This window comes from Astyanax mexicanus, chromosome 20 (genome assembly GCF_023375975.1).
Source record: "Astyanax mexicanus isolate ESR-SI-001 chromosome 20, AstMex3_surface, whole genome shotgun sequence".
In the NCBI taxonomy this organism is placed as follows: Eukaryota; Metazoa; Chordata; class Actinopteri; order Characiformes; family Acestrorhamphidae; genus Astyanax; species Astyanax mexicanus.
The window spans coordinates 6,390,637-6,441,647 of NC_064427.1; the positions used below are offsets into that span (position 1 = coordinate 6,390,637).

At 35.6% G+C, this 51,011-nt stretch overlaps 4 protein-coding genes across 6 annotated transcripts; all 4 read left to right on the forward strand.

The window, feature by feature from the left end:
- Window positions 1–376: 376 nt before the first annotated feature.
- Window positions 377–12,851, forward strand: LOC103038957 (matrix metalloproteinase-18). The gene is made up of 10 exons (XM_007244815.4): window positions 377–503; window positions 4,103–4,344; window positions 6,730–6,878; window positions 8,196–8,321; window positions 8,460–8,621; window positions 8,764–8,881; window positions 9,429–9,562; window positions 9,740–9,899; window positions 9,996–10,099; window positions 11,681–12,851. Exons 1-10 carry the CDS (start codon window positions 390–392, stop codon window positions 11,833–11,835), a joined length of 1,464 nt encoding a protein of 487 aa, XP_007244877.3. The 5' UTR covers window positions 377–389; the 3' UTR covers window positions 11,836–12,851.
- Window positions 12,852–15,626: 2,775 nt separating this feature from the next.
- LOC103038651 (collagenase 3-like) lies at window positions 15,627–18,080 on the forward strand. The gene is made up of 10 exons (XM_007244814.4): window positions 15,627–15,751; window positions 15,847–16,088; window positions 16,241–16,389; window positions 16,499–16,627; window positions 16,729–16,890; window positions 16,974–17,109; window positions 17,210–17,343; window positions 17,510–17,669; window positions 17,761–17,864; window positions 17,986–18,080. The coding sequence occupies exons 1-10, from the start codon at window positions 15,647–15,649 to the stop codon at window positions 18,078–18,080; spliced, it is 1,416 nt and encodes a 471-aa protein (XP_007244876.3). The 5' UTR covers window positions 15,627–15,646.
- Window positions 18,081–21,594: 3,514 nt separating this feature from the next.
- LOC103041846 (collagenase 3) lies at window positions 21,595–35,764 on the forward strand. Of its 3 annotated transcripts, none has more exons than XM_007244737.4 (10): window positions 21,595–21,736; window positions 21,830–22,071; window positions 22,225–22,373; window positions 22,809–22,937; window positions 23,016–23,177; window positions 23,296–23,431; window positions 23,540–23,673; window positions 23,845–24,004; window positions 24,102–24,205; window positions 24,296–24,602. In XM_007244737.4, exons 1-10 carry the CDS (start codon window positions 21,632–21,634, stop codon window positions 24,388–24,390), a joined length of 1,416 nt encoding a protein of 471 aa, XP_007244799.2. In that variant the 5' UTR covers window positions 21,595–21,631; the 3' UTR covers window positions 24,391–24,602. The 3 variants fall into 3 exon arrangements, with proteins under 3 accessions (XP_007244799.2, XP_049324832.1, XP_015460149.3); XM_049468875.1 differs by lacking the exon at window positions 24,296–24,602 and adding an exon at window positions 35,428–35,764 and having other exon boundaries at window positions 21,596–21,736; XM_015604663.3 differs by lacking the exons at window positions 21,595–21,736; window positions 21,830–22,071; window positions 22,225–22,373; ... (5 more) ...; window positions 24,102–24,205; window positions 24,296–24,602 and adding exons at window positions 31,526–31,673; window positions 31,767–32,008; window positions 32,346–32,494; ... (5 more) ...; window positions 34,718–34,821; window positions 35,428–35,764.
- A 7,211-nt stretch (window positions 35,765–42,975) lies between these two features.
- On the forward strand, window positions 42,976–49,242 carry LOC103038343 (collagenase 3-like). The gene is made up of 9 exons (XM_022680682.2): window positions 42,976–43,208; window positions 43,343–43,491; window positions 44,732–44,860; window positions 44,963–45,124; window positions 45,250–45,385; window positions 46,538–46,671; window positions 47,832–47,991; window positions 48,642–48,745; window positions 48,844–49,242. The coding sequence occupies exons 1-9, from the start codon at window positions 42,976–42,978 to the stop codon at window positions 48,942–48,944; spliced, it is 1,308 nt and encodes a 435-aa protein (XP_022536403.2). The 3' UTR covers window positions 48,945–49,242.
- The last annotated feature ends 1,769 nt before the right edge of the window (window positions 49,243–51,011 follow it).

The window sequence follows — 51,011 nt, forward strand, 5'->3', positions numbered from 1 at the left end:
TAAAATGTGGGATTTATCAAAAACTGCAATACTTACCATATCTCACTATCTGTCTCTGTCTGGATATAAGCGTCTGCTAAATGTCTAAAAAATGTATTGTAATATAAATGTCTGTTTGATATTATTATGTCCTGAAAGCATTACTAAATAATTGCATGTTAAACAAAAAAAAAGGTCAGTTCATCATCACTTTTGAATGCTTTCCGGTCATTTTGAAAGCCAATCCATCTACATCTACACAGTGGAGCAGCTATGCGTGAAGAAGCTCTGGGTGACATCTGCTCCGGCCTGAGCATATGTATAATTAATGGCATGCTCCAGGTGGGCCCTGAACCACAGGTAGGATGTCCTGATAGGAATAACGAGGCTTGTTGAGTGCAGTGAAGCTCATGGCAGGAGCAGGGAGGATCTGGTTGAGTGTGTTTGTCCAGGCCGGCGTGATTTTGGCCTTTCCAGTGTTTCCCGCAGCACGGCCCAGCGATGCCGACCTGCAGTTTGCGGAGGTACGTGATTAACTAATTAATTCAATAGCATGCTACTAAAATAGTCTGGACTAGACTAAACCCTCAGGATCTTAATAAAGAGTTCATATCCGTTTTAACCAATACGCTTTCATGACTATTTTAATGATCTATTTAATGACCACACAATCTTAAAAACATCAATAAAGACATTGCAAGAAACAAAAAAACAAAAATCTATGTCAAAACTGGTTATAGTAGACCTATATCTCCCCTAAAATGAATTGAAAACACTTTGGTCACAATTTTCTAGCTGAATAATATTTCTGCATATTTTGCATGGATCTGCCTTATACAGTATGTGTCTGAATGAAGCCAGACAGCATTAAATCAGCATTTTTCTCACACTAAGTGAATTTACATTTCCAGTCTGAATAGGACACACATAAAAAGCTAGCTAATATTATATATATAAAAAAAAAACAGTCAACAAACAGGAAAAACAAAACAAATTTCCATGACTTTTCTAAAACTTTCTGGGTATTTTTCTTTTACAAAGTGTATCTAGGCCTGGAAATTGCTGTTTTCAAACTCCATGACTTTTCCAGGTTTTTCATGACCGTATAATCCTTAGTGAACTATAGTGAGTTCATAGTGAGTCTATGCTGTTAATTGAAGTTATATAGCTAATGATGTGATTTCAAACAGGTGATGCCAACAGGTGATTATAATCATGATTTGGTACAAAAGCAGTATTTGCAAAAGGCCAAACTCTTTATCATAGGATGAGGTTGTGCCAATAGTGCACTCCTGTGATGCAGCATTAAAGTGAGATCTTAGAGCAACTTATGCTGCATTAAATACATAATCTTTTATATCTGTGATATATACCAGTGATATCTGTGTATATTTAAACAAGACAATGCAGAACCACATACTGCACTCATTACTTTGTGAAATGCCTTCAGTCACGACTTGTCCCCAACATGTGTCAAATTATTATTTTTTTAAATAAACAATGACAATCCCTTATTGCGTTGCACACCATGAGACATGTTTGTTGGAAAAAATAAATTAATACATAATACCTGAAACACTTTTTTTTTTACTAATATTAATAAAAAATAATTAATATAAGTGGGTGTGGCTAAAGTGTGATCGAGGCTCTGAGTAGTCCAGTGGACTAAAGCGCTGCCATTATGATCAGGAGGTCGCTGGTTTAAAGCCTGGGCTTGCAGCTCGCCATCAGCTGCCAGAGCCCAGAGAGAGCACAAATGGGTGGGTAGCTGGTGCTCTCTCCTCACATCACTTAAAAAGGCGATGTTGGTCAGCACAGGCACCTGCTAGCTGATGTATCGGATATTGGTGTTGGGCATTGATAGTGGGTGGGATTATCGCAATAGGTAAATTGGGGAGTGCTGGAACACTATTTTACTAGACTATTTTAACTCTTTAACAGTTTAGAATTTTTTTTAAGAGAACCTGCAGAAAAACAGTGTTGTTTAATATAGTTTTCTAAACTATCTAATGGTACTTTTGGAAACTTTTGGAGGAAATTCTGGAAACAATACTTCAGGCAGGCCCAAATCCCCAGAGCAAAAGCAAAGGTGTATGATTTTATGGGTACCACACATGGAAACACCTTGTAGCTTAGCTTCCCTGGGGAATGGGTTGTTCTAAAACTGTGAAGAAAAGAAATTATTTGATTAGTTAGGTAGGAAGGTAAATAGATAGTAGGTATAGTACTGAATTGAAATGACATGTATTCTGGATATGCTGAAGGCATTATGCTACAAATGGGCAACAAATAGGTAATGTATAGGCATATTCTATAATAATATAATGTTATAGAAAATTATATCTATAAAATAAAGCAGCTATGAGTATTTTCCATAGGCTTTATGCAGTTACTAAATCAGGATTGATTGTTCTTAAGCTATGAGTGTTTACAGAAATGCGATGCTGATGGTATGTATACAACTAAAATAAAAAAGGTGCTAGGTGCAGTGTGTGAATGCATGCAGTTCCCAGAGAATCAGTGTATTGGGACAGTAATTATGGGTGTTTGATAGTGTTTAGTTTCCCATGAACTAAGTGTGTGCCTTATTCATTATGTACATGTATCCTGTGTAGGGTTTATTGAATGTGTGAACATTTTCTCATCACAGAAAATGGTGAAGTGTTATATTACGACAAACTCTTTCACAATATATTTCAGCAGATCAGAAGCATTACTTCATTTCACACCAGCATGTGAAGCTATATTTAATCAGTCATTCTCAGTTGCAAAAGCGTTTGTGGTTTGTGTCGTCACTCTCGAAGTTCCCACACTGTTTGTATACAGAAGCTCATGACTTTACTAAAACCACTAAACGGCCTGTCGGCACTTTGGTGCTATGTAGAATGGATTAGTGAGGATAAAGCGTGATGATGTTTATTATGAAATAAGCTTTGATATCAAAGCTACAAAGCTGTGTCTTCTCCTGCAGATTTATGTCCGGGTTTACTACTTAAAGTGCTTTCCCTCCTGCAGGGAAGTTGTAGCTCAGGGCTATGTTTTGGATTTTTTTTTTTTTTTTTTTTTTTACAGAAAACAGGATAATAAGCAGTTTTTCAGGTGATGACAACAAAAACGTACTCTTACACTGAAGCAGATGGCAGATGGCTGTCTCAAAGCACATTCTTGAAATATTTAAAGATAAACAGATATATGGCCAGTGAAAGAAAGTCCAAGAAACAAGAAGAACTATTACTACTACTACAAGAGCATCAACTACTACTATTGCTTCTACCTCATAACTATTACTACTACTACTACTACAGCACTAACTACTACTACTGCTACTACAACAGCAATAACTTCTACTACTACTATTATTAGTGGTACTGGTACTATTATGCCTAAAATAATAATAACTACAACTACTAAAAATAACTACTACTGCTACTACTACTGCAAGTACTACAAGTACTGGTACTATTATAACTAAAATACAATAACAACTACTACTACTACTACTACTGCAATAACTAATACTACTACTACTACTACTACTGCAAGAACTGGTACAAGTACTACTACTTCTACATCAGCAAGTACTATTACAGCTACTAAACTCCTACTACTATTACTGCAATACAAACTACCTCAACTACTTCTACTATAACAGCTACAACTACTGTTACTTCTATAACTAAACTACTACACCCACTACAATCACCACTACAAGTAATATTATAACAATATCTACTATTATTCCAACTACAACAACTAATACAACCACAACTGCTGCTGCTACTACACATTTTGCTGTAGGTGCTAAAACCACCTTTACTACAACAACTCTGATGGTATTGCTTGGGATGTTGGTAGGTGGTTGCTGGGGGTTGCTAGATAGTTATTGTGATAGTTCATTTGGATACTAGATCATTTCTAGGCAGTTTAGAAGTCTCTAGTTTGTTACAAGTGTGTTATCCTAAATATAATTAGATTTGATGTGGTAATTTTTGAATATTTCTATTGTTTTACTTATTTATTATGAAAGGTGAACACTATCAACAATACAAATGTGTCACTGTGGATTTGTAGAGTGATAATTCTCCATGTTCTCATGTTCTCCCCATGTTTTCTTCACTGTCAGGGATATCTGGAGAAATTCTATGGTTTCAAGCCACAAGCTGGTCGACAGAAGCGAGTGGCAGAGTTTGACTCAGAAGGGTTTCCAGCCAAGCTAAAGGAGATGCAACAATTCTTTGGACTGGCTGAGAGTGGTGAGCTTGATCAGCAGACCCTCACTACCATGAGGAAAGGCCGCTGTGGTCTGTCAGACGCTGAGCAGTTTGGTGAGACCATGCGCTGGAGGAACCGAACTCTGACCTACAGGTGAGGACGACAATGCAGCTGTAAAAACATTATCTAAAATTTTATTACAGTTGTTTAGAAACACTTACCATATACACCTACCATATAGATGTGTTTTGGTGGTAACCAGTGAATGGATAACTTATTAGCCCCCCTATTCCCTGTTTGTTAATAGAACAAGACCATCATAGGACCACTACTGACCAGATTTTGTTTGAGTGGTGGATCTGCAGTAACACAGCTATGGTAGTGTTTGTGGTACATGTACATAAGTGTATCAGGCACAGTTTTATTTCTAGGGTTATTACACACATCATGATCTGCTAGATTGATGCCGAGCAGAAATCTTCTCTAAGCATGTTGAGCAACATTATTGTTGCATTAGCAGCAGAAAGGAGTGGTTGGCTGGCTTGAAAAAAAAACCCAGAGAATATAAAATTAGCAAATTTAAGTCTGTTTTGAGGCATTAATATAACTGATCTGGTTAAAATGGAATATGTCATACATAATATACAGGGGTTGGACAACGAAACTGAAACACCTGGTTTTAGACCACAATAATATTGTGGTGACGGACAGTTCTGGTGGAAACAGGAGAGTTGAGGTGCACATTGAATTCTGCCGTGATTTGATCAGCCGTGGTTTAATGTTTTTTGGATACAATCTGGGTTAGCACCCGAACATCCCTTTCAGACAGCTTCCTCTTACAGCGTCCACAGTTAATCCTGTTGGATGTGGTTGGTCCTTCTTGGTGGTAAGCTGACATTACCCTGGATACAGTGGCTCTTGATACATCACAAAGACTTGCTGTCTTGGTCACAGATGCTCCAGCAAGACGTTCACCAACAATCTGTCCTCTTTTGAACTCTGGTATGTCACCCATAATGTTGTGTGCATCACAATATTTTGAGCAAAACTGTGCTCTTACCCTGCTAATTGAACCTTCACACTCTGCTCTTGTGCAATTAATGAAGCCACCAGGCTGCTCCAATTTATACATGAAATCTCCCACACTAAAATGACAGGTGTTTCAGTTGTTTCATTGTCCAACCCCTTTCTAAAGGTGCCCTGTGATAATCTATCCCATGCAGCTTGAATATTAGGGGTCTAACAATGTGGCTGGCCATTACTTTAGCATTAGCATTAGCATATCTTCATGGTAAGCTCTTGCAAATGCAGCAGTACTGTATGGGGACGAGCTCTGTCCCTTTGGATAAGTGCTCCAGAACTGTACATTCAGAAAGGTAGAATCACTGGTAGCAGAACCTCATTAATGTACATTTGGGATGTCAGAGTAATGACTTGATGCCAGAGAGTTCATGCTGCAGTGGGTCAAAGCTAAACATATACTCGCTGGTGGACTGCATTTAAGATGAAAGGAAATGAGTATAAATGACTGTGACTTTTTGCTGAACTCTTCTTTTTAAACGTTTAATATGAATCATATGCACCTTATTTCCCAGAGGCCTTGTTGATGCAATGTGGCATTATAGCACTGTGAATAATACTGTATAATTAGTGTGAATCAGAGTTCATAAACAGGTTACATTTTGCGCAGTCAGATATTTTTTTGTTTTCCTTCGTATAATTTTCTGTCTACGTCTTAGTTTTAGGTAAAGGCTTGTAACGGTTTAGCCTATGAGCTACTTTAGAGAGTTTAGAGTTCTTTAACTTTTCTTATTTTATTAGTGAGCAATAAACCTGTAACCTTTATTACTTATTTGTTAGTAAGTTTAACCATTTAAATACCAGATTTACTATATATATTCTTGCCAGTTTTTGTCATTTTAGAATGAGATATTTGAGGGTTCTGTCACTTTTATGCAAAGACACTGTTGGTGGCCACACCCTGTTAATTCTTAGCGTAAACCACACATTAATATTAGCGTGTGCTAAATGGCAAAACACAAACAGGCTAGTTCATGCTTAACTTTGATAAAAACAATATTTTAAAGTCCTTGCATCTCCTTTAACTTGTCACGGAAAATAGGTACAGATCCCTCCCTCAGATGACGCACGGTGCTCCCAGGGCAGTTCTATGCAAATTTCCTTATTGTGACATCACAATAAGGGAGCCATACAAATGGCTAATAGAAGTATATGATTCCTGACACCAAACTCCAAACTTTCAAGGGATTGATGGATTTTCTTGCACTTGTTTAGTGTTTATAGGGGCAGTCGAGACCCAATTGAAATACAAAAGCATGTAAAAAGTCAGTTTTGCATAATACATACCCTTTAAAGTGGTACCCTTTTATTTAAATGACTTTAGTGTAGGTGTTTCTAAAAACCACTCATTCACCGCTGTTTACTAACCTCTGAAGTTTTAATGATCTCAACATTTTAAAACTAGATGAGCTTTTTTTAAAGCAGAAACAACACACCCACATGCATCTGTTTTAACAGATTCTCCAACTACCCCCCCAAGATGAAGCCCTCTCAGATCCGTAGAGTGTTCAAGGCAGCCTGGAGGCTCTGGGCCCAGGTAACACCTCTGAAATTCAGGAGGAGGGCGAGACGAGACGCAGACATTGAGATTTCCTTCAGCAACAAAGGTGTGGATTAGCACAATGCCTCCTTGACTGACCTTTGAAAGGCTGGCATGGTGAATTAGTCATGCAAAAGTATACATAAAACTCGAGGGTTTGGTCTGTGGAAAAATGTGTGGGAGCAGTTAGTCAGTGCTAGTTCAATACAGTCGTTTAATGTTTGTGGACACCCACTCGTCCAATGTTTAGTTCAAAATCAGGATTGTTAAAGGAATTTGACCTTGTTTCCTGCAGTAAAAGTCATTACTTCTCTGTGACACTTAACATTTGATATATTGAACATTAGCCAAACAGTTCTAGTCATGTGGGCCTTTGTCTAATACAGTTTGCAAGACTAACTGCCACTAACCCCAGTCTTTTCATTTTTATATATTATTTTTTCCCCATTTTCTCCCCGATTTAAACCGGCCAATTACCAACTCTATCATTAGTAATGCCCCGATGCCAGGAGGGTAAAGACTCCTCCGATACATGTGAAGTCAGCCACCACCTCTTTTTGAACTGCTGCTGATTCAACATTGTCGAGTAGCATCACAGTGCACTCGGAGGAAAGCGCAGCGACTCAGTTCTGATACATCAGCTCACAGACACCTTGTGCTGATCAACATCACCCTTTGGAGTGATGAGGGAAGAGAGCGTTATTTACCCATCCAGAGAGAGCAAGGCCAATCGTGCTCTTTTAGAGCTCTGGTAGCCGATGGCAAGCTACTTGAACAGGATTCGAACTGGCGATCTCCTGATCATAGTGGCAATGCTTAGCCCACTGGACCACTCAGAGCCCACGAACCCACTAAACCACTAACTCCTTACATCATCAATCATTGTGTTTACACATTCACACAGACAGTGCACAGCTTCATATTGCTTTCATTTGATTTGTTTTAGAAGCAAAACAATATTTTCTTTAATGTAGATTTATCTTTCCACATTTCCTTAATGAAATTAGGGTGGGAGTGGCTGATGCTTTCTCATGTTAACTAGAAGCTGTTTATTAAATTTGTGAACACTATCTGACTAAATAGTACAAAAAATGGCATCTTGGGCTGACTCTGGCTACAATATGTATTAGCTGACTTTTTCACAGTCTCCACACTCTAGACAGACCCAGACATTGGAAGGGGAGCTCAAGAAACTTCAACTTTATAAGGTGTATGGTAATGACGGGGCGTGGTCCTTCTCCCAAACTTTAGTTATTTCATAACTCCATTTGATGTAAACCAAAAGCATGAAGAAAAAAAAAACAGTTCATGATCAGGCATTATAAAAATAAAGGGCTGAAGTTTTCAACATGGTACTGCATCCAACTTTTACTAAATGTTATAGATCATGAAGATGGTGCACCGTTTGATGGTAAAGGGGGCGTTTTGGCCCATGCCTTCCTCCCTGGACCTGGAATTGGTGGAGATGTGCACTTTGATGCTGAGGAAGACTGGACAAGCAATACCACAGGTGACAACAGACAACTGAAATCTGCATGTTATAGGGGCAGTTTCCCAGAGAGCAATTACTTAGTGTCTATGTACCAATGGCTCAAACTAAATGTAAGTCATGAATGCTAAGTCCATACATCTTGTGTTTTTGCCAAAGGTTATGACATTTTTGCTGTGGCTGTTCATGAGTTTGGACATGCTCTTGGTGTTTCTCATTCTTCTGACCCTGGAGCAGTCATGTACCCGGCCTATAATTTTGCTCCACATGATGAAATCCAGCTGTCCTTCCAGGATGTCAAAGACGTTCAGGAACTCTATGGTATGTAATAAAAAAGGTAACATATGCAGATGCAGTTATAATAGGTTACTTGAGGACTATTACTTAATTGTTCCATTTTTTACCACTTTGTTTGTGCACTGACTGATGTTTTCTTTTTTCTTGTTTCTTGTTCCAACCAAAGGTGAGAGTTCAGTCTTACTGGAAAAGCCACCGCCAAGAACGCCAGATAAGTGTGACCCTGATCTCTCGTTTGATGCAGTAACAGAATTACAACAAGAGGTTGTCTTTTTTAAGGACAGGTATCTTGGATTATATACTATCACTGCTTGTGTAAGTTGTGAGGTATTATCTTATAAGTGAGGTTAAAAATTGTGAATTATTGAAAGGATTGATGGTGGGTGCCAGATGCATGAAACTGTACTGGCATTCCTCCATCCATAGTGTTACTTGTGGACCAGGAATATGTTATAGAAGGCATTACCACCCAAAGTAGACAGCGCAGTGGCTGGTAATGATTGTGATTGGCGAGGTCTGGCTATTATTAGCTTCCATTGGACATGGCAAGCTTCTTTCCCATGACACTTGGTGTTTCAGAGTATCTCCATTTTTGTCGATTTTTAGTTTAATACATAATTTCAACAAACTAACTGTCCTTCACACTGCGTCAAAATTTCACTGTGTCAAATAAAAATAGTCAAAAATTGCATGAAACAAACTGTTTTTACATTAACTTCCATAGAAAGTTAAGAAGGTTTTATCTTACTCCTGTAAAATTGCTTTTTTGGAGATACTTGTTTTTCATTTTAGTATTAAATAATAAATTGACAGTAAACATGCCCTTTGTAGGTTCATGTGGCGAACGCACACCGATTTTAACGAAATAGGCATCACACTCATTAGAAGCTTATGGACTGGTATACCTACACACCTGGATGCTGCTTATGAGGACCTAACCAGCTACACCATGGTCTTTTTCAAGGGTAAGTTTGCTGTTCATACAATGACATCAGTATATAAATACATAAACTGATCATGGGGTGTTCACTTATTTATACACACCTATATAAGCTATGAGTTGTACAATGCAAGCGTTACAAGTGTTAAGTGATCTTTCTACCAGCATATTTTACTAAGACACTTTATGGCCCTTATTACAGGCTCTCAGTACTGGGAAGTGAAACATTTGGAAGTAAAAGATGGCTACCCAAAAAACATCTCGGATTTTGGTTTCCCATCCAGGATTAAGTCAGTTGATGCTGCTCTTCATTTCCGGGAATACCATGTCACTGTGTTCTTCACTGGTGGAGAATGCTGGAGGTGTGTTATCCCTGACAGATCTTTGGAATTTAATTTAAAAAATCTAGAAAATGAAATAAAACATTTGTAAACCACCTGTGTCTCTCTTGTGTTTAGATACGATGAGGAGAAGCAGCAAATGATGGATGGCTATCCGAAGCTGATAAGTGATGAATGGCCAGGAGTCCCATCACCCATAGATGCTTCTGTAGCTTATAAAGGTAAATTAATAATTTGGAAACAATTATTAAGACTATTGGCACTACTATATTGTGGGAGGAAACCCATGTAGACACCAGGAGAACATTGAAACTCTACCCAGATAGGGACTTAAACCAAAACCCCAGAGTTAAGAATTTTAGCATGCTAAAACATGCTAACCACTAAGCCACCATGCCACCTGTATATAATGTACATGAGTATGTATAAATTTCCTTTCAATTGAAGATTAGCATTGTAATAATATGTAATAATATGTTTATTCAGAGCAAATCTTGAAAAATCTATTAAAACAACTACGCTGTGACACACAAAAGCCACATTTGCGCACATTTTCCTAAAAGAGCATTTATGAGGTCAGACACTGATGTTGGGTTTGAACAAAGGAAATAACACATTTGGAAATTCTCTTTTAAGATATAACCATATTTAGATATTTATATCTCATCCTTTTCTACTCAAAAAGGAGGCTTTTCTGTGATGTATGAAAGGATGTGGCTGTGTTAAATTGCTATTTTGGAAGGCTGGGTGGGCGAGAAGTGACACTCTGATCATTTTGGACGATTTTGAAGAATGTTCATGAATACAGTATAAAAGAAGAGTTGCAATTTATCCAAATGTTATGGAAAATAGATTGACAAGATCAAGGCCATTGTTTTTCCTATATTAACTTAAACTTCTGACTTGTTAGGGGAAGATTCTAGCCCAAATGCTCATTACACATCTAGGGCACATGTGCCAACACCCCAGCTGCTGCGTATAATACGCCAATTGGCCCACTGTTGGGTTTTGTTTTGCCGGTGTCCTCAACAGTGTGGTTTCTCTTGTCATTCTTTATCAACCAATTCAAATACTTCTGAGTTCAGGTTCAGAGAAAAGCAAGTTTATTTCGGTTCGATCATCCTCGGCCGGCTGTCAGAGTCGAACCCCTTGGCCAACTCTGGACCAGCCTCTTATACAGCACAGATGACACACACACATAGGCAACAAATGGTTTTACCCATAGGCAACAAATGGTTTCACACACACATACAGGTAACAACAGTTCGGTCGTTAGGTCGTAACTAGTCTTCGTCCTCAGGATGTGCCACTCGTTAGGTCGCTATTTACTGAGGCCTAAAATTCAGTCCTATCTCTCATTTACTACTAGATATTTTATATGGATAAACAAAATACAAAAAACTAATACAAAAAAACTTCCAACACCACACCACTTACACCTTGCTAACACCCTGATTGCCAAGCATTATTTGACAATCCTCCTGAACTACTTGTGCTAACACCCAGACTGTTGTGTATAATATGGTAATCGGCCCGCACTGCTTTTGCCAACTCTCCGGTGATTATCTGGGGGGAGGGGGAGTGGCTCAGGAGTTGGAGCACCAGGTTACTGATAGCAAGGTTGTTGGCTCAATGCTCAGGTTCGGCAAGCTTCCACTGTTGGACCACTAACCCTCGCTGTTCTCAGAGTCACAGTGATAGCAGCCTAGCATTTAATGTTATAAACATATGTGCACACAATGTCACTGTGTGTTTGCTCACTAGTGTGTCTGTGTTTGTGTTTTTTGTCTGTTGTTGTTCAGGATTTGTCTACTTCTTCTTGGGGAACCTGCAGCTGGAATTCGATCTGAACCTTGGACGCATCACAAACAAAATGCTGGCGAACACATGGCTTAAATGTAGAGGACAAACGAATCAGCATGGCCATAGAAGGAGCTTCTTAAGTCATATGACTTAAGTCGTATGACTACTACAAAAGCATGCTGCACTTTTTCTGTAATGGCTACGTCACAGAGCGGATTAGGGAACTAAATTGCAGAAGTGACCTACAACAACTGATCTACAACAAAAGCCTTTCTGGATGAGTTATTTGACACTGATCAGTCCAAGCGGTTTACCACATGTGCAGTCAATGAGTGAATGAAACACCAGGCAGGGAGTAATGATAGGATACTGTATGTTAATGTTTATGCCATATATGGTGATATGATGCTCACGTTTAAGCACAACCTGAACACTGAATAAATACTGAATACTTTGATTTTTCCAAGCAACATCCTAATATAGGGCTCACATTGGTGGAACTTGGGCTAGGTGGGCTTCAGGTGGGCATGGGCTTTGAATAAGTTTGTACGTTTTTAATGTGTTTTTGTTGGGACCCAATAAGCTTCTCAAACAGACCATATAGAGTGTGTTCACACTGTGTGTGCACTTCATAATCCGATTACCGTACAACTTTAGAGTTTGTTAGTCAATCAATCAATCAATCAATCAATCAATCAATCAATCAATCAATCAATCAATCAATCAATCAATCAATCAATCAATCAATCAACCTTTATTTCCACTCAGTAATACATTGAGTAATACATTTTGTCTTTTTAATGATCTAATTTTATGTTTTACCTTTTTAGCCATTTTATTTTATTTATTTTATTCAAATGATGGGCCAACCTAAAACCCATTGACAAAACCTTTTGATTCTCAGTTTGGTTATCCATACATGCCTCACATCTTAGGCATCTTATGTGAATTCTCAGTTTTAGTGTCCGCATCAGTGATGACTGGGATATCAGTAGACGTACAGTCAAACCGAAACACTGCCCAAATGCTCACAATGTTTACTGCTGGTCTCCATCCACCTCCACCTTTTTGCCTTGGGCAGGGATTAACGCTGTATGTGTATGGATAAGGCTCACCATCTGCAGAAAACAGGCAAGTTCAAACCAGCAGAGGTGGGCTTCTTTGCAAGAATGGACAAAAAAAAAAGAATTGTATTTTACTACAGCAGCCTAAAATACTGTATGATGTATGTCTCATCACACTGACACAGGTGAGGTGATAGGATCAAGTAAACACTACCTACCAACGGGATTTTCCCTCCCAAACTATGAGCATTGTAATGGAACACATACTATGTTTGAGCAGTTAATGTGTTTAGTCCAGGTTTGTACCTGTTGTAATGATAAATTTCACAAATACATTCTGTCTTACTCATCATTTTCAGTACAGAGGTCAGAATTTAACAAATGCACATACACTCTTGAATAACTGGACTAATATAAACCGATTGACAGCAAATTCTGTTTTTTTTCAGCAGTTTAAACAAAATCCATATTTGCTATTGGTACAATTTCTATTACTTACAGCTCAGATGCTGCTATTTATTATCCCTCAGACAAAATTACATCCTTAAAAGAAAGCTACAATATATGTAGCTAAAATGTACAGCCATGGATCTTTGCATGCTAAAATGTTTCTTTTTATGATTTTCTTTTTTTCAAATAAATGTTTTAGTAGATGTTTTTTTAGCTTTCTGAAGTATAAAGGCTTTTAAAAAAGGAAACTATAAACTTAATAAATATATTTAAATGTTGAAAATTGTATAATAAATAAAATTTGTTGTAAAACAAAACAGAGTCATTTTGCAACATACAATTATTTTACTGTTTATGCCTTTTAAAGTAGCTTATTGTAATACATTTATTGTGATAAAAATACAGCAGCCTATTTTAATGATAGTAATAACAGTACCGTTTAAAAATACCAATATTTAATAGACGCTGTGATTAAATGTAAATTAAATTATACTATATATGAGCACTGCAAAAGTCCAGTTTTGTATAATTTAAGGCCTGTTGCAACATCTCACACCCAAGCTCATTAGTGGGAAAAGATATGATTTTATTAAAGCCTTGATAGTTGATAAACAAGCAGGATATTGGCAATACTAAATGGACGTAGGGGCAAGAATTGGAAAACTAGGTATTAAATCTAAAAAGGCTGGAAAAAAGCAAGTATACCATGAGAAACCGAATCAAGGAACAAGGAAGACAGGAAGACAGTTTTCCTTTTAGTACAGGAAATAAAAAACTGGATTATTTTCCTTTCTTTTAGAACAGGAAAAAAGGACTGTAGAAAAAAATAAAAGGGGACTGAGATAACTCTCAGCCCTCTACCGTTACTGGTTTGTCTCTTGGCTCAGGAGGAAATAAAAATCAACAAAAGCAGTTTTTGTCCGAGCCGTTAAATGATCCTGGACTGCAGAGACCGTCTTTGACTTCCTTTCATAATATTGTGTTATTATTACTACATTATTAATGACGACATTTTCACACTTTTTATTCTACTGCCTCTAATATCTACTGGATGCTTTCTACTAGTTTTCGAGCATTTTGTAAGGATTTGATTGATTTGAGTTCTATGACAAGAGTATTAGTGAGTTTAGGATGTTGAATGGCCACCACCACAATCTCATACCCAACTTACTCCCAATCCCAGAATCACTGGATGGAGCTCCATCATTCCAAAGAACACAGTTCCACTGCTCCACAGCTCAACAATGTAGGGGTTTATAGCCCTCTGATCCACACCTGGCATTAGGCATTTATCAAATACAGTCAGTTTTATACGTTCCAGAGAGTCCTATTCTATTGGAAAGACTTTTCCACAAGGTTTTGTGTGTATTTGTACACCTTTCTTAGCACTATTAAGAACTTGCAGCTTAAAAGTATCTGAATACATTAATTAAAAGTGGTGTCTATAAACATTTGGGCATACAGTGTATCACAAATGAAGTACCAGCAAACACATGGCTAATGTGGAGGAGGAACATACATGACCAACATGAAAACAGAATGAGTTAATGGGGTCATAAGATGTCTACCAAAACCATAAAGCTATTTTCCAGTGTGGATATGACATAAGAATATTGTGCTTTCTTAGAATACTTGATATATTTTTGGACACTAGACCATTTTAAAGAAAATTGATTACCACATCAGTGCCTCATCAGTCAGTGAGCAAAGACATGATACATTCATACCATGTCTGCTGCCCACGGCTTCTTTAATTACAAATTGAAAACTGAATAAATCAAGATTAGTATGTTCACATGTTTCTTTATGTTTTTAGTATAAACATCAATAATAAATACATTAACAGTGAAAGAGCAGTCAAAACAAAATATGTCTAAATTGTCCTGTTGATGGTTGGTGGTTAACAGAAAACCAAATCAGTAAAAGTATTAGAACAGCCTTGTCAGGTTTGGTTTAAGCTGCCAATGTTGTGCTTCATCTTTACTGACTGTTTCTATTTTAATTAGAACAAGCAATTAACGTAAAATTAACATGATCATATATTGTGCTGGCACCAAGTATGAGGGCGGGGGCATTTTTTTTTTTGTTATCTTAACAGTCCAAAAAGGACAGTCGAGAGTTGATTTTTGCAGTGTACACTATAGGGTCATATGATTACTGTAATGGTCATAATGCACAGAAAGCAGACAAAATCATGGAAATAAAGAATAACACCAGATTTCACAGAAAAGTGACAATGCAAAAATAAATAAAGAAATCAAACTCCATTCCTCCATCTGTTGTGTCTATTTTAGGATCTCTGGGGGATTTAAAGCAACAGTCATCTCAAATTTCCTTCCTTATCTTTCATCCCCAAATGACTCAAAGTGGTGGTTTGGTAATTTGCCCATTATAGTATAAAAGAGGGGTAGCAAACCTTGACCAGCATCAGTTTCTGGAAAGAGAAGCAAGATGAAGGCTTTCTATCAGCTCTGCATTCTTATTGCCCTGGTGCTCAGCACTCAATCAGGTCCAATTCCAGCAGTGATGGACAAGGAGGAAGAAGACATGGCCAAGGTAAAATCTGTATTCCACACGAAATTATTTTATATCACTGAATCAGTTTGATTGAGTTGGGTTTGTGACTGTAGATCATTTTTTTAAAAATACAGGATTACCTAAAGAAGTTGTACAACATGAAAGAGGAGACCAGGCGCACTTTTGGTCGCACGGTCAGTGAGATGAGTGAGAAACTGGCTGAAATGCAGAATTTTTTTGAGCTGACTGTGACGGGAACTCTGGACAATGAAACACTGGAGGTGATGAAGAAGCCTCGCTGTGGGGTTCCAGATGTTGCTTCCTATGCTGCAGCTCCAGTAGACTACAAGTGGGCTACCAACAAGCTGACCTACAGGTACTGAAGCAGGTGTTAGAGCTTTAGCTCCAGACAATCTTTTGAATTTAAGACTTTTTTTTATTTAGACTTTTTACTTCTTTGAACTCCTTATTAATAAATAAATGAAATTTGAAAAAGTTAAGCTTTGTGATTTGTTTTTACCCCTACAGGATTGAGAACTACACTCCTGACATGTCTCAGGCTGAGGTGGACAATTCTATTGTGAGAGCTTTCAAAGTCTGGTCTGATGTCACTCCCCTCAAGTTCACCCGCATTTACAGTGGTGTAGCCGATATCATGATCTCCTTCGGTGCCAGAGGTAAGTCACCAATCCACCAGCATTATACTCAACAGTTTAGAGCAAATGTAGCTCATTTTCTAAAAAAATAACGTAATAAAACAAAAGCTATCACATCTTTTCTTCTCAGTTCATGGCGATGGCTACCCATTTGATGGACCAAGCGGTACCTTGGCTCATGCCTTTTTTCCCTCTTCTGGCATTGGTGGAGATGCTCATTTTGATGAAGATGAGACCTTTACCTTCGCATCACAATATGGTGAGAACAGCTGCATTTGATTCACGAACATTCACAACACTACAATGTAACATGTAAACAACGTATATACCAGTATGTGACCCTCAACTGGTGTACTACAGGAATCAACTTGTTCCTGGTTGCTGCTCATGAGTTCGGACACGCCTTGGGCCTTGACCATTCCAGGGTTCGCAATGCTCTCATGTTCCCAACCTATAGCTATAGGGATGTAAAGACCTTCGTTCTGCCCCAAGACGACATCCAGAGAATTCAGGCTCTCTATGGTAAATACATTTTAATTAATTGTTTTAAAAACATACAATAGAAATGAAAGCTTGTGAATTAACAAGGAAAAATTATCAAACAGGCTCCAACTCTGATAAACCTGTTGCCCCTGAGAAGCCTGATCCCACACGTCCAGTAACTCCTGATACCTGCGACTCTAACATGGTCCTGGATGCCGTTATGATGCGGCGAGGAGAGATGTTCTTCTTCAAGAATGGGTATGAAATAAAGTTAAAAACACGTATGGCATTACATTAATCTCTAGAAGCTAAGGAATGATTTAGGAATGACAATCTGACAATAAATTCTATATTACAGAGTCTTTTGGCGATCTCGGCCATTCAGCAACCAGAAGGTACAACATCAGATCAAGAACTTCTGGCCCGAGGCTCCAGAGAACATTGACGCTGCTTATGAGAGCCCATCAAATGGCTTAAGCTACATCTTTAAAGGTATAATACATAATTTGGGATTTTTATCTATTTTAAATCTATTTTATGTATTTAGTGAATCCACCAAACGGTGGTGAACACCAGTGCATAAGGGCATTGTCTTAGAAGAAGTGAAGCTAAACGTTTCATATTATATTAAGTATAATTGTGTATTCCTCATCCTCAGGTCAGAAGGTCTGGGCTTTCTCTGGTTCCAGTGTTGTCAACGGATATCCCAAACCCCTCAGCAGCTTGGGGCTGCCTACAACAGTAACGAAAATCAACGCTGCTCTTTACGACCAGAACTCTCGCAAGACCCTTTTCTTTGTTGACAACATTTACTACAGGTGGGAATCATAATTTTTATCAGTGTTACTTTTTAAAATGGGTAAAACAATAATGTCTTTACTGTGTCTAAATAATTAACATATTTTATAGTTACAATGAGGCACTGAGGAGGATGGACAGGGGTTACCCTAAACGTCTGGAACAAGGCTTTCGAGGAATGCCAGGAAAAGTTACTGCCGCTTTCCAGTACAGAGGTCAGAATTTACCAAATGATCAATAAAGATATTCTTAGATAGCTTTACTCATTAAATCGGACTAAAATGAGCCGACCATTAATAAATGTAATAATGTGTGTTCTGTCTGTTTTTTTTTCAGGTTACACCTACCTCTACAATGGGCCGCGCATTTATGAGTTTGGCAATGCAAGACTTATGCGTGTACTAAATAACCGTTACTTCCTGCGATGCTAAACATTTAGATCGGCATGCCACGCAGGCAGTGGCGAACCAAAGGCTAAAGTACAAAGTAAATTATTGAGTAAACTGCAACGTATATTATTCAGAATTTTGTTTAATTTAAAGAAAAGTGTTTGAAATGTTTCAGTACTCAGACAGTATTTTACATTTTTGTAACATGTTTCATCTTTATTTTTATTCCTGTTTTTTTTAATACGTGCAATTTTTGTACATTGTAATAAAAATCAAGAAAAAACTTAAAAGAGGTGTAAAATCACTCTGTGTCTTCAATCATCAATATTAACAAAAGAAGCATCAATGCTTATGAATAGATTGCGTCATCTGACGGCATTAGATTTTAGATTTTCCTTAAATATTTTAGCGATAAATTGCTTGATTGCGTGAACAGGAGACTGTGGGTTTTTGAAAGACACTTTACCTGATATTTTACAGTGTATTTAATTATACATGGACATATGTAGCTACTTAAATATAAATATTATCATTAGTTTTCAATAGGTATTAAAAAACATGCAGAAAAATGGTAAAAAAAAAATGCAAGTATTTAAAGGGATCAACACCACCTACTAATGAAAAACTTAGATGGGTTTTGTAGACAGGTACCACCCTCTACTCCAAAAAGAATTGCTCTCGAGAAGAGCTTCAGTTACATGTTGGTCACTGTCTGTTCCGTAAATCCACATATAGACCTAACAGACTAACAAATCTACTCTAAAAATTTGGTATATACAGCTATGAAAAAAAGAGACCACTTGTGATGAGTTTGATGAGTTTTTGATTTTACTAAATTGAAAACCTCTGGAATATAATCAAGATGAAGATCATCAAACCAACCATCAAACCAAGCTGATGTGTTTGATTTTTTGCACGAGGAGCAAAAGCAGTGTGTAAGACTGGTGATAGAGAACATGCCAAGGTGCATGAAATCTGTGATTAAAAACCAGGGTTACTCCACCAAATATTGATTTCTGGACTCTTAAAACTTTATGAATGTGAACGTTTTTTTGCGTTATTTGACGTCTGAAAGCTCTGCATCTTTTTTGATATTTCAGCCATTTCTCAGTTTCTGCAAATGAATGCTCAAAATGACTATATTTTTATTTGGAATTTGGGAGAAATGTCCATAGTTTATAGAATAAACCAACATTGTTCATTTTACCAAAACATATACAAATAGCAAAAATCAGAGAAACTAATTCAGAAACTGAAGTGGTCTCCAATTTTTTCAAGAGCTGAATATATATAAAGTTTAGTAAAGCAAATAGTGCATAGTGGATTTAAACCGTGACACATTGAACGATTTAGGGCTCGTGTATACTCCCTTTGTTACGATTTTTTTTAACTGAAAGCAAGAGCTGCGGTGTGCAACACGCCGCTGAATCACAGTCTTATACTAAAGACTGCATTCACACCTGACTTGAGATCTCAGTTTAGTACATTTAATGAAATGCATTTTCTCATTGAAAATCTAGTACCACTGTTTGAATTAATTAATATTATGCAGTACTGGAAGTAAGTGTTTTTTGTCCACTACAAAATGCTGTTTAAAGACAATATATAGCTAACAAATCCTGGACATGTAAGCATTAATAAGGCTGAATAAAAAAAGCTATGGTAAAATAAGAGTTTCTTTTTAGCAATACACAGACAATAAAACGAGTAAGGCATAGATACAATTCCTGATAACTGCGACTCTAACCTGGTGCTGGATGCCGTTATGATACTGCGAGGAGAGATGCTCTCCTTCAAGAATGGGTATGAAATGCAGTTTAAAATGCTTATGACATCAACAATCTTCAGAACCTGAGGGATGATTTAGGAATGACTATCAATGACCAAAATAAATTCTATATCACAGACTCTTCTTGCGAACTCTTCTTGCCATTTAGCTACCAGAAGGAACAACATCTGATCAAGAGCCTCTGGAGCCGAAGCTATATGAGATAATAAGATAGCAGTTTACTCATGGAGTACATGTCGTATTAAGGAATATACGTTTGGGTTTTCATAATATACTTGATTGAGCCCTATTAACTGGCAACTTCGGAAACCAGTTAACACAGCTGTACCTTATCAGGTAATGAGCGAATACAGGAAATTACCGTCACCGATATACAACCTGAACACTGAATCAATACCTTAGCGTTATGATTTAGATTTAGGTTTCAGTATAAACAAAACTGATAAATGTGATTTCTGCGGACGCAGGTCAGAGTAAAATGACTTTTTTTTTGCAGTGCTCCACCACTGCCTCAAGACATGACTCAAAACAACGCAGAAAACAAGATCATTCAGACCAGTAGAGATGCATCTTTTACCAGCATGGAAATTAAATTAGTTGTGTTTATAAAATATATCCAATTACACCTCAGCACAAACCACAACGTAGAAAATAAAATGCACAAACCAACAAACAAATGAGCATAACAGTAGCCCAGCAGGCGGTAGATATATGTCTCATTACCCCCTGACTGATGGTGACGGCAGCGGCTGAGGTGTTATTTTCAACTAAACTATGCCACCGGGATGTTCCCTGCTATACTAAGCACATTTTACTGGAAAAGATAGACTGACTAAGGACTTTTTTTAATCAATCCCTTCATAATTTGTTATTTGTATTAAAAGTGCTTTATTAAAAACTATAACTTAATTTTAAAAATGTAATTCTACTGAAATACTGAATTGATATATATATATATATATATATATATATATATATATATATATATATATATATATATATATATATATATATATATATATTGTATATATATATATATATATATATATATATATATATATATATATATATATATATATATATATATATATATTGTTGGTGGTCATTTTTTATTATTTATTATGTTTTTTCCATATATATATATTTCATTTGTTTTGTATATTGCAATTGGAGTTTTTATAAAAAGTATGTTTCAAAAGTATTCGATATAGTGCAAGATTAATGAAAACTTACTTACAATTTTTATTGTATTGCATGCTTCAGAAAATAAAATCTTTATTTATCATTCAACAAAGGCAAAACATTTCAACAAATCAGTTTTATGGTGTACACTACAAAATAATAGCTTAAGCAAGTTTAAATAGTTTTAAACAAATAATAAAAAAGCATTAGATTAATAGAAGTATTACATACTAATATTACTTGAACATTTGAAATGCACTTGTATAAGTATATATTTAATATAATTAATTTAAACCATACAAAAACCTAATAAACGTTTGATTATTCTGATTCTGATTATTTAATTTTCACACTCAAAATATATTTTTATTTTCTTTTCTTTAAAACAATTTATGATTTAATGTTATTCTCTAAATAACATTAAACCATTTTCTAAATCTGTTGTCAATATGTTGAAAAATATCTTGGGGAATTTATGGAAACAGTCATCTTGGATTTCCTTCCTCTTCTGTCATCACTGCATGACTCAAGCAAGGTGTTGCCTAATCTGTCGTCTTCTTTGATCGTATAAAAGAGGGGCAGCAAAACCTGAGCAGCATCAGTTTCTGGAAAGAGAAGCAAGATGAAGGCTTTCTATCAGCTTTGTATTCTGATTGGCCTGGTGCTCAGGACTCACTCAGGTCCAGTTCCAGCAGTGATGGACAAGGTGGAGGAAGACCTGGCCAAGGTAAGAACTGTCTTCCACATGAGATGATTTGATATTACTGAATCAGTTTGATTGAGGTGGGTTTGTGACTGTAGATCATTTTTATTTTTCCAGGATTACCTGAAGAAGTTGTACAACATGAAAGAGGAGACCAGGCGGACGTTTGGTCGCACGGTCAGTGAGATGAGTGAGAAACTGGCTGAGATGCAGGAGTTTTTTAGGCTGACTGTGACGGGAACTCTTGACTCTGAAACGCTGGAGGTGATGAAGAAGCCTCGCTGTGGGGTTCCAGATGTGGCAGCTTACAATGCGGCTCCTGGAAACTACAAGTGGTCTACCAACAAGCTGACCTACAGGTACTGGAGCAGGTGTTGGGACACCAGTGTTTGTAGTTCAAAAACTACAGGGTGATTTTAGACTCAAGAGTTATATTTAGACTATTTGACATTTCTGCAAAAGCTTTTATGTCAATACAGTAATATTTTTGACTTTACCCTTCATCCGTACAGGATTGAGAACTACACTCCTGACATGTCTCAGGCTGAGGTGGACGACTCCATTGTGAGAGCTTTGAAAGTCTGGGCTGACGTCACTCCCCTCAGGTTCACCCGCATTTACAGCGGTGTAGCCGACATCATGATCTCCTTCTCTGTTAGAGGTCAGTCACATTTGGTTATTGCATCCATAATTTCATTGTTAGTGAACAATAGAAATTATCATTTATACTAAGCTCTACAAGATTAGCAATTAATATTGTGTCTGCAAGACATCAGACAGTTCTTCTGAAAAGTTCTTGTTGACGTCTTTCAGTAATGTTGATAATCAAAGTTGAAATACAGCCACCATACCGCAATATCACATGAGTCCCATTTTGCCCCGAGTATACAACCCAGATTGTCATCATGTTTAACCCTCCTGCTTCCATTACATATCTCGATGGGGCATGGCATACATTGGGCCAACTTAAAACCAGTAGAAAGTTCTACATGGGGATGAAATCTGTGTTACATTGCTTTCTGTAGAAGAACTTGCATATAGTGAATAACCTTTTAGTTACCTCACAGAAAAAATGGCATAATCATCTTTTTTTCAGATCATGGCGATGGCTACCCATTTGACGGACCAAACGGTTTCTTGGCTCATGCCTTCTATCCCTTTCCTGGCATTGGTGGAGATGCTCATTTTGATGATGATGAGACCTTTACCTTCACATCTCAAAATGGTAAGAACAGTCACATATAAAAAAATTCACAACACAGTTTAGACTACATATTTGTAACCTTAAACTGATGTACTGCAGGATACATCTTGTTCCTGGTGGCCGCTCACGAGTTCGGACACGCCTTGGGACTTGACCATTCCAGGGATCCCGGTGCTCTCATGTATCCCACTTATAGCTCCAGGGATGCAAGCACCTTCGTTCTGCCCCAAGACGACGTCAATGGAATTCAGTCTATCTACGGTAAATCAATGACTAATATAATAATAACTAATTGTGTTGGTAAAAAGTAAAACATATATATTTTTTTCATCAATAAATTAATTAAATTGGATTAATTAAGTCAGAATTAATCCAACAGGTCCAAACCCTGATAAACCTGTTGACCCTGAGAAGCCTGACCCCACACATCCAGTAACTCCTGATACCTGCGACGCTAACCTGGTCCTGGATGCCGTTACAATGCTGCGAGGAGAGATGCTCTTCTTCAAGAACGGGTGTGCACTAAACTAAATCTTAAAAAATAGCTAATGACATCACATTAATTTCCTAAATTCGTGGTAATATTTCAGATTGGCCATCTGACACTAAATTCTATATTACAGACTCTTCTGGCGCACTCAGCCATTCAGCTACCAGACTGAACAACACCTGATCAAGAGCTTCTGGCCAGAGGCTCCAGAGAACATTGATGCTGCTTATGAAAGCCCATCAAATGACTTGGTGTACATCTTTAAAGGTATGAAAAACAGTTTTAATAAGGTTATGAAAACAACTTTAGCCTTTGTGTACGAAAATCACAGACAGGTGTTTGATTCTTGTAAATCTGTTATAGAGTAAAATATCTATTATAGAATGAGAAAGAAAGACTAAAAAGCATTTCTAATTAATGTTGTTTTTTGATCATCAGGTCAGAAGGTCTGGGCTCTTTCTGGTTATGATGTCGCAAAGGGATATCCCAAACCCCTCAGCAGCTTGGGGCTTTCTAAAAGAGTAAAAAACATCAGCGCTGCTCTTTACGACCAGCACTCTCGCAAGACCCTTCTCTTTGTCGACGACGTTTACTACAGGTAGGAATCACCAGATTATTAAGTGAATGTAAAATATACATAAATGTCCTTTTCGAAGAATAAGGTACTGTTACTAACAGGTAAACCTATGTTATAGCTACAACGAGGACAAGAAGAAGGTGGATAGAGGTAACCCAAAACGCGTGGATGACCTATTCCCAGGAATGACCGAAAAAGTTACTGCAGCTTTCCAGTACAGAGGTCAGTATTTAACAAATGCAAAGACAATATTGAAAAACCTAAATGATAAAACTGATAATTCTGACATTGTGTGCTCTTCGTGTTTTTCAGGATTCACCTACCTTTACAGTGGACCGCGCATATTCGAGTTTGGCTATGGAAGACTCCTGCGTGTGCTCAACAACAACTACTTCTTGCCGTGTTAAATAGTCAGCTATACATGCCACGCAGGCAGTGGCGCACCAAAGTTAAATTATGAATTAAATTATTGAGTGAACTTCAATATTAATTATTATTGTATTTTTTTTAAAGAAACATATTTAAATATTGCAGTATTAGACAGATACCTAACGTTATTTAACGTTTACATGTTTCTTTTTATATTTTATAATGACTGTGATTTTCTGTTCTTTAAATACTTGTATTTTTATCAACTGTAATAAAATGATAATGAAAAACTTAAAAGAAGCTTACGTTTGTCTGTAAATACCAAAAAATGAATAAATACAAAAACAGACCTTAACAGGTTTGTGCAGGCTGATACCCAAAATGGCCCAGTTTCCCCAAAGCATCTCAGCATTAAGAACATATTAACATGGGAGAGAGAGAGAGTGCTCTGTGGGAAGGTCCCTAGATCATCTAAGGATCATCTTAATGCTAAGAACCTTCGTAGCAGGTGCGGCGTTTTGGCTAACACTACCACCTGCTGGTGGCTGACTAGGGCTTGATTTGCTGGCTGTACAAAAAAACCAAATCTTTACCAATAATGGTCCCTGCGGAGTCCTAAATCTACAATATAATATTTATTCTGGTGAGAGCCTCAGAAAAAAATCACATATTTAAATTAATTGGTCACAGTCGGTTTTGTAGATCACCACCCAGAGCTAATAGGCAGGGGTTAATGTTTGAGAAAAAAAAACTGAAAAGCACAGTCATTGATAATAATTCAGACACTGAACAGCTTACTTGATTTCTGTGGTTTCCTTTCATATAAAAAAATCTGAGACACAGCATGATTTTTAAATAAGGTAAAATATATATAACAAGTACTTTATTTTTATGTTTAATGTAAAAAATGACACGACTACGCAAACTAAATAAATTAATGAATAGATACTGAAAATTGACTTCAAATAAAGATAGTAATTATTAAAGGAAATGTTCGTATAAACTGTGGAAAAGAGTTTATTACTAACTATTAAATGTTTTAAACAACAAAGAAAATAGAGCATTTATAAATATTTGTTTTAATGTGTTACTGAATAGTCATTAGTTTTCTAGAAAATAAAAGCTGAAATGTGTCTTATTTTCATCTTTATGTCTACAGCAGAAATAAAGGGTTGGCCTCAGAAGAAAAGTCATTTAATGTAAGCAACGCCACATTACTTTTCTGACAAAAAGTTTTTTTTTTTTTGCTGCATAGTTTAGAGATTTTTTTTGCCGCACATACTGTTTATGAGCGCGGTAAAGAAGGAGGGATGCTGTTGCTGAACAACGCAGATTGTTAAATCGTGACAATAATGGTTCTAAACTTTTTATTTTTCTTCAAGTGGCAATAATGACTAGTACAACACTTATCCTAATCCCCAATATTATCCATCACATTTGACATTTAATGTACTTTAAACAACCTCAACTCACTGTCATTCTTTGCCTGAGTGACGCAAAAGTGAAAATAGCAATTAATAATAAAAAAACATCAATAATAATAATAATAAGCAATTAAAAACATAAAATGTCTGATTACCTTAACTTTACCCTGATACAGTTACCTTATACCTTATGCTTCACGCATGTTCTAATATGTTGTTATTTGTTGTGTATTTTTACCTTTGAATACACCCACGGTTTGACAAGGTAGCACAATATCTGTCAGAACGCCGGAATTATACTTACCATATTTCGCCAAATTGGTGCCATTTTTGTCCCAAGGAAATTACATGTAAAAATGTGCACACCAAATATCTTTAAAAAAATACATACAAAATACCTTTTATCATTAAGTATAGTGTCTTGTACAGTGATCCAATTGCAAAATTAAGATATGTAATAAAAATATATATATTTAGAACACTGAAAAAATAGCATTTGTTACCTGTCCTCACTCTCTAACTATAAACTTTATCATTAAAAATAATCAATAAAGTCCTTCATAAATGTATTTTTTGCATTGGTGTGTGACTCCAAATCCCATCTATGTCTTATTTTTTTCATAATAAATCAATAATATTTATAGTCAAAAAACACCTTTTATTTGTGTTCCTGGGTTTCACTCATTCCTGTTAACACATTACCCCATCTGAAGTCAAATATACAACAGGAGGTTACATCAGTTGGTTCTTCTGAAGACCAAAATTAAGTTCCCGGATTTTTTTTCTGTTTATTTGATCTTATTGTAACTATGACTGAGGAGGTCAATGTCAAGAACATATTAACATGGGAGAGAGAGAGAGAGAGAGAGACAGAGACAGAGAGAGAGAGACAGAGAGAGTGCTCTGTGTGAAGGTCCCTCGATCATCTAAGGATCATCTTAATGCTATGAACTTTCGTAGCAGGTGCGGCGTTTTGGCTAACACTACCACCTGCTGGTGGCTGACTAGGGCTCGATTTGCTGGCTGTACAAATATGGCGGACTCCTAAATCTACAATATAATGTTTATTCTGGGGAGAGCCTCGGAAAAATGTGACATAATTAAATGAATTGGTCACAGTCTGTTTTGTAGATCACCACCCAGAGCTAATAGACAGGGGGATAATATTTAAAAAATGAACTGAAAAGCACAATCATTAATAATAATTCAGACACTGGGCAGCTTACTTGATTTCTGTGGTTTCCGTCCATATAAAAAACATCTGAGACACAGCATGATTTTAAATAATGTTAAATATATATAACAAGTAATTTATTTTTACGTTTAATGTAAAAAATGACATGACTGCAAACTAAGTAAATCAATGAATAGATACTGAAAATTTGATTTCAAATAAAGATAGTAAATATTAAAGAAAATGTTCGTATACACTGTGGCAAAGAGTTTATGACTAACTATTAAATGTTTTAAATAACAAAGAAAATAGAGCACTTATAATAGAGCACATATTTTAATGCATTACTGTATAGTCATTCGTTTTCTAGAAAATAAAGGCGGAAATGTGTCTCATTTTCTTTATATCTTTATATCAACAGCAGAAATAAAGGGTTGGCCTCACAAAAAAGTTATTTACTGTAAGCAACGCCACATGACTTTTTTGATAAAAGTGTTTTTTTGTTGCGGCATAGTTTGAACAATTGGAGGAGAAAATGCTTTTCTGCCGCACATAATGTTTATGAGCGCGGTAAAGAAGGAGGGATGCTGTTGCTAAACAACGCAGATTGTTAAATCGTGACAATAATGGTTCTAAACTTTTTACTTTTCTTCAAGGGGCAATAATGACTAGTACAACACTTATCCTAATCCCCAATATTATCCATCACATTTGGCATTTAATAAGGTGAACATAACACTTTAAATATATCACTTAGAGAACCGTCTGACCTACCCATCGATTTGGACTTCTTATCGGCATTGGGCTGACTCACAAAAGTTTTTTTTTTTTTTTTTAAATAATAATTAATTTGATCTTCTTCTTGTCTGCTTTAAACAATCTCAACTCACTGTCATTCTTTACCTGAGTGATACAAATGTGTAACTAACAATTAATAATAAAAAAACATAAATAATAATAATAATAATAATAAAAAGCGATTAAAAACACAGTGTATATTTATTTATCTAATCACGTCTGATTACATTAACTTGACCCGGATACAGTGAGTTACCTTATTCAAATAACATGCTTCACGAATGTTCGTAAATTTGTTGCTTATTTGTTGTGTATTTTTACCTTTGAATACTCACACGGTTTGACAAGGTAGCACAATCTGTCAGAACACCGGAATTATACTTGCCATATTCCGCCGAATTGGTTATTAAATCAAAAATAAACTATTTAGAACACTAAAAAAAGTCCCCACTCTTTAACTATAAACTTTATCATTACAAATAATTATTAAAATCCTTTATAGATGTATTTTTTTATATTGTTGTATGACTCCAAATCCCATATATGCCTTTTTTCATAATAAATCAATAATATTTATAGTCAAAATACACATTTTATTTGTGTCCCTGGGTTTCACTCATTCCTGTTAACACATTACCCCATCTGAAGTCACATCTACAACAGGAAGTTACATTAGTTGGTTCTTCTGAAGACCAAAATTAAGTTCCCGCATTTGTTTTTTTCTGTTTATTTGATCTTAATGTAACTATGACTGAGGAAGTCAATGTCAACATTTTGTCCTGTTACCAAGGAGTGAGTTCCAGCAACAGAATTGAGTGCCATTAACAGGAAGGATTTTGTTTTCATAAATATCGATTTTTTGAACATGCAGTCAACCGATTCTTTAGAATAAAAACTTTCCTAAGAGAAAATTAAAGACATTTGTGGACTTGCTTTAATACATGCTTTTTAAACGTTGTATGAATTTTGTAACCATCTTTAGCTTAGAAAAAAAAAATTAAGTAACCCTGCCTGAATTTGAGTAGTACGTTTTTTGAATAGTTAAATATATTTTGTATTAGATTTTTGTGCCCAAATTATGGACTTGGTTTAATGCATCTATTGGCGGTTGCTGGTTGTCATTTCAAACACTTTTTTATTTTAGGTAGCCTGTAAAGGCGGACCTGCTGGAGAACATCTTCATATTCATCCACTGGGGGGTAAGGCGCGGCGCGCGCAGTAAGTGCGCAAAGCTGCTTAGTGACAACACCAGTTGTAAAAACCGCTATACAAATAAATTTGTTACAAACTTAAATGTTTTTATTGAGATTTTAAGTAATAGACAAACACAATGCATTACATAATTGTGAAGTGAAACGAAAATGATACATGATTTTCAAAAATGTTGTCAAATAATAATGTGAAAAGTGTGGTGTAAAAAAGTATTCAAGATCCTTTTACTCTAAATCCATTAAATAAAATCCAGTGCAATCAACTGCCTTCAGAAGTCACTTAATTAGTTAATAGAGTGCAGCTGTGTGTAATTTAGTCTCAGTATAAATACAGCTGTTCTGCTAAGACCTCTGTGGTTTGTTAGAGAACACTAGTAAACAAACAGCATCATGAAGACCAAAGAACTCAGACAGGTCAGAGATAAGGTTGTGGAGAAGAAGTTTAAAGCAAGTTTAGGTTATAAAAACATATTCCGAGCTTTTTGGTCAGAGAAGCAACCAGGCCCATGGTCACTCTGGAGGAGCTGCAAAAATCAACAGCTCAGGTGGGAGAGATTATTTCTGCACATCACAATTTTTTCAATTTGTTTTTTAAATATATGTATCATTTTCGTTCCACTTCACAATGATGAGCTTATTTGTGTTGGTCTATCACTTTAAATCTCAATAAAGCATTTAAGTTTGTGGTTGTAAGGTGACAAATTAGGAAAAGGTTTAAGGTGTATGAATACTGTTGCAAGCCACTATATATTTATCTGTGTACAAGAACATACTCATGCCCAAAGATCTAAGTTAGTCAATCAGCTTAACCAGCTAGATCTGGAACAAACATGATCAACATGGCCATAAAAAGGAAGCAACATAGTCATCAGGTAGCATCTGCGAAATCATACACTTCTCAGTAGGGAACAAACTGGTAGGCTTTCATAATATACGTGTTGGCTCATTATTTACTGGGCAATTTGGAAACCAGTTGCCACATCTGTACCTCATCAGGCAGTGAGCGAATACAGGATATATTCACACTATGTCTACTGTCTGCAGTGCCGTCAGTTACAAAATGAACACTGAATAAATACCTTAATTTAAAGATTTTAGTTTAAAATGTCAGTTTCAGTTTTAAAAATCCTGTTCAACCACTGAAGACGGGATGAACAATTATCTGTTAATCTTATTGCATCTCTATAATTAGCTCTAAGACATTCAGCGAACACAGACCTGCAGAAAACAAGCTAATTAAAACCAGGCTTCTTTCACCAGCATGGAAATTAAATCAGTTGTGTTGTTTATAAAAGATATCCAGTTACAGCTCACCACAAACCACAATGTAGACAAATGAAACACACGTACTACAGTAGTCCAGCAGATGGTAGCTAGATGTATACCTTATTATACCACAGATGGTGACGGCAGCTGATGTGTGATTTTTCCCTAAGGCATGCCAGTTGGATTTTCCCAGTCAAACTAAGCACATTTTACTGGAAAACATAATATGCTAAGTAATTGGTTAATTTAATCCAGATTTCTGCCTGTTATTAGAATAAAAAGGAACCTAAATGGAACCTAGGTATGTTTTATCTTACTATTTCCTTTCAGACCGCTTTCACATAGCTTGCTGATTAACACATGAAAATAGTGTTAAATCTCTAAAAAAAATACACAGTAGGAGTCTAATTTTAATTAAATAATCATAAATTAATGATATGGCACCTTAATATTCAAACTGAAATTAAACATCAGGCTTAATAAGAGGTCAGTAAACAGTATACACATATAAATCAAAATTTTCCCCAAATTATGGACTTTATTGCAACTATTAGGGATTCTTGGGGGTCATTTTAAGCACATTTCCATTTTTACGGATTAAATTAATGCAATATTTGCTTATTTTATCCAAATATTTTTTTATTGTGTTGTTTATTTAAAAGTGTAATTGTTGAAAATGAAGTATTTTATATTTTTAGAAAGGAGATTTGAAAAAACAGTTTGTATCAAAACAACTCAACACATAATTGAAAAAACTATTTAACTAGGTTTATTAAGCTTATCTACGTACTTTGAATAAAGCATTCTATTTAATGGATTTTTAAATTTATTTTCATTATCTTATTTCTTCTCATTGTAGAATTAGATTTTAAAGAATTAACTGCGTTTATGAATTCATCAAGTCAAATGTCACTATGTACAAATGTCAGAATGTATTATTAATATTAATTCATGTTTATTTTATCTTCATTTAATTTTATTTTGTATTTGATTGTTGTTAATTATGTTTCTACTCTATTTCTTGATCTTGAAATGATTAAATAAAAAAATTAATCTGAACAAATCTTCAAATCTTCAATGTTCAGATTTCACAAACAGACATAACTTTAAAGATTTTATGTAGAAATGATTGTTTTTAGATCAAATAAGACCAATCTGTAAATCTGTTGCCAATATGTTGCAAGATATCCGGAGGGGATTTATGTCAACAGTCATCTTGGAGTTCCTTCCCCATCTTAAATCATTGCATGACTCAAGGTGTTGCCAAACTGTCGTCTTCTTTGATGGTATAAAAGAGGGGCAGCAAAACCTGAGCAGCATCAGTTTCTGGAAGGAGAAGCAAGATGAAGGCTTTCTATCAGCTCTGCATTCTGATTGGCCTGGTGCTCAGGACTCACTCAGGTCCAGTTCCAGCAGTGATGGGCAAGGTGGAGGAAGACCTGGCCAAGGTAAGAACTGTCTTCCACATGAGATGATTTGATATTACTGAATCAGTTTGTTTGAGTTGGGTTTGTGACTGTAGATCATTTTTATTTTTACAGGATTACCTGAAGAAGTTGTACAACATGAAAGAGGAGACCAAGCAGTCTTTTGGTCGCACGGTCAGTGAGATGAGTGAGAAACTGGCTGAGATGCAGGAGTTTTTTAGGCTGACTGTGACGGGAACTCTGGACTCTGAAACGCTGGAGGTGATGAAGAAGCCTCGCTGTGGGGTTCCAGATGTGGCAGCTTACAATACGGCTCCTGGAAACTACAAGTGGTCTACCAACAAGCTGACCTACAGGTACTGGAGCTTTGACTCCTCCCTTCTTCTCTCGAGTAGAAATGTTTTAAGTACAAAAACACTATAGGGCAGCTTAAGACTTAAGAGTATAGTTGCTTTTTCTTCACTACTCACTTTTCTAGGTAAACAACAATGTGCAACAGATCAGGGTCTGCTAAAAGTCATAAATGAAAATTCAATACAAAGTCTTTTATCTCTTAATCTTTAATAGATTTGTTTTCTGATTTTAGCAAATCTGCTTAGTAATATCTGCCCAAATTCAGTCGTGTTAAATGAGAGGAACATGCTCTGTAGATAAAGTCAATAATTTAAGCTTTTTTTACTTTTCCCTCTACAGGATTGAGAACTACACTCCTGACATGTCTCAGGCTGAGGTGGAGGACTCCATTGTGAGAGCTTTGAAAGTCTGGTCTGACGTCACTCCCCTCAGGTTCACCCGCATTTACAGCGGTGTAGCCGACATCATGATCTCCTTCGGTGCCAGAGGTTAGTCACCCACTTTACCTTTTAAAAAAACATACTGTTTGTCTGGGTGGAGGATAGCAAATAATGTTGGTAGATCTTCCTGAAAAGATACTCTTCAGTATTTGCTGAATATTAGAGAATACTTGTCTTGATCCCTGTAGGAAATTGCTGTAAAATTAGAGCCATTTCCAACCATCCTGTATTCTTCAAAATGAAATACATCTCTCTACTGTTTAACCAAATAAATAATTTAGTTTAAATGTTACAGTTCTTTTATACGTATCATAAGAAGAGGGTTATTTGGAAATACTAAATATCAGACTAACACTAATTTCTGAAGAAGAACTTCAGTTTAATGTCAGTTTTTAGTCTAGAATGGTAGCTACCACTCAAAATTATGAAATATGTAGCTCAAAATATGTTGCTTATGGGCTCAGGGTGATACAGTGAACAGCAAACTAAGGCATTGCCACTATGATCAGGAGATCGCTGGTTTGAATCCCAGTCATGCAGCTTGCTGTCAGCTGCCGGAGAGACTCCCTGGGGTCTCTCTCATGGTGGATAGATGGTGCTCTTACCACTCATTACTCTAAAGGGTGAGGTCAATCAGCACAAGGCAACTGAGCCCCTGCGCTTTCCTCCAAGCGTGCTGTGATGCTACTCGACAATGCTGCATCAGCAGCAGTTCTAAAAAAGAGGTGGTGATTGGCTTCAAACAGAGGAGGTGTTGTTTTTACTAGTGATGAGGAATATAAAGCTGGCTATCAGCTGTATGGGTGGAGCAACTGGGCAAAAAATTTGGAAGAAAGACAGGAGAATGTTGTATAAGGACAAAAACTTGAAGAAAATATGTTGCTCAGTAAATTTATAGTAATTCATTCAAGTGTATCTTCTTATACATTATCTTTTTTTTTTTCAGATCATGGCGATGGCTACCCATTTGACGGACCAAACGGTTTCTTGGCTCATGCCTTCTTTCCCTCTCCTGGCATTGGCGGAGATGCTCATTTTGATGAAGATGAGACCTTTACCTTTACATCTCAAAATGGTGAGAACAGCCACGAATATAAAACATTCACAACACTATATATACAACACTATAAGCAACATATCTAACCTTTGACTGGTGCACCGCAGGATACATCTTGTTCCTGGTTGCTGCTCATGAGTTCGGACACGCCTTGGGCCTTGACCATTCCAGGGATCCCGGTGCTCTCATGTACCCAAACTATAGCTCCAGGGATGTAAGCACCTTTGTTCTGCCCCAAGACGACGTCAATGGAATTCAGTCTATCTACGGTAAATTAAAAGCAAATATAATAACTAATTTTGTTGATAAAAAAGTATAAATGCATGTTTATTTCATTAATAAATTAACAAATCAAAATAAAAATCCAACAGGTAAAAACCCTGATAAACCTGTTGACCCTGAGAAGCCTGATCCCACACGTCCTGTAACTCCTGATCCCTGCGATGCTAACCTGGTCCTGGATGCCGTTACAATGCTGCGAGGAGAGATGCTCTTCTTCAAGAACGGGTATGCACTAAAATAAAATAATAATAAAAAAATAATAGCTCATGACATCACATTAATTTCACGAATTCGTGGAAATATTTCAGATTGGCCATCTGACACTAAATTCTATATTACAGACTCTTCTGGCGCACTCAGCCATTCAGCTACCAGACTGAACAACACCTGATCAAGAGCTTCTGGCCAGAGGCTCCAGAGAACATTGATGCTGCTTATGAGAGCCCATCAAATGACTTGGTGTACATCTTTAAAGGTATGTAAAAGTATTATCATATTTTAATAAGCTTGTTAGAACAACTTTAGCTGTTATTGCTATATTGGCGTGTTCAAGCTATAGGACATAATAAAAACCTGCTTGATTCTTGTCCTTCAGGAAGAGAACTGAAGGGCATTGCCTTGTTATTATTTATCAAATGATTAATGGACAAATTTGTTTTTTGATCATCAGGTCAGAAGGTCTGGGCTCTTTTTGGTTACGATGTCGCAAAGGGATATCCCAAACCCCTCAGCAGCTTGGGGCTTCCTAAAACAGTACAGAAGGTCAGCGCTGCTCTTTATGACCAGGAATCTGGCAAGACCCTCCTCTTTGTGGATGGCGTTTACTACAGGTAGGAATCACCAGATTATTAAGTAAAAGTAAAAAAATATGAATAACTGTCATTTTCAAGCTCAAAAGTTTTGTAACTAACATGTAACTTGCTTTTTTAAAGCTACGATGAGGGCAAGAAAAAGATGGATAGAGGTTTCCCTAAACGTGTGGATGCCCTCTTCCCAGGAATGGCCGAAAAAGTGACTGCAGCTTTCCAGTACAGAGGTCAGTATTTAACAAACGCAAAGACAATAGTGAATAGTCCTCTAGAGGTGGTTAATCCAGGTGTAGAAGGTAAACTCATCCCAGATTAAGTTCCAACTGCCTAATGACAGAATTACACTCAAGGGATTGAAAACAAGGTGGTGGGAATCCCAGTCAAAAGTTTCTACAGCCAGTCCAAACAGTAACATGTGGCAGATAAACATTTTATATTTGAAACTAGTTTATTTACTCACAGGAGAAAGTTTTAAATGTAATTTCGGACTAATTTGGTTCCTCTGCTTCCAAACTGCAAGGATTATTATTTTATTTAAAATAAATATGTAAAGCTTTTATTGTCGCAAAAACGACTTCTTTATATAGACCAAATATCGTTTTTATACTTGTAAGATCGCACTAAGCCCAAATAGATCAGATAATTTAAAAATGCACATCAAGCAAAAGTCTGAGCCTGAGGAGAATAGACACACTGAATTCCATTTCTAGAATAAAGTTTTACTTTCTGGACAGATATTAAACACCTCTAACCATAATGCATTTAATTAGACTAACCTGAACTGATTGATTGATCATTCTAACATTATTCTTTCTGTTCTGCGTGTTTTTCAGGATTCACCTACCTCTACAGTGGACCACGCATGTTCGAGTTTGGCTATGGAAGACTCCTGCGTGTGCTTGACAACAACTACTTCTTGCCGTGCTAAATATTCAGATCCACATGCCATACAGGCAGTGGCGCACCAGTGTCTAAATTATTATAGTAAATTATTAAACAATTGGTAAATTATGAATTAAATATTTATAATTTAATTCCTCAACAAACAGTTAACTTATTTAAAATATATTTCAGTAATATTGATGTTGTTGCTTTGCTACTGTTCACATTGCTTGCAACATTACTGTTACATGTTGTTATTTACAATAAAAATATCTTTACATTAATCTACATTGGAAGTTATATTTTTTTTATTCTACTGTAAAGTTACAATTTTTCAGATTCATTATGATCATTATGGTCCTTATATTAAGCACCTTTATATGGTTATAAGGTTTATATCATAAAAAAAAACATAGCAGCTATGATTTGGTTGCAGCAAGTGAACATTTCTTGGGGAATAGCCAGTTGTGAGAGAAAAGGATGGGTGATGAAATGAGCTGAAACAAAAGTCTTGTATCTCCCTCACTTTTTGACATAATGCTATTTTTACTGTTTCTACAGTTCAGCATTGCATTGCAATTACAACGGCCATGATGAATGGACCTAAAGAAATGTTATAAAATGACTTGGTTTAGTTCGTACAGATTTATAGAGATTTAGCAAGATAAAGTGTTTGGGAAATACCTTATAATAACATTAAATACGTAGATTTCTTCGCTAAAATACATTTACTTCTGGAATACAGTTATTTCTTTTGAAAGGTTGATATACAGTAAAATCAATTCTATTAAAATCACAGTGTTTTGACTTACACCTTCATTATTTGTTTGGGGATTTTGCATTGTTTGTGGGGGTATTTATGAGTTATATTTGTTAGTAGATTAATGGGATTTTTTGATGGTTCCACTGGTGGAGCATTATTCACCATCTTGGGGTTGGATGTTGTATAAAGGTCTGATTAACAATATGCTAAATAAATTTAAATGGCCTCTGTCTAGAGTTATAGAAATGAAAACACAGAGTTTGACTTAATATGGTGTTGAATTAACTCAACTCTTGTGGTAGAGTTAGTTTCTAACACTGTAGTGAGTGGGTTGTGTTGAATTCAACACAGTAAGAGTTAATTAAGCACTATCGATTTTACTGTGTACAGCTAATTATAACACATAATACAGCTACACGCAATGATTTTAAATGTTATTTTGAGCTCTTCCAAGCACCAAATAGGTGAAAAGATTTCTCATCACATCACACAATATTATATCAGCTGTTTAATACATTTGTTGGAAGTAGTTAAATTCTATTCCCGCTCCTCCCCACATGCACAGAGCTATTGTTTAGATATTGATTGTAAATAAATTGATCATAAAGCCTTTGAGATGTTGTAACAGTCTTCGCACAATAAAAATCACACAAATGTATTTATCCACTCTGCCACATGTGTCACATATCTGGCTTTTTGCTGTTGTAGTTGAGCTCAGCTATAATATTCATTCTGAATTTAGTCTTCAGACTGTTAATTCAGATTTTATTTTTATTTTTCTTCCCCATTGAGCTTAGTGTAGATGTGTGCATGGCGCCACCTTCTGGTAGATATAAGATATATGTCTTTTTTGAGTTTTTCCTTGATCACACAGTCTGGTCTGTCTGAGAAATCTGACAAAAATGTTTTATTGATCAATACCTGATTCCTGATTCCTGAGTGCCAGTCATCCTTTACCACAAAATGATGCCTGAAGTCTCTAATTAGACATTTATTTCTATATATTGCTTGGGTACTAACACCTACTCTCACATCTAATAAATAAGAGACTTTCGTGGACACCTATGATGGTGTTCTTTACCTGTGCAAGCTTTAAGAGAGAGCAGAAAGAGAGTTAAATCTGGACTATAGTTTACCCAAAGGCATGTGGGGATAAAGGTGTTATGAGATCAAGTTGGATGGATTTGGACTTCAGACCACCATCACACGACACACACCATGTGAACTATAAAGCATGGTGGTGGCGGCATCAATTTAACTCCTTCAGAGTGGTCATAGAGGTCTTGCCAGCCTCCATCTTGATCAGTCTCTCAGTTTGTGAGGATGGCATGCACTTTTTCTTGCACAATTCTTCTGTCTCTTAATGATGGATTTAACTGTAGCTCAACTGCAAATGATGTAAATTGACAGTGACAGGGACTGAGTTTTTTTTTTTTTGCATTGATTCTGACTGTTTATTAAACGTTTCTATAATAAGCAGTTGCATGTAGTGTTCTTTTGTCTTTGTAGTCAGTGACTAAACATCCCACACATCCCTTTACTCAATCTAAAGTTTCAATCTCAAGCTATAGAGACTGCACTAAGGTAATGCACAGTGAGCAGTTAATTACCTTGTATTTAGTAAGTGTTACTAACTTACTGTGACTACACTTCACTGTGAATAATATCCTTCTTTTTCTATAGAAAACTTGTTGAACAAGCAGAAGTTTACTTCCTTTAGCAGTGTGGGAATGAAATGAACCGTGTTACTTCAGATTATTTGGTAACACCTCACCATAGACCACAGTCTGCAGTCTATAGGATACCACAGTGGGAAATGGGAACTATAATGGCATAGAAATTCATCTGTGCTATGGTTTAGGATATACAGGGTTTAGGATTGAATATAGTATATTGTGATATATTGTGATAACACAGTAAGCAAGATGATATATTGAGTTATTTTTGTTTTTATAAAAACTACAGCAAAACATAATATTATTATACACCTTTGATTATTGTTCATAAAATCTGAGTAAAAGAAATGTTACATTTTCTAAGCAATCAGAACAGTGGGATCTGAGTAAAATTCTGTTATATATTGGGCAGGGTTTGAACACAAAACCACTAAAACAGAATCACTGTCTGCCAAGCTCTCATTACATATTGAGAAAAAATTTATTTATATTGATATAGTCTTACACCCCTAGTATTAAATATGTATGCTTTTCTTTTTCTTGGGATGTAATTAAAGGCAAATCACAGCCAATTTATACAGACAATATTCAAGTGATTAATGCCCAACTACATTGTACAAAGGCAGAACTGTAACTGTATACAAAACTGTACCCTATCAGAGACATTATTAATGAAGATTGCAGCCACTGACTGGGATTTTTTTGTATATCTTGCATATCAACAAAAAGAGCCAATCAGCTTGTAGGTAGGTTACTTTAAACATTCTTATATTCTCTTTACTTAGTTGAGTAATTCTTATCAAAATATGGATTAGAATATAACCCAAATAGAGCTATTTACTGTATACCAACTACATTAAGAGACAAGAAATTCAAGTAATTAACTCTTGACAAATTCAGCACAGCTGTTAACTAAAAAAAAACATTCCTTCTTCATTCTTTAAAGAATCTAAAATATGTGTTTATGCCTACAGAATGATGACTCTAATATGGATCTCAGCCTGACTCAAATTAAGCAACTCTTCGGGTGCTAGATTTACTGCTGCAAAAAAGACCATCCTCTCAAACTGGATTACACTGGGTCTGAATCTAGAGTTTACTTGGCTGACTAATCTGATTCATATAACCAGATTTGAATATACTGCAGCTCAACTTCACAATGCCAAAAGCCTAAAACTGTTGAATTATGGCATTTATTCAAGTTGCATGTTACAGAACATTTACACAATTTCTGATCATTACAATAAGTGTGAGTTGCAAAACTGCCTTTTCTTTTTGTCTGTGTGTTTCTGTATATTTCTATATTTCCCCCTTACTCTCTCCCTCCCTTCTCCTGTTTTCCCCATTCCCCTCCCAAAAACTGCAATAAAAATGTTGATCACAAAAATAATCTAAAATATGAAACATATTCTAGTTTATTATATATATATATATATTATTTTTTTATTTTTTTTACAAAAATCATACATATATTTCTTTATTAGTATTATAATGCAGAACATTTAAAAATAATTACTTTTGGACTGGTACTGTACATGGTTTAAGCACTAACATCATATCTCTGCCGCTCCTGAGAATGCTTAGATTATTGCAATTTTTTTTTTAAACTGCAATAATTTTATATATTGACACCGTCTTACACCCCTAGCATTAAATATTTTTGCTTATTCTTAGAACGGTAATTGTGGGCAAATCATAATGTTTATAATCATATAGTTCCTTGTTATTATGAAGTTAATAAAGGTGTGGCTATACAGAACGCCCAGACTCTTTATTTTTTCCACCAACCGTACTGAAATTGCACCGAACCGTGGGCTTTATACTAAGGTGTGAACCGAACCCTGAATTTTCTGTATGGTTACACCCCTTATAAATGCACAATATTTTGAGTACAGTCATAAAAACAATGTGATTCAGAGATGTTTCATGCCCAACTTTATTCTTTACATGCAGAATCGTAGCAATGGGAAAAATACACCGTTAGGATTTTCTCAGAGTTTGAGCCACTGACATCATACCCCTATAGTTCCTGTTTTCACAGGAAAAAAGGAAAATGCGATTTTCTGCGATTGGCAGAAAGTGGTACCAGATGCTTTGTGATATCCTCTGAATCACCGTGTTGTAATGAGCAGCTATTGTGAATATGAATTAACGTTCTACAGAAAACATGCAAGTTTGCACCAGCTGAGATAAAAAAAAATGTGTTGTCTAAAGTCATCTGGTGACTCCTCACCACAAACCACAGTCTATATTCCTTTTTATGGGCAAAATAAATAAGTGCAGCAGCAGCCTAAAATGAATATGCAATAAATGTGATTTTGCACAATATAGCATGCACACTTTAAGGAAGTTGAAATGTATGGGTAAGCTATTCTACAATAAGCTGATTTGTCTTTATAAGCCCTGGTAAAGCAGATAAGCTACGCTACTGGAATGTTCCTCGTAAAAAAATAAAAAATTTCATAGGAAAACATAAAACATTGGGTCACATCATAATCATCATGTAAGACTGGTCTCTCTGCTAAAATAACAGACTGATTAGCTTCATCTGGTCAAGCTGGTTAAGTTTACTGATTAGCTTAGCTCTAAACTTGAAAGCCAAGGCAACTAGACAACCAGCTAGGCCATCAAACTAAAAAAATAAAAAAAGCCTACACCATGATGATCATGAGATAAGTTGGCAGCTAAGACCAGTTAAAACCATCTAAAATCAGCTACAAGAAAACCCTGGTATTGATCTGATTGTTTAAGACACCATGACATTGATCTAATTGATGTTTGTGATATATATATATATATATATATATATATATATATATATATATATATATATATATATATATATTCTGCAATAATCAATATATCACAAGACAGTTCTACAATACTTTATGGCATCTGTGTCACTGAAGAGGCCTTATCATTTACTGTACTTTTACTATTATATTTTCTTTATTTTATACTTTATTAATTCTTTACTTTTTATGTGTCAGTTTGTGTTTATGGTCTTTTAAATTTTTCTTTTTTACATATATATTGTATTCATTTATATTAAATGTTGATTTAAAAAAAAAACTTATTCTTTTATTTATTATTTTCTACTACTTTATTTTTTATTATTTCTGTGTTGGGCAACATTATAAATGAGGCTCACCCCTAATTGTTTCCTGATTGAAAATAAAGGTTTATTCATTAATTGACTAATTGATTGTTTGAGAAAATACTTCTGCATTTATTGGTGTTACAGAATTTTTACAACCAATATAAAACAATGTACAACAAAATGCACATCTTAGCTGGTGTCTGTTTTCTTTAACAATCATACACTGACTGAAACTGATCAAAATGTGCCTCTTATTATTCCAATGCTGTAAACTAGCAATAAACAGTATTACATTAGAACAGTTTTGCTGCTGTTAAAATGTCTAGATCCCTCACTAAACTATTCTTTTTAAACTGCGAAAGATCAGATTACAGAAAAAGTCAAAACAAAAATAAATTACTGCAAAAATAGCAAATATTCAGCTCTGGAAAAAATTAAGAGAACAGCTCAGTTCCAGAATCAGCTTCTCTGATTTTCCTATTTATAGGTATTATCTGATTTTGCCATTTATTCTATAAACTACGGACAACATTTCTTCTAAATTTCAAATATTGTCATTTAGAGCATTTATGTGCAGAAAATGATAAACGGCTAAAATAACAAAAGAGATGTAGAGCTTTCAGACCTCAAATAATGGAAAGAAAGCACAGTTCATATTCATCTACAGTCTTACACACTGCTTTTGGATAACTTTATGTTCAGTTCAGTTTGGTTTGATGGTTTGTGATCATCCATCTTCCTCTTGATTATATTCAATTTAGTATACTTCAATTTGGTAAAATCAAATAAACTCATCATTTTTAAGTGGTTTCTTATTTTTTTTCCAGAGCTGCAGATATCAGATATTTGCTGCCATTTATCAAAAATGTGTCTCAAACTAAAACAATGCAGACAATAACAATGTAATCTCCATATTTATATTTTGTTCCACCATCATGCACATCCAGTAATACAACACATCATTTCATTAGTTTCATTGGTTCATTGGACTATTTCTACTTCCACATCTTTTATAACAAGTTTATAAATTAGCTATGAAGAAGCTAATTTTTGGTTATTAAATAACCAAAATAATAAGGTCATAAATGCATAAAAACCATAAATAAGCAGTTACAACAAATTTATTACCAATCTATTACTATTTATTACTAATTCACAACATTGGAATAATAGGAGCCACACTTGAAGGAGTTGCAGTCAGTGTATGTATGTTAAAGAGACACACTAGCAAGTAAAATGTGCATTTTGTTGTACATTGTTTTATATTGGTTGTAAAATATATATATATATATATATATATATATATATATATATATATATATATATATATATATATATATATATATATATGTGTGTGTGTGTGTATATATATATATATAAGATGGGCAACATCTTATGAAATAGATTAATTTCCAAGTTTATCTAGTTATTTACACATAACTAGTGATTTTAATGTAGTACACACCACTGTCCACTATTTGACAAACAACAGGTCTTTCTATGAATGTGTTGTTATTTCTTATCGATGGCTATAAGGCATTTACCACCTAATATATAACAGTTATTAAACTCCTTTCTAAACCATCCATAAAGGCCATCTTATTTTAAAGTAGTACCCAAAAAAATAATTAAACTACCCTCAGATTTAAATTTTATCAAAAAGGAAAAAAACAGAACATAAACATTAGTCAAGTGGCAATGAGTAAAACATCCTTTAAGGTACGTCACTACTTCACCAATTACGTTATCTTACTAATTTCCAAAGAAAATAAAAAAGTGTTCAGTTCATGTGGTCCATAAACAATTCTTGGGAATATCTGACATACTATTTTTCTTGAGCTTTCATCTGCGTCATCATCCTTGTGTTACTCAGGGTATTTCTCAATTCCTCATCCATCCAGATCGTATAAAAAGAGGCAGCAAAACCTGAGCAGCATCATTTTCTGGAAAGAGAAGCAAGATGAAGGCTTTCTATCAGCTCTGCGTTCTGATTGGCCTGGTTCTTAGAGCCCAATCTGGTCCAACGCCAGCAACTACTGGCAAGGAGGAGAAGGTTTTGACTCTGAAAGTGACGGGAAACTGGGACGCTGAAACGCTGGAGGTGATGAGGGAGCCTCAGGCTGTGGCTTCAGGTGATTCTTATAATGTGGCTCCTGACGTCTACAAATGGCCGACCAACCAGCTGACCTACAGGTACTGATAAAACTGCTTATTCAAATGCATTTTTTTAAATTTCAGTTGGTATAAAATGCTAGCTGCATATTGTAGATCACACTAATGATTAATTGAGTCAATTAGTTAAGCTTTGTGAACTTTTCTCCGTACAGGATTGAGAGCTACACTTCTGACATGTCTCAGGCCGAGGTGGACGACTCCATTGCGAGAGCTTTCCAGGTCTGGGCTGAGGTCACTCCCCTCAGGTTCACTCGCATTTACAGTGGAGTAGCAGACATCATGATTTCCTTCGTTGTTGGAGGTGAGCATCTGCATCATCTTTGAATATTGAGCTGGTGTTGTAGTCAAGACCACTAGAGCCGAGCCTGAGTCAAAACCAAGACTTTTTAGTAGTCAAGTCAGATTAAGATTTAATAATAAATCTTGTGTGTTTTCTAAAACTTAATCAAAAGTCACCACATATAGTCAACTAAATCAAATTCTATTCATTTTTTATTACAAAATGGAAAAAAAAAAACATCACTAAGGCTAGCTAGCTCATCACTAAGGCTAGCTAGCTCGTCACTAAGGCTAGCTAGCTCGTCACTAGCTTTAGTTCTCTCCCTGGTAACAGTAGTATTTCAGCTAGCTGGTCACTAAGGTTAGATAGCTCATTCACTAGCTTTAGTTCTCTCCCCAGTAACATTAATGTGTTAGCTAGCTTGTCGCTAAGGTTAGCTAGCTCGTCACTAGCTTTAGTTCTCTCCTAAGTAACAAAAGCCCTATTTGTTCTGTAGTGCTGACATGCCCCAATGTCTGAATTGCAGATTTTTTTTTTCTAGTGCAGCAGGCAGGGTTAAGATACTGTTTCATTGGTTGGTTTATGTTCTATTCTGATGGACAACAGGTCTTGATTAGAGTTCTGTGCAGCAAAAGTTACAGTTAAAGAAAGTGGAAACTAGTTACTGAGACATACTATTACTATTTTTTTAAGCTTATCATGAAGAAGAGTCAAAAGTTGCAGGACACTTTTTATTTCAGATTGGAAATATGACAGGTTTCAAGATCATGATCATGTTCCTGATATGGCTTGTTTCACCCATAACTTGCTGATGTATTCAAATATGTAATTTTCTTTTTGTTTAATTTGCCTCTCATTTCTGAAATACCCTCTCCATTGAAACTACATTACAATAAAATATAATGTTACAGTTATTGCAATTGTTATAACCATCTTGCCATTGGTTTAGAGTATAATTACCCACTGTTCAAGGTGTTCTTTTGGAAAATCTCAGTTTGGAGGTCATGTAGCCCTATCCATTCATTCCAGCATGAACCAGTACACCCTACCACCAGGCATAATTACTCAAAATAAAGGGGCAGAGCTAAGTGTTAGAGGCTTTCTAGGAGGACAGGGACTTTCTTCTTGTGTGCCTTGCAGAGTAACGTAACTTCCACCATAGGCAGTGTTGTCCAAAACAGGTTTTCAATGCCTAAATGCTAAATACAGTACACATCTACCCGTTGTCAAAACCTAACAATGTTTTTGTTGTCATTTCCAGATCATAGTGATAATTCCCCATTCTCAGGACAAGGTGATTTTGTGGCTCATGCCTTTTTCCCATCTCCTGGCCTTGGGGGAGACATACATTTTGATGATGAAGAGACCTTCAGCTTCTCATCCTCTCATGGTACGAAAAGTCACATTTGATTTAACATGAAAGAATCCACTAGGCATTGATTAATACAGCAGTAATAAACAGAATGTATGGTTGCACACTGTTTTGCTGCAGGATACAACTTGTTCCTGGTGGCGGCCCATGAAGTTGGACATGCCTTGGGTCTTCACCACACCACGGATCCTGGTGCTTTGATGTATAAATTCTACAGCTCTAGAAACGCTGAGAAATTCATTCTGCCCCAACATGACGTAGATGCCATTCATGCTCTCTATGGTAAGGAGTTATAGCCTGTGCTCTGTGGCTTTAAGTTTAAAAACTGTAATTTAAATATTGATTTTAAAAGCATTTCTTTTTTTGTCCAGTAATAAATGAACAAGACTTTACATGTATTTAAACAGGCCCAAACCCAGATAAACCTGTTGACCCTGAGAAGCCTGAACCTACACGTCCAGTCACTCCTAATGCCTGTGACTCTAACCTGGTTCTGGATGCCGTTACAATGCTGCGAGGAGAGATGCTCTTCTTCAAAAAGGGGTTTGTGCAAATATTCAATTATATGCATTCTATTATACTCACACCTCAAACCTGAAAAATGGGTTAAAGGACCCATATCATGCTTTTTTTTTAATAAAGGAGAGTAAAGTGAAATTCACTGGCATGGCAAAAGTCCCTAATATGACTTTTGCCATGTCATATGGAAGACACTAGACTGCAAGCTGTGTTTGTGTAAATATAGATGTGATTTCTGCAAGAGTCTTTTGTTCACATGGACAATTTTAGCCAGATGCCGCCGGTCACTATCATTACCATGCACTGTGCTGTCCACTGTGGGTGGTAATATTGATGTATTTCTATGAGACATGTGATACTGTGCACTGAGACATGTTAAATGGTCTCAAAGCTTCAGAAATTAAACAATCCATCCATCTGGCACATACTCAAAACCCTTTTTGGCCTTGTTTAAGCTCCTACCAAACCCATAATTCATATAAGACAGCCAATCAGACAATAGCTCCCATATCTTCTTTATTTAACCCTTTCAGACTCTGTGGCCATTCCAATGGACGGGATGTATTTACTTATTTTTTCAAATGTTTTGTTGCACATAGCACTAAATGAGACCCATAGTAAGTCAGAATAGACAGCTAAAACAATAGCTTAGCCCCGCCCACTGCACTAGAGACAAAGAGGTAAATTAAAGAGCTCATTTTTACTAATTGTATGTGATTTTTAATCACACTTTTCATCATTATTTATTTTAGTGTTTAGGGGACGGTTTGTAAAAAAAATCAGTTACTTGTTTTAGTTCATTCGATTTAATGTTTATATAGATGTTATATTTTAATATTAAAGTTTTTCTTTTTATGTGCATTACAGACAGAAAACAGCGTTATTATTATTATTATTTATATTATTCATGTCTGAAAAAGCAAATATCGTTTCAAAGACACAGTAACAACGTTGCAGCCTGTTTATTTATATTTAAAAAAAAAATGCAGTAAAAATGGTTGAAATGAATAATAAAAAAAAAAGTAATCATTCACTAAACAAAATTAAAAGGTCTAATAAAAAGGCTCTTTTTGAAACATAACCAACACAAAAAATATAAGAGAATCTCAGGGAAAAGGGTAAAGTATATTTACCAAAATAATTGTAGGTCTAACCTATCCCATATTGAATTTTCAGTCTCTTCTGGCGAACTCAACCATTCAACAACCAGATTGAGCAACATCTGATCCAGAGCTTCTGGCCCGGGGCTCCAGAGAACATTGACGCTGCTTATGAGAATCCATCAGATGACATGGTGTACCTCTTCAAAGGTAAATGGATAAAAAAAATCACTTTTATTAGCCAAAAAATAAGGGCTCCTTTATAGAGGGTTTATAAATAGTTTATAAAGGAGTTTATTAATAATTATACATTTTACTGTAAATACTGAAAAAAACATTAATAAGCACTTACAGCACATGCGTTAAAAGAACCACAGTGAAAATACCTTTTATTACAGAACAGAATGATGTAGACAATTAGTTTAGTCATTTAATATGTTATTAAAGGCAAATTAACTTATTAATTAACTTATTAACAGAAATGTTAATGATGACTGATGGAAAAGACAAAGTAAGATTTAAAAAGTAAGGTTTAACAGTATAAACGAACGTGGAATCACTATTTGGTACACAGCAGGCCACTGTTGCTCTTTCTTCTTATGTGTTGTTATGTGCTGTTAAACTGCTTATTAATGGTTTATAACCTAATTAATAACCATTAATAAACTAATGTGTAAACTATTTACGAATCTTTCATAAAGGGGCAGTATTTAAAAGTACCATTTTTAAGTACCAAAATATGTAATATATAGAAAAATAACATTATCTTGATATTTGGTTTAAGTGCTTGATAACAAACAACCCTAAGTTTTATATTGATTTCTGTGTATCACATTTTTTAAGAAAAAACAAAAAAGCAAGGAAATCTTAAACACTGTTTATAATGAGTATGTATTTCTAAATAAAAAAAGCAGTTCCAGCAGCTTAGAGTTAAGCAACTATTGATTATGTTTACATGCATTCAATAATCCAATCAGATTTCTGCAGTGATCTGATTATTTAAGTGGTCCATAATCTGATTTCTTAGATTTCTAAGGCTTAGAGATATGAGGTAATCAAGTTTCTCAGCATTTGTTGAGACTTTTTTTTTAGCAAATTAATCACATGACAAAGTAGTGGTTTGTTTAGCAAAAATATTTGTAATGAATATAATACATTTTTTAAGGGACTCACACAACTAATATAATTACCAGTATAGTACATTTTGTCCACTCTAACACTGTTTATTTTATTTACATTTAAATACATCTACATTTACATTTAAATCAATCTATTTTTAGAGAGTAAGTAGACTGTATGACCAAGACTAACTCACTGCAACATTATGGGTGGATTATTGTATAATTGTATGCTGAATTTCTGATCCTCAGGTCAGAAGGTCTGGGCTCTCTTTGGATATGATATCGTACAGGGTTATCCCAAAACCCTCCAGAGCATAGGACTTCCTGCTAAACTCAAGAGGATCACCGCTGCTCTTTATGACCACGACACTGGCAAGGCACTGCTCTTCTCTGGAAAACATTACTACAGGTAATTAACTCCAGATCAGTGTAAAATGAGTGTAAAAGTAAATATGATCATTTACTTCAATGGTACTTTATCCACTAACCAATTACCTCCAATATATAGGAAAACATATCATCTCATAACGTGCCTGAAATATAGAAGTACAAAAAAAACTTAATTCATATAAATATTTAATTTATAAAATAGAAAATATGAAAAGTGCCTGAAATTTTTTTCTTGTTTTGAATAGTACATGTTTAATTTAATATTTTTTAGGTGATTTCATTTAATTTTGTGAAGGCTCCTAAGCAATTTAATTTATAAAATGCCTCTGAATTATTTAATATTAGAGTAAATGGCCTTCAAATTTGGGTATGTAATTTCAGGCAGGAATTGGTAAAATTAGCCTGTGCTTTCCACACTTTCTCTGGACATTGTTAGTACTTCTTGTATTGTTTTTTGTTCTTAGTTTTCATCACTTGTATATTATTTTAATTATATTGTCTTGTAAGTTTATTTTAACATTGTTCTTCGTTATATCTTACATTTATTTCTTATATTCCAATTTTGTTCATTTTAATTTTGTTTTATATTTTTCCTTTAATGACTAGTTCTGCTTTGAGTCTTAAATTTCTCTGTAAAGCACTCTGAACCTTTAAACTCGTCTTTTATAGCTATAATGCCATCAAGAAGAAGATGGACAAGGATTCCCCTAAACGTGTGGATGACCTCTTCCCTGGAATGACCACCAAAGTTACAGCAGCGTTTCAGTACAGAGGTCAGTATTTAACAAATAGATTAAATCTTCTGAATATTTAGACTCCTCAGACTGGACTGAAATTCGATATCTAACAGTGTGTTTTCTGTTTGCTTCAGGTTTCACCTATCTCTACAGCGGCTCACACATGTACGAGTTTGATACAGGAGCGAGAAAACTCATCCGTGTGCTTAAAAACAACTACTTCCTGCCATGCTGATCATTCTGTATCACTCTACACCTGCCACGCAGAAAGTGGCACACAAGTCCCTTACCTAAATTATAGAGTCAACTGTTAAGTAATTTATTCAGTATTTTATTTTATTTAATTTAAAGTATTAGAAGTGTATTTCTGTATTCAGACTGTGCAGCTCTTTTAAATGATTTTTTTTTACATATTTAGTCAGACTTGTAATTTATTCTATTGTATATTATTTTATTTCTGTCATTTGGATGCTTGCCTTATTCAATTTATTGATTTACTTTTTTTTTACATTTTAATAAAGGAATTAACAGACCATTTTAAAGTGATGTAAGATTGATCTATCAAACTAATCTATCCTAATTATTTTACAATGCCAAGCACAAATATTCAATCTGAAGGTCTGAAAACGACAATAACCAGGGAAACTGGTTATTATAAGAACATAACAGTGCAGATATATATGACTGTGCATCATGGTTGCAATGTTGTGGCCAGAGTGTCTTAAGTAGCGTGTGTATGTCTGTGTGTGTGTGTGTGTGTGAGAGAGAGAGGGAGACGGAGAGAGAGAGAGAGAGAGAGAGAGAGAGAGAGAGAGAGAGGGTGGGAGGATCTCGATACCTCTAACATTATACAGTTAATTTGTTAATAAACACTGTAATTAAAACGAATAAATAACTGCAATATAATGTTAAATTATTTTATCTTAATCTTGACTTACATGGATCACAACAAGAACAAACAAAGAAAAAGACTAATTAAAAAACTTTTTTTTTAACTTTTAAATTATAATTGAGTTGGAAAAATTACATTGTTTACATCTAGTTAATTATGTGGGTTAATTTAAAAATTAGTAAAATAAAATAAAAAAGTTTTATTGTGTAAATTAGTTTAGAGAAGGGAGGAATGACTGTGTCACACATTTGACTCATTGACTCAACAGACAGTTGGACAAACAGTAATCAGATTTGCCTTTACTGTCGCCATCTAGTGTACTGGCTTTGAGATTGCATTTTCAGTGTTTTTATTGCTGTTATTTGGCCAACTTTTTGCAAGCTAATAAAATAAATCAATAAATAGACAAAATACATTGCAAACTGAGATAGATAGACCCATGAACCACTGCCCCTCCTACCTGCTCCAATCATAACAAAGTATAGGGGTTGGACAACGAAACTGAAACACCTGGTTTTAGACCACAATAATTGATTGTGGTGACGGACAGTTCTGGTGGAAACAGGAGAGTTGAGGTGAACATTGAATTCTGCCATGATTTGAGCAGCCGTGATTTTATGTTTTTTGGATACAATCCGGGTTAGCACCCGAACATCCTTTTCAGACAGCTTCCTCTTACAGCGTCCACAGTTAATCCTGTTGGATGTGGTTGGTTCTTCTTGGTGGTATGCTGACATTACCCCGGATACTGTGGCTCTTGATACATTAGACTTGCTGTCTTGGTCACAGATGCTCCAGCAAGACGTGCACCAACAATTTGTCCTCTTTTGAACTCTGGTATGTCACCCATAATGTCACCCATAATATTTTAAACAGAACTGTGCTCTTACCCTGCTAATTGAACCTTCACACTCTGCTCTTACTGGTGCAATGTGCAATTAATGAAGATTGGCCACCAGGCTGCTCCAATTTAGTAATGAAACCTCCCACACTAAAATGACAGGTGTTTCAGTTTCATTGTCCAACCCCTGTAAATAATCCTAAATAAGAATGCATGATAAATTGGATAGAGGAAACTTTTTTTTTACTTTATTTTAAATATCTTAGCTTGGTTGTAAGGATTTTTAAATAAGAACTTAACTTTCTTAGTATAAAAGACCGATTTTACACTTTTTGGTTTCTGCACTTTCAAACACAGTGTTTTTAATTGGATTTGCAGCGCAGATTGTGTTGCAGATGTGAGCAGTGAACGCTGCACATTACCGTATGTGTAAGCAGCTTGGAGCATCACCTTTAGCTTTAGCTTTGCAGTTTAGCTTAATTAAATAGAGGTATATTTGAAAGATGGGTCGGATCGAGACTAGATCAAATGGCATTTTTTGCCACATTTGTCCACCCTATTGTCCCCCC

Coding starts and splice junctions, on each gene's coding strand:
- LOC103041846 (XM_007244737.4), top strand. CDS start 21,632: ATGAAGGCTTTCTATCAGCTTTGTATTCTGATTGGCCTGGTGCTCAGG. Junction 21,737..21,829: donor TGGAGGAAGACCTGGCCAAG/GTAAGAACTGTC, acceptor TTATTTTTCCAG/GATTACCTGAAGAAGTTGTA. Junction 22,374..22,808: donor GATCTCCTTCTCTGTTAGAG/GTCAGTCACATT, acceptor TCTTTTTTTCAG/ATCATGGCGATGGCTACCCA.
- LOC103038957 (XM_007244815.4), top strand. CDS start 390: ATGGCAGGAGCAGGGAGGATCTGGTTGAGTGTGTTTGTCCAGGCCGGC. Junction 6,879..8,195: donor GATTTCCTTCAGCAACAAAG/GTGTGGATTAGC, acceptor TAAATGTTATAG/ATCATGAAGATGGTGCACCG. Junction 9,900..9,995: donor ACTGGTGGAGAATGCTGGAG/GTGTGTTATCCC, acceptor TCTTGTGTTTAG/ATACGATGAGGAGAAGCAGC.
- LOC103038651 (XM_007244814.4), top strand. CDS start 15,647: ATGAAGGCTTTCTATCAGCTCTGCATTCTTATTGCCCTGGTGCTCAGC. Junction 17,344..17,509: donor CTTAAGCTACATCTTTAAAG/GTATAATACATA, acceptor CCTCATCCTCAG/GTCAGAAGGTCTGGGCTTTC. Junction 17,865..17,985: donor TGCCGCTTTCCAGTACAGAG/GTCAGAATTTAC, acceptor TTTTTTTTTCAG/GTTACACCTACCTCTACAAT.
- LOC103038343 (XM_022680682.2), top strand. CDS start 42,976: ATGAAGGCTTTCTATCAGCTCTGCGTTCTGATTGGCCTGGTTCTTAGA. Junction 45,125..45,249: donor TGCCATTCATGCTCTCTATG/GTAAGGAGTTAT, acceptor GTATTTAAACAG/GCCCAAACCCAGATAAACCT. Junction 46,672..47,831: donor CATGGTGTACCTCTTCAAAG/GTAAATGGATAA, acceptor TCTGATCCTCAG/GTCAGAAGGTCTGGGCTCTC.